This window comes from Arachis hypogaea, chromosome 12, assembly GCF_003086295.3.
Source record: "Arachis hypogaea cultivar Tifrunner chromosome 12, arahy.Tifrunner.gnm2.J5K5, whole genome shotgun sequence".
Lineage (NCBI taxonomy): Eukaryota > Viridiplantae > Streptophyta > Magnoliopsida > Fabales > Fabaceae > Arachis > Arachis hypogaea.
Genome location: NC_092047.1, coordinates 85,992,364 through 86,064,452, shown reverse-complemented (window position 1 = coordinate 86,064,452; position 72,089 = coordinate 85,992,364). Strand labels below are relative to the sequence as shown.

The following is a 72,089-nucleotide window of genomic DNA, read 5'->3' as shown; positions in this document are numbered from 1 at the left end:
ATCCTTTTAACCTTAGTGATGGAAAATATTACAACACGGATGACGGTGTAGAATTTCGAGTGGGCCACAGATTTAGGAGTAGAGATATTATTCTTATGGCAGCGAAGAACTACAGCATTCGAAGGACAAATGACAACCTGGTACTGTGTAGGAGGAGTTTGCTGTGGGGGCGGTGGAGGGGGGACTATCTAATAGGCTGGTGATGCACAGAAACTTGTCTCTCAACAATTTTCCTTCAGCAAGTATACCGAATTGTCGTCAAGTAAAAACTCACAATAGAGTGAGGTCGAATCCCACAGGGATTGATTGGTCAAGAAACTTTAATTAGAGGAATGTTCTAGTTGAGCGAAGCAGAATTTGATTTGAGATTTGCAGAAAATTAAATAGCGGGAAAGTAAATAGTAGAAAATATAAATTGCTGGAAATAAAGAGCTGAATGTAAATGGCGGAAAGTAAATTGCAGAATCTTAAATGGGAATGGGGAAGATGCTCATAAAAGTAAATTGCAGAAATTAAAGAGAATGGGTAAGATCAGAAATGGGAAATTCATTGGGCTTAGGAGATGTTGCATTCTCCGGATCAAGTTCACTTTCATCTCTTCCTCAATCAATGCGTTCATTGATCTCCTTGGCAATCTTAAGTGATTGAATTACAATTCCTTGTAATTCAATCTCTCAAATCTTGATCAATAGCCAATTCCTTGGTCAATTGCTCATGAGAAGAGATGAGGTATGGTCACTGATTATACCACATGCATTCCCAAATCAAGTGTTGGTAGAATTATAGTCACCATATCCATCCAACCCCAATTTGGTCCAACATGAGAAAGCATTTCTAGCATGATATCTTCATTCCTCTTCCAAGGTTCAGAAGAGATCTAAGTATGAATAGCTTCTTTTCCAAGATAACTACCCAATTGGATGAAGATTGAAAACTTTCTAGTAAAATCAAGAGAAAAGATAGAAGAAGAATAATGAAAACTAATATTGATCCATCAAATTACAACAGAGCTCCCTAACCCAATGAAAGGGGTTTAGTTGTTCATAGCTCTGGAAATCGAAAACAAAGATGGAAAATACATTATGAAAAGTAAAACTAGAAGTGCAGAAAAAGTAAAATTATACAGAGAGTAGTTCTCCAATTTCCAACTCCCCACAAAAGCTCCTTTCTAATTCAAAACTACCCCTATATATACTACTCTTCTGATCTTCTAGTTGGTTCTTCAAGTCTTGGATATGGGCCTTTGGATCTTGAGTTTGAAGCAGTTATCCTCTTCAGTGGGCTTAGCTTTACTTGCAGAGAGAAAGTGTGAAGTAGGCAGGGTGTTTAGCTCAGGACGTTAGTGGCGTTAACGTTAAGTGAGAGTGTGGGTTCGAGAACGTTAGTGACAATCACCTTTTTCACTAACGTTCCTAACCCAGGGATGATCCACGTTAACTTCAACGTTAGTGGCACCAACGTGACCACTAACGTTGCCTCTTGGTCCTTCGCATACGTTATTGGGACTCATCTTTTCCAATAACGTTAAGAGTCCTCCCTTCCCCCTACGTTAGAGTCCACGTTAACTTAGTTAACGTGGCTCTTAACGTAGGCTTGCCAATCCTTCAAGAACGTTAGTGACACTTACCTTTGTCACTAACGTTCCAAGATGCCCCTACTTCCCACGTTAGAGTCCACGTTAACTAGGTTAATGTGGCTTCTAACGTGGTGTTGATAGCCATCTCCAACGTTAGTGACACAGGTGAGTATCACTAACGTTGGCTCATCATCTCCTTTATCCATGTTAGCTTCCACGTTAACTAAGTTAACGTTGGAGCTAACGTTGCTCATAGTGGCTTGTGGTGGTACATCCCAACGTTAGTGACAAAGGTAAGTGTCACTAACGTTGGCGATCACTTGCTTTCTCCACGTTAGCTTCCACGTTAACTAAGTTAACGTGGCAACTAACGTGGCTTATTGTGGCTTGGCCAACGTTAGTGACAAAGGTGAGTGTCACTAACGTTGGCTTCTCTTTTGCTTCCCAACGTTAGAGTCCACGTTAACTGAGTTAACGTGGCTCTTAGCGTGGCCACTTATGAGCTTGGTCCAACGTTAGTGACAAAGGTGAGTGTCACTAACGTTGGCCTTATTTCTTTCTTCCACGTTAGAGTTCACGTTAACTTAGTTAACGTGACTCTTAACGTGGGCTATTATGGCTCTCGAGGACGTTATTGGCGATTACTTTTCTCATTAACGTTGTAAGCTAGCTCCCATTCCACGTTAGTGGTCATGTTAGTTAGACTAACGTGGCTGCTAACGTGGTTCTTCCTTGCTTCCTTTGTCCTAAAATTAAACAATAAAGTGCATCAAAGTTCTAATCCAAGTCATGAGACATGCATCATCCAATTTGTCATATAATTCATGCAAAATTCTTATGAAATCATGTAAAGTGCACCATGTTTGCTTGAATCAAGATGTAAGTGAAATTTTACCCAAAACTTGCTTATTTCCTAAGAAAATGCATGAAACTACCCTAAAATAGTAAAGAAAAGGTCAGTGAAACTGGCCAAAATGCCCTGGCATCACAACACCAAACTTAAAGCTTGCTTGTCCCTAAGCAAGTACTGGAATAAGAGAATGATGAATTGAATGCTAAGAGGAATGAGTCATTATTGTGGAAGTCATGTCATTGGTTTTATGGTGGTTTCATGCATAGCAACTTAGGTTCATTCCTTCACTGGCTTTCAAACCTTTATCATGTCCTAGAATACTCACTTGATTGCATCCCATGAGACTTTTATTCATTGATCCTTTTTGTTATTTCAGGGCTTGTTTGTGTTCTTAGACTAGGTGCTCTGTGAGGGGGAGACTCTTTAAGATAAGCTTTCAGCCAGTACTCCCGAACCAGTTGGTTCAAGGTGCTAGGTGTTAAGACACCCCTAAGGACTTACTCCCTCAAGTCTCTTTCCCCCATACATACACACCACAGGCACATGGTTTGTTATTTTCTTTCTTGAGACCTTGGTGTCCAGCACCTCTTTGGGTTACTAAGCCTTCTGTAGCAAAGGTTACTCTTGATAGTGGACTTTCAGCTGATAATCCTGGGTTAGTTAACCCAAGTTACCAAGTGATAAGGCACCCCTAAGAGCTTATTCATCCAAGTAAATCCCTTACACAGGAACACCACAGACACTTCCCTCAAGATTCAAACCCTTGGTGCCTAGCCTTATTTCTTACTCTTTTTCTTTTATTCTTAACTTTCATTTTTCTTTCCCTTTTCTTTTATTGGGATCTTGTTATTTGGCTAGTCTCATGGGGTGTGTTTCAAGCATATGATTCAGGACAGATAGTTGCCTTCCCACCTTATTGGTGAACTAACTTAGCTAATCTATTATCACACCATAAAATTAGGAACTTACTCCACAACTTGAACTCCCCTCTGGTCTTTGATAACACACATTCTCTTTTTATTTGATTAAAAAGGAGACAAGCATACAAGTAGGCAAGGTGAAGATGTAGCAGGTATCGTGGACAGCACACATATGACAAAAGCAAAACAAACATTAAACTACAATGATTTAAACTAATGAGTAACTATTAATCAAGGTCCTTCAGACTTCCAATTCTTAGCATTTCAAGTATATGGAGTTAAGTAACAACACAACCTTCGGGTGATGGTTTCTAGCTGTCCCCTTGTTATCCTCATCCATAATTTTTTCTCCTTCACTTCCTTGGATGATGGTGCACCATTTCCTCAGAAGGTTCCTGCAAAGTTATTGGAAGTTGCTTGTTCTCAAAACACTTGAGAAATAGTTAGCTCGCATGTATGCTTGTGAATTTCTGAACTTAATTTGGTGTGTGAACACCAGACTTAGTTCCTTGCCTAGTAGACAGATTGCATACTTGCAGAGAGCCTCATAGGTTATTACTAACACAAACAACTATTGACTAAAGACTAAACTCCTGCTAAGTGGTTCCCTTGATTGGTTGGAGCTAGCAGTTGGCCATTGGAGTGTAGTGTGATTCTAATTAATATCTTTGGTGGAACACCAAACTTAGAATCACACTTTCACTCTTGGATTTGTTTTGGTGTGGAACACCAAACTTAGCTCCTCGCAATATAGGGGAAACAACTTGTGATCTTTATTGAAATGACAATGAAAAAAGAAACTACCTCAAGTTGGGTTGCCTCCCAACAAAGCGCTCTTTTAGCGTCGCTAGCTCGACGATTCCTCCATTACTTGAGAAGATACTTCACTTTGGGGTTTTCCCCCATGTTGCCCATATAGTGTTTGAGCCTTTGTCCGTTCTGATGCATGGAAAACTTATCTCGCAACAATTTTCCTTCGGCAAGTGTACCGAATTTGTCGTCAAGTAAAAACTCACAATACAGTGAGGTTGAATCCCACAAGGATTGATTGATCAAGCAACTTTAATTAGAGGAATGTTCTAGTTGAGCGAATCCAGGATTTGAGTTTAGAATTGCAGAAAATAAAATGGCGGGAAGGTAAATGACAGAAAAAGTAAATGCTAGAATTAAAGAACTGAAAGTAAATGACTGAAGTAAATTGCAGAATTGTAAATGGGAATGGGGGAATTGCTCATAAAAGTAAGTGACAGAAAATAAAGAGAATGGGTAAGATCATAAATGGGGAGTTCATTGGGCTCAGGAGATGTTGCATTCTCCGGATCAATTTCATTTTCATCTCTTCCTCAATCAATGCACTCATTGATCTCCTTGGCAATCTTAAGTGATTGAATTACAATTTCTTGTAATTCAATCTCTCAAATCTTGATCAATAGCCAATTCCTTGGTCAATTGCTCATGAGAAGAGATGAAGTATGGTCACTGATTATACCACATGCAAACCCAATTTGGTCCAGCATGAGAAAGCATTTCTAGCTTGATCTCTTCATTCCTCTTTCAAGGTTCAGAAGAGATCCAAGTATGAATAGCTTCTTTTCCAAGATAACTACCCAATTGGATGAAGATCGAAAGCTTTCAAGTAAAATCAAGAGAAAAGATAGAAGAAGAATAATGAAAACTAGTATTGATCCATCAAATTACAACAGAGCTCCCTAACCCAATGAAAGGGGTTTAGTTGTTCATAGCTCTGGAAAATGAAAACAAAGATGGAGAATACATAATGAAACTAGAAGTGCAGAGAAAGTAAATACAGAGAGTAATTCTATGCCCAGGGGTTCCCTATATTTTCCAACTCTCGATTAATTCAAAGCTACTCCTATATATACTACTCTTCTACTCTTCTAGTTGGTTCTTCAAGTCTTGGGTCTGGGCCTTTGGATCTTGAGTTTGAAGCAGTTATCTTCTTCATTAGGCTTGGCTTTACTTGCAGAGAGAAATTGTGAAGTGGGCAGAGACTTTTGCTCAGGACGTTAGTGGTGTTAACGTTCAGTGAAAATATGGGTTCGAGAATGTTAGTGACATTCAACTTTTTCACTAACGTTCCTTACCCAAGTAAGAGCCACGTTAACCTCAACGTTAGTGGCACAAACGTTGCCACCAATGTTGCCTCTTTGTCCTTCGCGCACGTTATTGGGAATCAACTTTCCCAATAACGTTGAGAAGCCTCCCTCTTCCCAACGTTAGAGTCCACGTTAACTTAGTTAACATGGCTCTTTTAACGTAGGCTTGCCAACCTTCGAGAACGTTAGTGACACTTAACATTGTCACTAACGTTCCAATGTGCCCCTTAGCTCCCACGTTAGAGTCCACGTTAACTAGGTTAACGTGGCTTCTAACGTGGCTTATGCTAGCCATCTCCAACGTTAGTGACAAAGTTGAGTGTCACTAACATTGGTTCAATATTCCCTTATCCACGTTAGCTTCCACGTTAACTAAGTTAACGTGGGAGTTAACGTGGCTCATGGTGGCATGTGTGGGCTCCTTCCAACGTTAGTGACAATGTTGGGTGTCACTAACGTTGGTGTCACCTCCCTTCCTCACGTTAGCTTCCACGTTAACTAGGTTAACGTGGGAGTTAACGTGGCCTAGAGTGACTTGGCCAACGTTAGTGGTAATGTTGAATGTCACTAACGTTGGCTTCCCCTCTTTCTTCTTAACGTTAGAGGCCACGTTAACTAAGTTAATGTGGACTCTAACGTGGCCACTTATAGCTTGGTCCAACGTTAGTGATAATGTTAAGTGTCACTAACGTTGGCTCCATTTCCTTTCTTCCACGTTAGAGTTCACGTTAACTTAGTTAACGTGACTCTTATCGTGGACAATGATGGCTTCGAGAGCGTTATTGGCAATCACTTTTCTCTTTAACTTTGCAAGTTACTCCCATTCCACGTTAGTGTTAACGTTAGTGTAACTAACGTAGCCACTAATGTGGTTCTTCTTTGCTTCCTTTGTCCTGAAATCAAGCAATAAAGTGCATCAAAGTTCTAGTCCAAGTCATGGGAAATGCAACATCCAATTTGTCCTTAAATTCATGCAAAATCCTCATGAAATCATGTAAAGTGCACAATGTATGCTTGAATCAAGGTGTAAGTGAACATCTACCCAAAACTAGCTTATTTCCTAAGAAAATGCATGAAACTACCCTAAAAACAGTAAAGAAAAGGTCAGTGAAACTGGCCAAAATGCCCTGGCATCACAACACCAAACTTAAAGCTTTCTTGTCCCTAAGCAAGTACTGGAACAAGAGAATGATGAATGGAATGCCAAGAGAAATGAGTCATTCTTGTGGAAGTCATGTCCCTAGTTTTATGGTGGTTTCATGCATAGCAACTTAGGTTCATTCCTGGCTTTCAGACCTTTATCATGTCCTAGAATACTCACTGTGATTTCATCCCATGAGACTTTTATTCATTGATCATTTTGTTGTTATTTCAGGGCTTATTATTGTTCTTAGGGCTAAGTGTTCTGTGAGGGGGCAACTCTTTAAAATAAGCTTTCATCCAACACTCCTGAACTAGTTGGTTCAAGGTGCTAGGTGTTGAAGCACCCCTAAGGACTTACTTGCTCAAGTCTCTCCCCCATACATACACACCACAGGCATATAGTTTATTTATTTTCTTTTCTTGAGACCTTGGTGTCCAGCACCTCTTTGGGTTACTAAATGCTCTGTAGTGAGGGTTACTCTTGATAGTGGACTTTCAGCTGATAATCCCGAGTTAGTTAACCCAAGTTACCAAGTGATAAGGCACCCCTAAGAGCTTATTCATCCAAGTAGATCCCTCACACAGGAACACCACAGACACATGCCTCAAGATTAAAAACCATTGGTGCCTAGCCTTATTGCTTGTTCTTTTTTCTTTTATTCATCAACTTTGATTGTTCTTTCCCTTTTTCTTGTTAGGATTTTCTTATTTAGCTAGTCTCATGAGGTGTATCTCAAGCATAGTATTCATGACAGATAGTTGTCCTCCCACCTTATGGTTGAACTAACTTAGCTAACTTATGATTATACCATAAACTCATGAACTTACTCCATAGTATGAACTCTTCTCTGGTCTTTAAAAACACTCATTCTCTTTTCATTCGATTCAAAGGGACAGGTATACAAATAAGCAAAGTCAAGATGCAATGACATAGAGACTAGCACACAGAGACCTTCTTCAACACCAAAAACTTAAAAGACAGAATTGAAAAAGGTTCCAACTATGAGTAACTATTAATCAAAAGTGCATTCGGACTTCCAATTTTTAACAATTCTGAGTATAATGGAATTGAGTGACAATACAACCTTCGGGTGATGATTTCTAGTTGCCCTCTTTCTTTGTCATCATCCTAGTCCCTGCTACTTCACTTCCTTGGGTGAAGGTGCACTATTTCCTCCTAAGATTCCTGCAAAGTTATTGGAAGTTGCTTGTTCCCAAAGCACTTGAGACATAGTTAGCTTGCATGTGTGCTTGTGGCTTTTGAACTTAATTTGGTGTGTGAACACCAAACTTAGTTCCTTGCCCAGTACAAAACATTGCACATATGCAGAGAACCTCATATCTTGTTGTTAATACAACAATTATTACTAAAGTCTAACTCATCTAAGTGGTTTCCCTTGATTGGTTGGAGCTAGCAATGTGTTTTGGGAGTGGGGTGTAATTCTAACTAATGTCTTTGGTGGAACACCAAACTTAGAATCACACTCTCACTCTTGACTTGTTTTGGTGTAGAACACCAAAATTAGCTCCTCGCAATACAGGAGGAAACAACTTGTGATCCTTATTGAAATACAGATGAAAAGGAAACTACCTGAGGTTGGGTTGCCTCCCAACAGAGCGCTCTTTTATCGTCGCTAGCTCGACAGTTCCTCCTTTACTTGAGATGGTAATTTACTCTGGGGTTTTCCCCCATGTTGCCCAGATAATGCTTAAGTCTTTGTCCGTTCACTGTGAAAGTCCTCTCTGAATCTTCATCCATGATTTCGATGTGTCCATATGGTGAAACTTTTGTGACAAGAAAAGGTCCGGACCACCTTGATTCGAAACTCCTGGGTGCAAGATGCAGGTCATGTCTTCTCTTTGCCTTCTCTTTATACATCTTGGTATTTTCATGGGCTTGTGACCTGAATTCCTCCATCTCTTGTAGCTGCAAGATCCTCTTTGCACCAGCCGCAATGCTGTCAAAATTTACTATCTTGATAGCCCAGAGAGCTTTGTGTTCCAGCTCCAGTGGTAAATGACAAGCTTTCACATACACTAGTTGATATGGGGACATTCCAAGTTGTGTTTTGAATGCTGTTCTGTATGCCCAAAGAGCATCATCCAGCTTCTTCGACCAATCCTTTCTTGATGCGCCCACAGTCTTTTCCAGAATCCTCTTGAGCTCTCTATTGGATATCTCAGTTTGTCCACTTGTTTGGGGATGGTAAGGTGTGGCTACCTTGTGTTTTACCCCATATCGTAGGAGAAGAGCTTCTAGTGGTCTGTTACAAAAATGGCTCCCTCCATCACTGATAAGTGCTCATGGGACTCCAAACCGGCTAAAGATATTCTTCCTGAGGAAGTTCATGACTACCCTATTATCATTCGTTGGGGTTGTAATAGCCTTTACCCATTTGAAAACATAATCGACTGCTACCAAGATGTATTTGTTTGCATATGAGTTTGGGAATGGTCTCATGAAATCGATTCCCCACACATCAAACAATTCTAGTTCCAAGATGAAATTTTGTGGCATCTCATTTCTTTTGGGCAAGTTTCCAGATCTTTGGCATTCATTGCAGCTTTTTACTAGTTCTTTGGCATCCTTGAAAAGGGTAGGCCAAAAGAATCCGCTTTGTAACACCTTAGCTGCAGTTCTATCTCCTCCAAAGTGGCCTCCATAGCATGAGCCGTGGCAATTCCATAGGACCTCTTGTCCTTCTTCTTCCGAAACACATCTTCTAAGGATTCCATCTGAACACTTCTTAAATAGATATGGCTCATCCCAGACAAAGTACTTTGCATCATTCATGAGCTTCCTTTTTTGATGTTTATTGATCTCTGGAGGCAATGCCCCAGTTGCCTTGAAGTTTGCAATGTCTGCGAACCATGGTGCTTTGTGAACTAGCATTAACTGCTCATCAGGGAAGAACTCGTTCACACTTGTATCAGGTGTTCCACCTTTATCATGAGGAATCCTGGATAGGTGATCTGCTACCTTGTTCTCCACTCCTTTCTTGTCTCTGATCTCAATATTAAATTCCTGCAACAATAAGATCCATCTTATTAGTCTTGGTTTTGATTCTTGCTTGGAAAACAAATATTTAAGTGCTGTGTGATCTGTAAAAACAATCACTTTAGCACCAATGAGATATGATCTAAACTTGTCAAATGCAAAAACTATTACCAGCAACTCCTTTTCAGTAGTGGTATAATTTCTTTGAGTATCATTAAGGACTTTGCTCGCATAGTATATCACATGGACTAAGTTATCTTTCCTCTGTCCCAACACTGCCCCAACTGCAAAATCAGATGCATCACACATCAATTCAAATGGTAAATTCCAATCAGGTGGGGAAATGATAGGAGCAGAGGATAGCCTCATTTTCAAAATTTCAAAGGCTAACATGCATGTTTCATCAAAGATAAATGGTGTATCTGATACAAGGAGATTGCTTAAGGGCTTGGCTATCTTTGAAAAATCTTTAATAAACCTTCTGTAAAAACCAGCATGTCCTAAAAAGCTCCTAATTACCCTGACATCACTGGGTGGAGGCAGTTTTTCAATAAGTTCTACTTTGGCTTTGTCAACCTCAATGCCTTGGTTAGAAACTTTGTGACCAAGGACTATTCCTCCTGTCACCATAAAGTGACATTTCTCCCAGTTCAAGACTAGATTGGTCTCTTGGCATCTTTTCAATACCAAGGCGAGGTGATGTAGGCAGCTAGGAAAGGAATCTCCGAATACCGAGAAATCATCCATAAAAACTTCAATGAATTTTTCTATCATATCTGAAAAGATAGAAAGCATGCAGCGTTGGAAAGTCGCAGGTGCATTACATAGCCCAAATGGCATGCCCCTGTAGGCAAACACTCCATATGGGCAAGTGAATGAGGTTTTCTCTTGATCTCTGGGATCAACCACTATTTGGTTATATCCTGAATAACCGTCGAGAAAATAATAATAAGCGTGCCTTGCGAGTCTTTCCAACATCTGATCCATGAATGGAAAGGGGAAATGATCTTTTCGCGTAGCCTCGTTGAGCTTCCTGTAGTCTATGCACATCCGCCATCCTGTGACTGTCCTTGTAGGAATTAGTTCGTTCTTCTCATTGGGAACCACGGTAATTCCTTCCTTTTTTGGGACGACATGCACGGGGCTAACCCAGGGGCTGTTTGAGATTGGGTAAATTACCCCCCTTGCCATAACTTCATAACTTCCTTCTGTACTACTTCCTTCATGATTGGGTTCAGCCTCCTTTGGGATTGAATGGATGGTTTGGCATCATCTTCCAGCAGTATCTTGTGCATACATATGGCCGAACTTATCCCCTTCAAGTCAGCAAGAGTCCAACAAATGGCATCTTTGTGATTTCACAATACTTTGAGCAGTTCATCCTCTTGATCTTGGCTGAGGCATGAGCTTATAATTACTGGGTAATTTTCATCTTCTCCTAAGTATGCATATTTGAGATAGAGTGGCAATGCTTTGAGTTCAAGTTTGGGTGCTTCTGACTTTTCGTTCTCTTCCTTTGGTGCACCTTGTATTTGAATCTCTACTGTTGCAACCTCTTCACTAAACGTAGGTTCCTCCTCTATTATACCTTCAGGTTCTTCTTCTTCAAAGTTTTCCTGCACTGCGTCTTCAAGTGAGTCCAACCTCATACACTCTCCCATTTGCTCTGGTGGGTAACTCATGGCTTTGAACACATTGATCGTCATCTTTTCATTGTGTAATCTCAGGGTGAGATCTCCTTTTTGTACATCAATGACAGCTCTAGCAGTGGCCAAGAATGGCCTTCCCATGATGATGGAAGCCTTGGCTTCCTCCTGCATATCCAGTACTACAAAGTCTGTTGGGAAGATAAAATCTCCCACTTTCACCAGCAAATCTTCTACGACGCCATGCGGGAACTTGAACGATCGGTCTGCCAATTGTAAGGCCATCTTTGTTGGTTTATCTTCCTCAATCTTCATCTTTCTCATCATGGCTACCGACATCAAATTGATGCTGGCTCCCAAGTCACAAAGAGCCTTTTCCACTGTGATTTCCCCTATAATACAAGGGATCTGAAAACTCCCGGGATCCTTCAATTTCTGAGGTAGTTTGTGCTGAATGATAGCACTACATTCTTTGGTTAGTATCACAGTCTCGTTGTTCTTCCAGCTTCTCTTCTTAGTCATGAGCTCCTTCAAGAACTTGGCGTAGAGTGGCATTTGTTCTATTGCTTCAGCAAAGGGTATGTTGATTTGCAGTTTCTTGAAGATTTCCAAAAATCTCGAAAACTGATTGCCATCCCCTTTCTTCTTTAATTGCTGAGGGTATGGAACTCTTGGGGCATCTGGCTTCAGCACTCCTTCCCCTTTTTGTGAACTCAGATTAGGAACTTGAGCTCCATCCTGCTCTTCTTCCTCTTTATCTGATTCCTTTTCTTGTGGTTTCTGGGGGATTTTCTTCAGTTCCTTCCTACTCCTAAGAGTGATAGCCTGGCACTCCTCCCTTCGTGTTAAGCTAGTCTTGCTGCGAAGGTTGTGGCTTGGAATTTGCTTGAATAAGTAGCCAATTTGTGTCTCTAGTTTCTTGATGGCAGCATCCTGATTCTGCATATTGGACATCACCTCTTCTCGGAACGCTTTACTATCTTGAATCTCTTTGCCTATGCCTTCAAGTAGATTCTTAATCCTTGAGATTCTTTCATCAAATGATGATAGGTCAGGCTGAGGAGGGTTATTCTGGCCTTGATATGAATGTGGAGAGCTGTTGTCATGTGGGTGTTGATATGGTCTAGATGTGAAATGTTGGGTGGCTGTATTGTTTGGATTTGGGCGTCTTTGATCAAGGCTTTGGTCTTGTTGATTTCCCCACCCAAAGTTCCGGTGGTTCCTCCATCCAGGGTTGTAGGTCTTGGAGTATGGATCATGGTTTTGCCTAGGTGAATTCCCAATGTAGTTGGCTTGCTCCTGACTACCCTCTGCTTCTTCATTCACTCCTTCTTGGGTTGTTGATGAAGTGGAGATTGCTGCTACTTGGTTCCTCCCCATCTTCTTGGTAAGGTCAGCTAGCTGCTGGGTAATGAGCTTGTTTTGGGCCAGCAGAGCATCTACATTGTTTAGCTCCATTACTCCTCTTGTGTTCCCTCGTTCGGAGGCATAGAAGTAGTCGTTCTCTGCTACTGTTTCAATTACATCTATGGCCTCCTCAATGGTCTTCTTCTTGTTCAAAGATCCTCCAGATGAATGGTCTACTGCCTTCTTTGACTCATAGGAAAGCCCTTCATAGAAAATGTGCAGCTGCACCCATTCATTGAACATATTTGGTGGGCATCTCCTTGTTAGGTCTTTAAACCTCTCCCATGCTTCATATAGAGTCTCACCATCTTGTTGCCTGAAAGTTTGGACCTCAGCTCTCAGCCTATTGATTCGTTGAGGAGGGTAAAATCTTGCTAAGAATTTGTTCACCACATCTTCCCAAGTTGTCAAGCTCTCCCTTGGGAAAGACTCCAGCCACTTGGCTGCCTTATCCTTGAGTGAGAATGAAAATAAGATCAGTCTATAGGCGTCAGGATGAACACCATTAGACTTCACTGTGTCACATATTCTCAGGAAGGTGGTTAGATGTTGATTGGGGTCCTCTTGGACACTTCCTCCGAATGAACAGTTGTTCTGAACAAGGGTGATGAGCTGTGGTTTTAGTTCAAAATTGTTGGCATGGATGGTTGGCTTTTGAATGCTACTTCCACAGTTTCCTGGGTTTGGATTGATGTAAGAGCCTAAAACTCTTCTATCCTCCCCAGCATGATTTGCTCGACCTCTTCCGCCATGGTTGTGAGCTTCTTCTTCACGATGGTTCTCCATGTTTTCTTCCATGTTTGGTTCAAAGTATTCCTCCTCTTCTTCAGCACCAACTACACGTTTTTCTCTTGCCTCCCTTCTTAGTCTAAGGAAGGTTCTCTCAGGTTCAGAATCAAAGGAAGTTGAAGCCCCGCTTCTTCTCCCTGTCATACAACCAACAAGTACAAGCAAAGAGAATAGGTGCAGAAAGTATATCTGTCAGAATTATTACTAGTGTGAGTGATGCAATATATCAAACAGTTAGTGGGTTAGTGAGATGAATGGAATAACAAAGAAAAAGTGGGGGGAAGGGAACAAATTAACTAAAACAGGAAGTAAATGACTCAAACAGAAAATTAAATCAAACAAAAATAAAATGCTCAATCTAGTTATCCTCCAATCTAATCATTGTTGATGCACAATCAATCCCCGGCAACGGCGCCATAAACTTGATACACGGAAAACTTATCTCGCAACAATTTTCCTTCGGCAAGTGTACCGAATTTGTCGTCAAGTAAAAACTCACAATAGAGTGAGGTCAAAACCCACAAGGATTGATTGATCAAGCAACTTTAATTAGAGGAATATTCTAGTTGAGCGAATCCAGAATTTGAGCTTAGAATTGCAGAAAATAAAATGGCGGGAAGTAAATGACAGAAAAAGTAAATGCTAGAATGAAAGAACTGAAAGTAAATGACTGAAGTAAATTGCAGAATTGTAAATGGGAATGGGGAAATCGCTCATAAAAATAAGTGACAGAAAATAAAGAGAATGGGTAAGATCAGAAATGGGGAGTTCATTGGGCTCAGGAGATGTTGCATTCTCCGTATCAATTTCATTTTCATCTCTTTCTCAATCAATGCACTCATTGATCTCCTTAGCAATCTTAAGTGATTGAATTACAATTTCTTGTAATTCAATCTCTCAAATCTTGATCAATAGCCAATTCCTTGGTCAATTGCTCATGAGAAGAGATAAAGTATGGTCACTGATTATACCACATGCATTTCCCAAATCAAGTGTTGAGAGGATTATAGTCACATATCCATCCAAACCCAATTTGGTCCAGCATGAGAAAGCATTTCTAGCTTGATCTCTTCATTCCTCTTTCAAGGTTCAGAAGAGATCCAAGTATGAATAGCTTCTTTTCCAAGATAACTACCCAATTGGATGAAGATCGAAAGCTTTCAAGTAAAATCAAGAGAAAAAATAGAAGAAGAATAATGAAAACTAGTATTGATCCATCAAATTAAAACAGAGCTCCCTAACCCAATGAAAGGGGTTTAGTTGCTCATAGCTCTGGAAAATGAAAACAAAGATGGAGAATACATAATGAAACTAGAAGTGCAGAGAAAGTAAATACAGAGAGTAATTCTATGCCCAGGGGTTCCCTATATTTTCCAACTCTCGATTAATTCAAAGCTACTCCTATATATACTACTCTTCTACTCTTCTAGTTGGTTCTTCAAGTCTTGGGTCTGGGCCTTTGGATCTTGAGTTTGAAGCAGTTATCTTCTTCATTGGGCTTGGCTTTACCTGCAGAGAGACATTGTGAAGTGGGCAGAGAATTTTGCTCAGGACGTTAGTGGTGTTAATGTTCAGTGAAAATATGGGTTCGAGAACGTTAGTGACATTCAACTTTTTCACTAACGTTCCTTACCCAAGTAAGAGCCACATTAACCTCAACGTTAGTGGCACAAACGTTGCCACTAACGTTTCCTCTTTGTCCTTCGCGCACGTTATTGGGACTCAACTTTCCCAATAACATTGAGAAGCCTCCCCCTTCCCAACGTTAGAGTCCACGTTAACTTAGTTAACGTGGCTCTTTTAATGTAGGCTTGCCAACCTTCGAGAACGTTAGTGACACTTAACATTGTCACTAACGTTCCAATGTGCCCCTTAGCTCCCACGTTAGAGTCCACGTTAACTAGGTTAACGTGGCTTCTAACGTGGCTTATGCTAGCCATCTCTAACGTTAGTGACAAAGTTGAGTGTCACTAACGTTGGTTCAACATTCCCTTATCCACGTTAGCTTCCACGTTAACTAAGTTAACGTGGGAGTTAACGTGGCTCATGGTGGCATGTGTGGGCTCCTTCCAACGTTAGCGACAATGTTGGGTGTCACTAACGTTGGCGTCACCTCCCTTCCTCACGTTAGCTTCCACGTTAACTAGGTTAACATGGGAGTTAACGTGGCCTAGAGTGACTTGGCCAACGTTAGTGGTAAAGTTGAATGTCACTAACGTTGGCTTCTCCCCTTTCTTCTTAACGTTAGAGGCCACGTTAACTAAGTTAACGTGGACTCGAACGTGGCCACTTATAGCTTGGTCCAACGTTAGTGATAATGTTAAGTGTCACTAACGTTGGCTCCATTTCCTTTCTTCCACGTTAGAGTTCACGTTAACTTAGTTAACGTGACTCTTATCGTGGGCAATGATGGCTTTGAGAGCGTTATTGGCAATCATTTTTCTCATTAACTTTGCAAGTTACTCCCATTCCACGTTAGTGTTAACGTTAGTGTAACTAACGTAGCCACTAATGTGGTTCTTCTTTGCTTCCTTTGTCCTGAAATCAAGCAATAAAGTACATCAAAGTTCTAGTCCAAGTCATGGGAAATGCAACATCCAATTTGTCCTTAAATTCATGCAAAATCCTCATGAAATCATGTAAAGTGCACAATGTATGCTTGAATCAAGATGTAAGTGAATATCTACCCAAAACTAGCTTATTTCCTAAGGAAATGCATGAAACTACCCTAAAAACAGTAAAGAAAAGGTTAGTGAAACTGGCCAAAATGCCCTGGCATCACGTTCACAGTGAAAGTCCTCTCCGAACTCTCATCCATGATTTCTATGTGTCCATATGGCGAGACTTTTGTGACAAGAAAGGGTCCTGACCACCTTGATTTGAGTTTTCCTGGGAACAGTCTAAATTTGGAGTTGTAGAGGAGTACTTGCTGCCCCTTTGCGAAACTCCTGGGTGCCAGATGGAAGTCACGTCTCCTCTTCGCCTTTTCTTTATAAATCTTGGCATTTTCATAAGCTTCAGATCTGAATTCCTCCATCTCTTGCAGCTGCAAAATCCTCCTTGCACCAGCAGCAATGCTGTCAAAATTTAGTATCTTTAGAGCCCAGAGGGCTTTGTGTTCCAGCTCCAGTGGTAAGTGACAAGCTTTCCCATACACCAGTTGATATGGGGACATCGCGAGTGGTGTTTTGAATGCTGTTCTATATGCCCAAAGAGTATCATCCAGCTTCTTCGACCAATCCTTTCTTGATGCTCCTACAGTCTTTTCCAAAATCCTTTTTAGCTCTCTGTTAGATATCTCAGTCTGCCCACTTGTTTGGGGGTGGTAAGGCGTGGCAACCTTGTGTTTCACTCCGTATCGTAGGAGAAGAGCTTCTAGTGGTTTGTTACAAAAGTGGCTCCCTCCATCACTGATGAGTGCTCGTGGGACTCCAAACCGGCTAAAGATATTCTTCCTGAGGAAGTTCATGACCACCTTGTTATCATTTGTTGGGGTTGCAATAGCCTCCACCCACTTGGAAACGTAGTCCACTGCCACCAAAATGTACTTGTTTGAATATGAGGTTGGGAATGGTCCCATGAAATCAATTCCCCATACATCAAACAGTTCCAGCTCTAAGATGAAATTTTGTGGCATCTCATTTCTTCTAGGCAAGTTTCCAGCTCTTTGGCATTCATTGCAGTTCTTTACTAGTTCCTTGCCATCCTTGAAAAGGGTGGGCCAAAAGAATCCGCTTTGTAACACCTTGGCTGCAGTTCTGTCCCCTCCAAAATGGCCTCCATAGCACGAGCCGTGGCAATTCCACAGGACCTTTCGTCCTTCTTCTTCTGAAACACATCTTCTCAGGATTCTATCTGAACACTTCTTGAAGAGATATGGCTCATCCTAGACAAAATATTTTGCATCATTTATGAGTTTTCTTTTTTGATGTTTGTTTATCTCTAGAGGTAGAGCCCCAGTTGTCTTGAAGTTGGCAATGTCTGCAAACCATGGTGCTTTGTGAACTGTCATCAACTGCTCATCAGGAAAGAGCTCATTTACACTTGTATCATGTGCTCCACCTTTATCATGAGGGATTCTGGATAGGTGATCTGCTACCTTGTTCTCTACTCCTTTCTTGTCTCTAATTTCAATGTTGGACTCCTGCAATAATAAGATCCACCTTATTAGTCTTGGTTTTGATTCTTGCTTGGTAAACAAATATTTAAGTGTTGTGTGATCTGTGAAAACAATCACTTTAGCACCAATGAGGTATGATCTAAACTTGTCAAATGCAAATACTATTGCTAGCAACTCCTTTTCAGTAGTAGTATAATTTCTTTGAGTGTCATTGAGGACTTTGCTAGCATAGTAGATCACATGGACTAAGTTATCTTTCCTCTGCCCTAACACGGCCCCAACTGCAAAATCAGATGCATCACACATCAATTCAAAAGGTAAGTTCCAATCAGGTGGGGAAATGATAGGGGCAGAGGACAGCCTCTGTTTCAAATTTTTGAATGCTAGCATGCATTTTTCATCGAAGACAAACGGTGTATCAGATACAAGGAGATTGCTTAAGGGCTTGGCTATCATTGAAAAATCTTTAATAAACCTCCTGTAAAAGCCAGCATGCCCTAAAAAACTCCTATTGCCTTGACATCACTGGGTGGGGGAAGCTTTTCAATAAGTTCCACCTTAGCTCTGTCAACCTCAATCCCTTGGTTAGAAACCTTATGGCCAAGGACTATTCCTTCAGTTACCATAAAGTGACATTTCTCCCAGTTCAGGACCAAATTGGTCTCTTGGCACCTTTTCAATACCAAGGCTAGGTGATTTAAGCAACTAGAAAAGGAATCTCTGAATACCAAAAAATCATCCATAAAGACTTCAATGAATTTCTCTATCATATCCGAGAAGATAGATAGCATGCAGCGTTGGAAAGTTGCAGGCGCATTCCATAGCCCAAATGGCATGCGCCTGTAAGCAAACACTCCATATGGGCAAGTAAATGAAGTTTTCTCTTGGTCTCTAGGATCAACCACTATTTGGTTATATTCTGAATAACCGTCGAGAAAACAATAGTATGAGTGTCCTGCGAGTCTTTCCAACATCTGATCCATGAATGGAAGGGGAAAATGATCTTTTCGTGTAGCTTCATTTAGTTTTCTGTAGTCTATGCACATCCGCCATCCTGTGACGGTCCTGGTGGGGATTAGTTCATTCCTCTCATTGGGAACTACAGCGATTCCTCCCTTTTTCGGAACAACATGCACGGGGCTGACCCAGGGACTGTCTGAGATCGGGTAGATTACCCCTCCCTGCCATAACTTCATAACTTCCTTCTGTACCACTTCCTTCATGATTGGGTTCAGCCTCCTTTGGGATTGAATGGATGGTTTGGCATCATCTTCCAACAGTATTTTATGCATGCATATGACCGAACTGATCCCTTTTAGGTCAGCTAGGGTCCATCCAATGGCATCTTTATGCCTTCGCAACACTTGGAGCAGTTCACTCTCTTGATCTTGGCTGAGGGATGAGTTTATGATCACTGGGTAGCTTTCATTCTCACCTAAGTATGCATATTTGAGAGTGGGTGGCAGTGCTTTGAGTTCAAGTTTGGGTGCTTCTAACTTTTCATTCTCTTCCTTTGGTGCACCTTGTATATGAATCTCTGCTGTTGCAACCTCTTCACTAGACGTTGACTCCTCCTCTGTTAACCTTTCAGGTTCTTCTTCTTCAAAGCTCTCCTGCACTGCATCTTCCAGTGAGTCCAACCTCATACATTCTCCCAATTATTTTGGTGGGTAACTCATGGCCTTGAACACATTGAATGTCATCTTTTCATTGTGTAATCTTAAGGTGAGGTCACCTTTTTGGACATCAATGACAGCTCCAGCAGTAGCTAAGAACGGTCTTCCCAGGATGGTAGAGGCCTTGGCTTCCTCCTGCATGTCCAACACCACAAAGTCTGCTGGGCAGATGAAATCCCCCACCTTCACCAGCAAATCTTCCACTACACCATGAGGGAACTTGAACGATCGGTCTGCCAGTTATAGAGCCATTTTTGTTGGCTTAGCCTCCTCGATTTTCATTTTTCTCATCATAGCTACTGACATCAGATTTATGCTGGCTCCTAAGTCACATAGAGCCTTCTCCACTGTGATTTCCCCTATAATACAAGGGATATGGAAACTCCCAGGATCCTTCAATTTTTGGGGTAGTTTATGCTGAATGATAGCACTACATTCTTCTGTCAGTATCACAGTTTCGTTGCTCTTCCAACTTCTCTTCTTAGTCATCAATTCCTTCAAGAACTTGGCATAGAGCGGCATTTGCTCTATTGCTTCAGCAAAGGGTATGTTAATCTGTAATTTTTTGAAGATTTCTAAAAATCTGGAGAACTGGCTGTCATCCCCCTTCTTCTTCAGTTGTTGAGGATATGGGACTTTGGGAACATATGGCTTCAGGTCTCCTTCCTTTTGATGTGAGTTGGAGGTGGGGACTTGAACTTCATCTTGTTCCTCCTTCTGTCCAACCGAATCTTTCTCTTGTGGTTGCTTGGAAGTCTCCTTCAATTCCTTTCCACTTCTGAGGGTGATAGCCTGACACTCCTCCCTTTGGTTTGAGTCTGTATCGCTGCGAGGGTTGTGGCTGGAAATTTGCTTGAATAGGTATCCAATTTGTGTCTCAAGTTTCTTGATGGCAGCATCTTGATTCTGCATATTGGACTGCACTTCTTCTCGGAATGCCTTACTGTCTTGAATCTCTTTGCATATGCCCTCAAGTAGGGTCAAATTCTGGAGAGTCTATCTTCAGATGATGGTGAGTTGAGAGTGAATGGGTGAGTTGGGTTATTTTGGTTTTGGTATGGATGTGGAGAGGTGTTGTTAGGGTGGTGTTGATATGATCTCTATGTGGAATGTTGGTGAGCTGCATGGTTGTTGGGGTTGTGACGTCTCTGATCTTGGCTTTGATCTTGTTGATTTCCCCACCCAAAGTTTGGGTGATTCCTCCAACCAAGGTTATAGGTCTTGGAGTATGGATCATGGGTCTGCCTGGGTGAGTTTCCAATGTAGTTGGCTTGTTCTTGCTCATCCTCTGCCTCTGCATTCACTCCCTATTGGGTTACTGATGAGGTGGTGATTACTGCTACTTGGTTCCTCTCCATCTTCTTGGTGAGGTCAGCCAGCTGCTTGGTGATAAGCTTGTTTTGGGCCAGCAGTGCATCCACATTGTTTAGCTCCATCACTCCTCTAGTGTTGCCTCTTTCAGAAGCATAGAAATAGTCATTCTCTGCTACAGTCTCAATGACATCTATGGCTTCTTCAATGGTCTTCTTCTTGTTCAGAGATCCCCCTGATGAGTGGTCTACTGCCTTCTTTGATTCATAAGAAAGACCTTCATAGAAAATGTGCAGCTGCACCCATTCGTTGAACATATCTGGTGGACACCTTCTTGTCAGGTCCTTAAACCTCTCTCATGCTTCATATAGAGTCTCACCATCTTGCTGCCTGAAGGTTTGCACCTCAGCTCTCAGCCTGTTGATCCGTTGAGGAGGATAGAAACTTGCCAAAAACTTGTTCACCACCTCTTTCCAGGTTGCTAAACTCTCCTTTGGAAAGGATTCCAGCCATTTAGATGCCTTGTCCTTGAGTGAGAAAGGGAACAGAAGTAGTCTATAGGTGTCAGGATGAACACCATTAGACTTCACAGTATCACATATCCTCAAGAAGGTGGTTAGATGTTGATTGGGGTCTTCTTGGACACCTCCTCCGAATGAACAATTGTTCTGAACAAGGGTGATGAGCTGTGGCTTTAGTTCAAAGTTGTTGGCATGTATGGTTGGCCTTTTGATGCTGCTTCCACAATTTCCTGGGTTTGGGTTGATGTAAGAACCCAGAACCCCTCTCTCTTGCCCAGCCTGATGTGCTGGACCTTCTCGGTCATGGTTGTGAGCCTCTTCTTCATGATGGTTCTCCATATTCTCGTCCATATCTGGTTCAAAGTACTCCTCCTCTTCCTCAGCACCAACTACTCTCTTTCCTATTGCTTCCCTCCTTAATCTAAGGAAGGTTCTCTCAGGTTCAGAATCAAAGAAAGTTGAAGCCCCACTTCTTCTCCCTGTCATACAACCAACAAGGCACAAGCAAGGAAATAGATGCAGAAAGTAATTTCTACAGAAATGCTGTTAGTGTGAGTGATGCAATATATCAAATAGTTAGTGGGTTAGTGGGCTTAATTGTAAACAACTAAGAAAATGGGTAGGAGGAAGGGAAGAAAATAACTGAATAGAAAGTAAATTACTCAAATGAACTGAAATCAAACAAAAGAAAAAAAATGCTCAATCTAGTTATCCTCTAATTTAATCATTGTTGATACAAAATCAATCCCCGACAACGGCGCCATAAACTTGATGCATGAAAACTTGTCTCTCAATAATTTTCCTTCGGCAAGTATACCGAATTGTCGTCAAGTAAAAACTCACAATAGAGTGAGGTCGAATCCCACAAGGATTGATCGGTCAAGCAACTTTAATTAGAGGAATGCTCTAGTTGAGCGAAGCAGAATTTGATTTGAGATTTGCAGAAAATTAAATAGCGGGAAAGTAAATAGCAGAAAATGTAAATTGCTGGAAATAAAGAGCTGAATGTAAATGGCAGAAAGTAAATTGCAGAATCTTAAATGTGAATGGGGAAGATGCTCATAAAAGTAAATTGTAGAAATTAAAGAGTATGGGTAAGATCAGAAATGGGGAATTCATTGGGCTTAGGAGATGTTGCATTCTCCGGATCAAGTTCATTTTCATCTCTTTCTCAATTAATGCGTTCATTGATCTCCTTGGCAATCTTAAGTGATCGAATTATAATTCCTTGTAATTCAATCTCTCAAATCTTGATCAATAGCCAATTCCTTGGTCAATTGCTCATGAGAAGAGATGAGGTATGGTCACTGATTATACCATATGCATTCCCAAATCAAGTGTTGGTAGAATTATAGTCACCATATCCATCCAACCCCAATTTGGTCCAACATGAGAAAGCATTTCTAGCATGATCTCTTCATTCCTCTTCTAAGGTTCAGAAGAGATCCAAGTATGAATAGCTTCTTTTCCAAGATAACTACCCAATTGGATGAAGATTGAAAGCTTTCTAGTAAAATCAAGAGAAAAGATAGAAGAAGAATAATGAAAACTAATATTGATCCATCAAATTACAACAGAGCTCCCTAACCCAATGAAAGGGTTTAGTTATTCATAGCTCTGGAAATCGAAAACAAAGATGGAAAATACATTATGAAAAGTAAAACTAGAAGTGCAAAGAAAGTAAAATTATACAGAGAGTAGTTCTCCAATTTCCAACTCCCCAAAAAAGCTCCTTTCTAATTCAAAACTACCCCTATATATACTACTCTTCTGATCTTCTAGTCGGTTCTTCAAGTCTTGGATATGGGCCTTTGGATCTTGAGTTTGAAGCAGTTATCCTCTTCAGTGGTCTTAGCTTTACCTGCAGAGAGAAAGTGTGATGTAGGCAGGGTGTTTAGCTCAGGACGTTAGTGGCGTTAACGTTAAGTGAGAGTGTGGGTTCGAGAACGTTAGTGACAATCACCTTTTTCACTAACGTTCCTAACCCAGGGATGATCCACGTTAACTTCAACGTTAGTGGCACCAACGTGACCACAAACGTTGCCTCTTGGTCCTTTGCACACGTTATTGGGACTCATCTTTTCCAATAACGTTGAGAGTCCTCCCTTCCCCCTACGTTAGAGTCCACGTTAACTTAGTTAATGTGGCTCTTAACGTAGGCTTGCCAATCTTTCGAGAACGTTAGTGACACTTACCTTTGTCACTAACATTCCAAGATGCCCCTACTTCCCACGTTAGAGTCTACGTTAACTAGGTTAACGTGGCTTCTAACGTGGTGTTGATAGCCATCTCCAACGTTAGTGACAAAGGTGAGTGTCACTAACGTTGGCTCATCATCTCCTTTATCCACGTTAGCTTCCACGTTAACTAAGTTAACGTTGGAGCTAACGTTGCTCATAGTAGCTTGTGGTGGTTCATCCCAACGTTAGTGACAAAGGTAAGTGTCACTAACGTTGCGATCACTTGCTTTTTCCACGTTAGCTTCCACATTAACTAAGTTAACGTGGCAACTAACGTGGCTTATTGTGGCTCGGCCAACGTTAGTGACAAAGGTGAGTGTCACTAACGTTGGCTTCTCTTTTTCTTCCTAATGTTAGAGTCCACGTTAATTGAGTTAACGTGGCTCTTAACGTGACCACTTATGAGCTTGGTCCAACGTTAGTGACAAAGGTGAGTGTCACTAACGTTGGCCTTATTTCTTTCTTCCACGTTAGAGTTCACGTTAATTTAGTTAACGTGACTCTTAACGTGGTCTATTATGGCTTTCGAGGACGTTATTGGCGATTATTTTTCTCATTAACATTGCAAGCTAGCTCCCATTCTACGTTAGTGGTCACGTTAGTTAGACTAACGTGGCTGCAAGCATGGTTCTTCCTTGCTTCCTTTGTCCTGAATTTAAACAATAAAGTGCATCAAAGTTCTAATCCAAGTCATGAGACATGCATCATCCAATTTGTCATATAATTCATGCAAAATTCTCATGAAATCATGTAAAGTGCACCATGTTTGCTTGAATCAAGATGTAAGTGAAATTTTACCCAAAACTTGCTTATTTCCTAAGAAAATGCATGAAACTACCCTAAAACATTAAAGAAAAGGTCAGTGAAACTGGCCAAAATGCCCTGGCATCAGCTGGTGGCAGGATCAGCTGACAACCTAGAGGAGGAGGGACCAAGTGGGTAATAAGGTTGCAGGTTTGGCTGGTATAGTCCTAGAGATGGGACCAGCGGATATACTAGAGGAGTTTGTGTCTCCTCACATGTCCAAAAACCATGCATATAGTCCCACTGTGGTTGAGTCTATTGTTACACAACAGGAGCCGTAGATTGCCCATGTTTGTAAGGTCCTATCGGTGAGGTATATGTGGAGACCCAAATTGTAGATGGCTGGCCACCCTGCTGAGTCAACTGATCTCTCCTAAAATGATATTGATCTACTAGGTCGTCCATGACATCTATCGGTGCATGCATATTGATAAACCACTATTTTATGGTTTATCTTGTGCTTAATTGAGTGGATTTTATCCACTATTCTCACACTTATTCATAGAATTCGCATGTTTTACATTTTCCTTCCTAATTCTGTGCTATGATTGAAAACATGCTTCTTTGGCCTTAAATTACTAATTTTAATCCTCTCTTATTACCATTCGATACCGTGATATATGTGTTAAGTGATTTCAGGGTTTATAGGGCAGGAGTGGCTTAGAGGATGGAAAGGAAGCATGCAAAAGTGGAAGGAATATAAGAAATTGAAGGAATTGCTAAGCTATCCAACCTGACCTCTTCGTACTAAATCGATCATAACTTGAGCTACAGAGGTCCAAATGAGGCGGTTCTAGTTGCATTAGAAAGCTAACATCCGGGGCTTTAAAATGATATATAATTTGCCATAGTTGCCTGAAAGATGCAGAAGATTGATGGTTTAGAGGTTATAAAAACTCTCGTTGTGAGTATAGTTACTAAACCAAGCAATCAACCTTTCTTACAAACGTGTTGGTTGTCACAAGTAACAAACCCCTTTAAAAATTGTTAACCAAGTATTCAAACTTCGGGTCATCTTCTCAAGGAACTGCGAGGACGTGTGTTCTTATTATTGGCTATAAAGGTTGTAATCGGGGTTTAGAAGGTGAGAAGCAAGTAATTTAAATGACGAGTGAATTAAATGGCAAGTAAAAATAAATAATAACTGTAAAACAACTTTTGGCAAGATAAGGGAAATTAGAAGTCCAACTTAGTTACCCTTCTCAACAATAATGAAAGTTGTATCTTAATTCCACTTGGTCAACCTTTACCGGAGCAAAGGAAAGTCAAGGGACTGATTAAATTGACCTTTGAATCCTAATTATTTCCTAAGAAAAGGTTGGGATTATTTAAGTTCAGTTCAATCAGCAAGATAACGATTATCAATTGTGTTGAGTTTAATAACTGTTGAGTTACTAAATTCTTAACCAGAACCAAAAAGGGGAAAAAAGTAAATTGCTGAAATAATAAAAGTATCCTTAGATGGGAAGCAATGGTAACTTAAATCAAAAAGAACAATCATAGACTGAAAATACCTCAAATAATCATTAATTCAAATAGGAATCTGTAACATGGAATAATTCATAAATTATAATAATCAATTCAAATGTTGGAATAAATAATTGTAGAATTAAAATAAAAGAACAATTAAACCTGGATCCAGAGTTACTCTTAAAACAAGAAGAAATCCTAAATCCTAAAAGAGAGAGAGAGAAGATCTCCCTCTCAACTAAATCTAAATCATTGAAAGGTGAAAAATATGCGAGCTCCCTTTGAATGGAAGCATTTCCACACTTTATAACCTCTGGTCTATGTTGTCTGTACTTGGATCTGGGCCAAAAAGGGCTTCAGAATTCGCTGGGGGCGTATTCTGTAATTTCTAGTGCATGGCCTCTGTCACGCGTCCGCGTGGGTCACGCGGTCGCGTCATTCGGAGCTTTTCCTTGCCACGCGGTCGCGTCAGTCATGCGACCGCGTCATGTGTATTCTGCTTGAGGCGCACGGTCACGTCAGGCATGCGGCCGCGTTGCTGCTGATTCGTGCTTGGCACGCGATCGCGTCATCCATGCGATCGCGTGGACACCAGTTTCTTTAAAGCTCCGTTTTGCTTCCTCCTTCCATTCTAGTATGTTTCCTTTTTCATCCTTTAAGTCATTCTGCCTTTAGAAAATCTGAAACTACTCAACACACTAATCACGGCATCGAATGAAAATAAAGGTAATTAAAATAATTAATTTTTAAAGCTTAGAAAACATGTTTTTCATTACATGACATAATAAGGAAGGGAAAGTAAAACTATACAATTAATGTGAATAAGTAGGTGAAGAGTTGAATAAATCACTCTAATTAAGCACAAAAGAACTCATGAAATATGGGTTTATCAACCTCCCCACACTTAAACACTAGCATGTCCTCATGCTAAATCCAAGGTAAATAATTAAGGTTAAAGTGATGAAATGTTATGAAATTCAACCTATGCTAAATGCATCTACCCAATGAGTCATGCAATTTCTAATTCATCCACTCATATATAAAGCTTACATGTAGCTAAGTTAATTCACATTCTCAAGGAGTTATGTATATATATATAACCAACCCTTAAATAATAAAGTACTTTAGCAAATGAGATGGGAAAGAAAACATTGTACAAACTTGCAAAATAATTAGTAAATTTTGAGCACAGATATATGTTGATGAGTTATTGAACCCTCACTGGATTTTGTGTTTACTCTCTAGTCACTCAGTGTTTATTGGGTTTATTCACTCTATTTTTTCTTTTTATTCTTAATTTCTACAGCTTTGTTTTTCATCTAACCAATCAATAATTATAGAATATAGTCATACCAAAAAGTCTTGAGGTCTTAATTAAGGTTGTAATGTGGTCAAGGTAAAGGTAAGGATTTATGTATAGGGTCAAGTGAGCTAATAAGCAAATCCTTAATTAGACTAAGATCTCACCTAACATACATATTCAGCAAGATAAAACTTCTTTACCTATTTTCCCATAATTTTCCACTTAATGTTACATGCTCATGTTTCACTTTTTATTATTATTTTTTTTATCCCATGTGCATTGTTTTTATTTTGCATTGGGGAATTTCTTTTGTATCCCCTTTTATTTAAATGCTGAAAAAAATTAACTTTTTTTTTAATGCACATGATAATTGAATCATTTAGATTTTTTCATGAGCATGCTTCCCAAATTTTATTTTATTCCTTTTAACTTCTCTACCTTTTGTTTCTATCATCCATGTTCCCAAAAGGTTTCCCACATTTAACTCTATTTATAATTTTCTATCTTAAGCTAACCAAGGATTCACTTGGGATTTTATTTTGTTTTTCTGCTTAAGGCTAGTAATTTGGCTAAATAGAATAAAGGGATTTTGAAAGGCTCAAGGGGGCTAACAAGGGTAATGTAAAAGGTAGGCTAATTTGGGGTGAGTGAGCTAAAATCAAATGATGGCCTCAATCATTCTCTTGGTATGTATCTATTCTATATTCTATAATTGGACATATAGATTAAAGCAAGGTAAAGAACATCAGAATAAAAAGAAATGTGACACACAGAAATGAAATTATGGTTTGAATGCAACCATACAATTTAAGCTCAAGACTCACAGGCTGTGTGTTCTCTAACTCAAGCATCATATATCATTCATATATTGTATGCAGGTTTAGTTAAAAATTCCCATTATTCTCTTGAAAAAATTATTTAGGGTAGCTTTTAAAGTTTTAATGTTCCTCCTTGATGAAATGTTGTCAACTAACATGTAATGCTATATATACAAGGTGTGGGTTGTTTTGATTCTGTTAAAGTTTCTAGTTTACTTCCTTTTTATATTTTTCTATTTAAACTATACTATCTTATGCTAAAAAGGGTAAACTATACTAATTAATCCACTAATAAATCAGAATTGCAAACTAAACTAAATAACTAAAATAATCTAAATGGCTAAAGATGCAAAATGCAGCACATAGAGTAAAATACACAAGTAGCAATGTATAAGTACTCAGAAAATAACAATAAAAAAAAAGAGAAAAATACAGAAAAATATCCAAAATAAAAGAAAAAGTATGTAGTGGTTCACCAAAATAAACGCCAGAGATGGCGACCTCCCCACACTTAAAATGAAGCATCGTCCTCGATGCTCAATCAAGCCTGGTGTGAAGGAGTGTCATCAATGGTAGGGATGGTAGTTGGGGTCTCCGTGATGGTGGTGGGCTGAGGGTCTGGTGGAAGTGGTACAGACTGGAGCGGGATCTCCGGATCTGCAGCCTCTATCTGGGGCATAACCTCCTGATGCGGGGAAGCCTGCTCTGTGGCTGCCTGCTGATGAGTCTCCGTCTGGGAATGAGGCTCCTCCTCATGCTCATCCTCCTCCTCGTGCTCATCCTCTGATGGCTCTGAAGGGGTGTCGGGCTCGGAGGGGATGTCGGCGCCCTGTCTGATCATCAGCTTCAGATGGGAATAGCGTCGCCTGCTGCGGCACTCTAATCTCTCATATCGGCGCTTGTTACGGCGCTCCATCTGATCAAGCTGGCGGAATAGACGGTGCACGAGGCGATAGACCGGCTCAGAGGCGGGTGGAGGTGCAGTGGTGGCAGCAGGGGCAGCTGGGGCAGCTGTGGATGAAGAGGGTCCAGCAGACGGAGGGGCTGTCTCATCAGTAGCAGTGACAGGTGGTGGTCTGTAGCCCAAAGCAAGGAAGTTCCTGCTGTGTGGGATGATCTTCCTACAGTCCGCTGCTGGTGGTCTCTCATCGGCATCCTCCCAAGGCATATCAGCCTGACGGCCTAGCCGTGTAACCAGGTAAGGAAAGGGGAGGGTGCCTCGTACGTGGGCCCTGGCCATATAATGCCGGATAAAACGAGGTAAGTATATGTCCTTACCCTCCAGCACACACCAAAGGAGGGTGATCATGGTAGCCGGGATCTCCTTCTCGTGAGTACTCGGCATCACAAAATTACTCAAGATCTGATGCCATAGCCGAGCCTCATCATTTAAGTACACTCTCTTGATCCCTCTAGGCATAGTGGTGTTCTGACCCATCTCCCAAGGAACAGCAGGGTCGAGAGCTATCCGTGCCTTTACGGCATCCCAGTCAAACTGCATCTGGCCCATGTCCTCCTCAGCCTGTGCAAAACCATCTGGCTGATCGGACTTGGCTGGGAGCTGGAGAATGGTCTCTATGGCTTCCTCTGTGACCAGAATTTGCTTTCCCCTCAGGTTCACTGCATCTAGGGTAGTAAGGTAGTAGTTGCAATAGAATTCCCGGACCCAAGATGCATTGACCTCTGTCAGTGGTCTCTCCAGAAAGTACCAGTCCCTTTGCTTGATTTGCTCAGTAGTGTACTGCTGGAGGGCTTCTGGAATCTTCAAGGTACGTTCCAGGTATAGATTTCTGAAGTTTGCAAAAGCCGGGTACTTCAGTTCACAGTACCGGTTTGCAAATTTTATAGGATCATTTGCAGGTAGCAGCTGGTTAGCTTTCTCCTGCGGTGTGAAGTTCTTCTCCTGCCATGAGGTATCGTGCATTAGAGAAATGATGGACTGGGAGGAATCTCCTCTCTTGCGCTTGCCAGTGGCCTTGCCTTTACCTTTCCTGTGTGAGGCAGACATCCTGAAAAACAGAAAATCAGGAATGGATAAAAAAATAGGAAAGCAAATAAGCAATTAAACAAAGGAAACTCAAAGCGGTAGGGGAGAAATAGAATAAGGAAAATGAGTAATTGAAATGTGATTGAATTTATGTTAAATGGAAAAAAATAAGCAATATGCCATGGTTAGAAAGTTAGAGGAAAGTGAAAATAATCAGAAAAGAGACCAAAAGGGTTAGTATGGTTAGGATTTGAAAAAGAAATTAGTAATTTAAAATTAGTGAGTTAGGAAGGTAAGTGGCATAGAAAAATTCCATGTAACAAGGATTCACAGGTAAGAATAGAAGTACTCATAATTGAACAAGCAGTTTATGAACCAGGAAATCAAAAAGGATGAGAAAGTCTGCCATAGCATGCATGTAAAGGTTTGGGTAAAGCAAAGTAAAACAGATTTCAGAAATGCCAAACCAAAACATGAATGAAAATAATTTAAAAAAATTTGGGCAGCATTTCGGCTAAAATTGGATTGTCCCGGAAAATAAACAGCAATTTAATCAGTTCATATGAATTAAAAAAAATCAAGCCGCATGTACATAGATATAAAATAAACATAAAAACTCAATGTAAACAGCAGCAACATACAAGAAAGCAGCATATGAATCATGATTATAGCAGCAACAGATTTGCACATAGGGTAAAACAGAAGTAAGAACAGTGCAACTAAACAGACCTAGATCCACTAACCACAGCCTAAGCTACCTAACAACCTAAAAATCTACTACAACATGCAAGTCTAACTATCCTAATTATGAACATAAATGGAATAAAAAACACAGAAAAGTGACGAACAGATAAAAAAAATAGTTGCGTGTTGCGGAACCTGGTAAGCGGAAGGGGTGGAACAGGGAAGAAGGTGGCTACGGCGGCGTCCGGCGCGGTGGTGGTGCACGGCGACGCGGTTGTGGCGGCGGAGGGGGTTGGTGTCGGAGAAAGGGTTTAGGTGGTGGGTGGTGGTTGGAGGGAGAGGATAGGGGTGGGAGGTGGGGGTTGGGGTTGCTGGCTGAAGGGGTGGGGCGCGGTGGATGGCCGGCAGTGGTGGGCGGTGGTGGCGGCGAGCAGCGGTGAAAAGGGGAGGAGAGAGGAAGAAGGAAGGAGAGAGTAGGGGAGGGGGTTGTACGGCGGCGGTGGCGGGTCGGCGGCGGCGTCTGGGTGATGGTGCGGTGGCGGCTGGAAGGTGGTGGGTGGTGGTTGGAGGGAGAGGAGGAAGAGAAGGGGAAGAAGGTTGGGGGTGAGGGCTGCGCGACTGATAGGGTTCGCGGGGTGGGGGGTTATATTTTCGAATCCATGCGGCCGCGTGGGGCACGCGGTCGCGTGGTTGGGACGAGAATGGGAGTGACGCGATCGCGTGGGGTGCAGGATCGCATGCAAGGGGGAAAGAAGGGTGACGCGATCGCATGGGTCGCGCGATCGCGTCGCTGGAAGTCGTGCTAAACGCACAACTCCAGCGCCGTTTTAGTGCAACTCTCTGTCTCCTTTTGGGGCGATGTGCAATCCATGCGACGCGATCGCGTCGCTCATGCGGTCGCGTGGGATTGGTATTGGGTAAGTGACGCGATCGCCTGGGGCATGCGATCGCGTGGGCTAATTTGTGCGAAATGCACAAGGGCCGCACGATTCCAGCCCAACTTTCTGTTCGTTGGATCCTTACGCTGATATATATATCACACGGCCGCGTGGGTCACGCGGTCGCATGGGTGATGTTTTTCGCGATATGACGCGATCGCATGGGGCATGCGATCGCGTCGTGCAATCACTTTTTTTTTTAGACTGAAAAGTGCAGAATGCAATGACTATCATGGATGCTTATGCATGATTCCAGGTTTAATAAATTAAAATGAAAAAGGAAAATTGAAAGCAATTAACAAGAAATAAATTGAAAAAGAAGCGACCATACCATGGTGGGTTGTCTCCCACCTAGCACTTTTAGTTAAAGTCCTTAAGTTGGACATTGGAAGAGTATCCTGTTATGGTGGCTTATGTTTAAATTCGTCCAAAAATCTTCACCAGTGCTTGGAATGCCAATAGCCTCCGGGGTCCCAAACTAGGCATGTAAAGTTTTTGAGCAGCTTCAAACAGATATTCAGCCTCCCGGGATGACGAATGTCAGAACATAATCCATGATCCCAAGCTGTGTTTTTAGATCCGCCTCCGTTTTGATTTGTAAGTTTCCATTCGGGCGGGTTAAAGAGTAGAATCTCACCGTGGCGACCAAACGTCCTCCGTGATCCATGCAATTGAGCACGATACCTCTGTGTACTTTAAGGTGAAGCGTGGAACCTTATTGAACCTGGTGCACCAGCTCTGAATACGAGCCATTTCCCTCTTACTCTTAAAGCCGCAGAGAGCTCTAAGCTGGCCATCTGTTTCAAGCAAACCATATTCAAGTGAATAAGTAAAATTATAAGTTAAGGATTGTACCCACTTGAAGCTTGTATTAGGTGGTAATGGCCGTGGGATAGGTGTTTTTGGTGGTTCAGCAAGTTCCGTTTCCTTGTGCTCTTCTGTGAGTTCTTCCACTTCCTTGCAAAGATCTTCGATTGTATCTGTATCCTGGTCAAAGTCTTCTATGTCTTCCTCATCACTCGAGTCATAGATTGGAGGTTGAGAGAAATCTACCTCTGCATCATCTTCATATTCACTTGGGGAAGATTCTTCGATCTCAGAGAATTCACTTGCGGACGCAAGTTCATCACTAGGAGCACTAGACTTGTGACTATCATCATCAAGGAAATTTGCTTCTTGGATTATTCCGTCTGATTCTTTGTAAACGACTTGCCTTGGAGATTGTACGGTATCCTCCTTAGCATCAACTGTAGTGTCTTGGACGGAGTTTTCCTCAATTCTGTATTCCCAAGGAAGTTCAGCATCGCCTAGATCTTCAACCAACTCTTCTTCTTGAACAATGACAGCTTCTTCCATTTGTTCTAGTACGAATTCATTTTCTGTCTTGTCCACTGGAGTCTCTAGTATTTCTTTCATGCTACGCTCTTCATTGGGCTGTCCACATGGAGCTGTGGTTGATCCTTGTATATTTGAGAGCCTAGTGGCCCATTGAATTAGTGCTTGCTCCAGTTGTTGAATGGTTGTTTGAAATTTAATCATTGTTTCTTTCAGGCGATCCTTTGCTTCGCGGTTTGCCAGACTTGGACATGATACAAAGGAAAGTGGTGATGATTGGGAACGATTGGATTGGTATTGGGGTAAGGAAGGATCATATGATGGCGAATGGTGAAGAAAAGCTTGTGAGTGTGGTGGTTCGAGGTTATGTTAAAAAGATGGTTCATATGCACGGGGTGGGGCTTGTTGGTAGTTACAAGGTTGTCCACCATGTCTTTCAGCTGGGTATGCACGGTAGAATGGTCTTTGTCCAGGATATCTCGGGGGGTGTTGCTGCCTAAAGGGTTGATTAGATCCTCTTGGCTCCATCCATCCTTGATTGGTCTGACCTTGATGCACATTCCTGCTATAACTTCTATTTCGTTTAACAATATTAGAACCAAACTCAAAGCGAGAGGGGTGAGAGTTCATAGTAGCAAATAAAGAGAAAAAGGAAAAACAACAATAATTAAACAAGCAAAAGAAAAATATTTACAATAACCAATAATAAGGCACACGTTAGCAGTTCCCCGGCAATGGCGCCATTTTGAAAGATGCAGAAGATTGATGGTTTAGAGGTTATAAAAAATATCGTTGTGAGTATAGTTACTAAACCAAGCAATCAACCTTTCTTACAAACGTGTTGGTTGTCACAAGTAACAAACCCCTTTAAAAATTGTTAACCGAGTATTCAAACCTCGGGTCGTCTTCTCAAGGAACTGCGAGGAAGTGTGTTCTTATTATTGGCTATAAAGGTTGTAATCGGGGTTTAGAAGGTGAGAAGCAAGTAATTTAAATGACGAGTGAATTAAATGGCAAGTAAAAATAAATAATAACTGTAAAACAACTTTTGGCAAGATAAGGGAAATTAGAAGTCCAACTTAGTTACCCTTCTCAACAATAATGAAAGTTGTATCTTAATTCCACTTGGTCAACCTTTACCGGAGCAAAGGAAAGTCAAGGGACTGATTAAATTGACCTTTGAATCCTAATTATTTCCTAAGAAAAGGTTGGGATTATTTAAGTAAAGTTCAATCAGCAAGATAACGATTATCAATTCTGTTGAGTTTAATAACTGTTGAGTTACTAAATTCTTAACCAGAACCAAAAAGGGGAAAAAGTAAATTGCTGAAATAATAAAAGTATCCTTAGATGGGAAGCAATGGCAACTTAAATCAAAAAGAACAATCATAGACTGAAAATACCTCAAATAATCATTAATTCAAATAGGAATCTGTAACATGGAATAATTCATAAATTATAATAATCAATTCAAATGTTGGAATAAATAATTGTAGAATTAAAATAAAAGAACAATTAAACCTGGATCCAGAGTTACTCTTAAAACAAGAAGAAATCCTAAATCCTAAAAGAGAGAGAGAGAGAAGATCTCCCTCTCAACTAAATCTAAATCATTGAAAGGTGAAAAATATGCGAGCTCCCTTTGAATGGAAGCATTCCCACACTTTATAACCTCTGGTCTATGCTGTCTGTACTTGGATCTGGGCCAAAAAGGGCTTCAGAATTCGCTGGGGGCGTATTCTATAATTTCTGGTGCGTGGCCTCTGTCACGCGTCCGCGTGGGTCACGCGGTCGCGTCATTCGGAGCTTTTCCTTGCCACGCGGTCGCGTCAGTCATGCGACCGCGTCATGTGTATTTTGCTTGAGGCGCGCGGTCACGTCAGGCATGCGGCCGCATCGCTGCTGATTCGTGCTTGGCACGCGATTGCGTCATCCATGCGATCGCGTGGACACCAATTTCTTTAAAGCTCCGTTTTGCTTCCTCCTTCCATTCTAGTATGTTTCCTTTTTCATCCTTTAAGTCATTCTGCCTTTAGAAAATCTGAAACTACTCAACACACTAATCACGGCATCGAATGGAAATAAAGGTAATTAAAATAATTAATTTTTAAAGCTTAGAAAATATGTTTTTCATTACATGACATAATAAGGAAGGAAAAGTAAAACTATGCAATTAATGTGAATAAGTAGGTGAAGAGTTGAATAAATCACTCTAATTAAGCACAAAAGAACTCATGAAATATGGGTTTATCATTGCCATGCAGTTAGGCAATGCGCACGCGTGCATGACGCATACGCGTGACAGAGCCACATGCTGGACGAATTAGAAATTACTGGGGGCGATTTCTGGGCTGTTTTTGGCCCAGTTTTAAGCCCGAAAAACATATATTAGAGGCTGCAGAGTGGGAGAATCACATTCATTCATTCAACACAACTTTCATTGAGATAATTTTAGGTTTTAGATGTAGTTTACTAGAGAGAGAGGCTTCCTCCTCTCTCTAGGTTTTAGGATTCTTAGGTTTAGCTATTTTCAATTTTAGATTTCTACTCTATTTCAATTTAATTTTCTTCTACTTTTATTTGTTCTAGTCCTTTAGTTTATCTTTCTTCTCTTATTGATTACTTTATGTTGCCATTTGGTTTATGAATTCTCATGTTAGATTTGATTTTCTATTTAATGCAATTTGAGGTATTTCATATTTATTGCTTCTTCTATTATTTCTGAGTTATTGATGCTTTCAATTGGTTATTTGGATTTTATTATCTCTTATTGCTTTTCTATATTTTTATGTTATGCCTTCCAAGTGTTTGATGAAATGCTTGGTTGGATTTTAGTATAGATTTCTCTCCTCTTGGCTTTGGTTGAGTAATTGGAGAATCTTGAATTATCAAACTCCTTTGTTGATTGATAGTTGAAAGTTGCTAATTGATTTAGATCCCTCTAAAGCTAGTCTTTCCTTAGGAGTTGACTAGGACTTGAGGAATCAAATTGAGGTTTTAGATGTAGTTTTCTAGAGAGAGAGGCTCTCTCCTCTCTCTAGGTTTTAGGATTCTTAGGTTTAGCTATTTTCAATTTTAGATTTCTATTCTACTTTAATTTAGTTTCCTTTCTATTATTAATTGTTCTAGCATTCTAGTTTATTTATTTCCTTTGTTGATTACTTTATGTTGCTATTTGGTTCATGAATTCTCTTGTTAGTTTTGATTTTCTATTTAATGCAATTTAAGGTATTTCATAATTATTGTTCCTTTCTTCATTTGTTATCATTGATGCTTGCAATTGGTTGTTTGGATTTTATATTCCTTGCTAGTTTTCTATGTTTTTATGTTATGCCTTCCAGTTGTTTGATAGAATGCTTAATTGGATTTTAGTGTAGATTTTTCTCCTCTTGGCTATGGTTGAGTAATTTGAGACTCTTGAGTTATCAAACTCCTTTGTTGATAGATAATTGAGAAGTTGCTAGTTGATTTGGATCCCTCTAAAGCTAGTCTTTCCTTAGGAGTTGACTAGGACTTGAGGAATCAAATTGATTCATCCACTTGACTTTCCTTCATAGTTAGAGGTTAACTAAGTGGGAGCAATGGACAATTGATATCACAATTGATAAGGATAGCTAGGATAGGACTTCTAATTTTCATACCTTGCCAAGAGCTTTCTTAATTATTAAGTTTATTTTCTTATCATTTACATTCCTTGTTCAACCTTTCAAAAATCCAAAAAGATACTTTTCCATAACCAATAATAAACACACTTCCCTGTAATTCCTTGAGAGACGACCCGAGGTTTAAATACTTCGGTTTAATTTTATTAGGTTTGTTTTAGTGACAACCAAATTTTTGTATGAAAGGATTATTGTTAGTTTAGAAACTATACTTGCAACGGAAATTTATTGTGAAATTCTAAACCGTCAAAAATTCGTCATCACATATGCCACAACTTGTCGAAGCACACTCAATTGGGTGTGTTCATGTCAAAATCAATCTGATAATAAACAATGTCCTTATCGTGCTGATGTTCTACTAAGGAGGAGGGATCCTGGTACTGTGCCCCTGAGGATGATCCTAGCATGAACTCCCTCGCAATATCTGCCTCATGCCCAACAAAGAATTTGGGTGATGGCATATCTTGCAGTGTCGTCACCGGAGGACCCTCTGGATCTCTTCTTGGCGTGCATACTTTTCCTCCTCATTTTGACAACTTAACATCTGTAGGTTCACGCCTCCCTCGCTAATCTTGAACTTTTTGAACTGGTCTCTGAATATCATCTCTGACGTGCCTCTTCGCCCACCACCTACGGTTTGGAGCATCTCGTGCAAGTTCTAACATACCCCTCTGGCCCGGAACGTCAGGAGAATATCTGCAGATGAGGTCATATCCATCAGATCAGCCAATACATCATCTCTAGATATGAAACAAACAATACATGCCGCTTATCACCATCTCAAGTAGTCCTGTGTAGGTCGAGGATCTGAGAAACTCTCAATGGTGACCATCTTTTATTGCAGGCTACTGGCCTCCACCTAGCATACCAATCATAGTGTATATTAGGGCCATGGGTCGTCTTAAACAAAAATTCGTCCACATTGATGAGTCCTCTGGCTGATGCTACTAATCACCAAGCTGTCTCTTAACCCTATCCACATGATAGAACTTTATAAAGTGGAAGCAGACCTGTGGCACTATGACTCTCCATGTACAAATTTCTCCAATGCTCCTAATTCAATTAGGAACTGTCTGTTATAGCTGGGGGTTGTCATACATTGTCCACGAAAACTAGAAACACGTAGAATCCTCTAATTAGCAATGGAAGAGTAATTTATGTAGGTAATGAGGAAATTAAATGCATCGTACCTCATCAAACTTGAGAACATCTAGCTGGTGCCACAATCATAGTCCTCTGCCATGATCGTGGTCTCTTGTCTACTGTTCGAGTCATGCCAACCTACTCATGGAGGAAGTATGTTATGTTCTTAATATTGCACATAGTAAGAAAGACAATAAAAAGTAAACATTAATTACCTCGAAGCAAGAGGGAATCTGACAGCATTCTAGCCATCGGACAGAAGGATGGGAACCTGTAGTAAATCTACGACATCACTAATGATATGTACCCAGCAAATCCAGTCGTATCACACCAAGCAGCACTGCACAATGAATGATAGGTGTGCGAAACCAATGCAGAACCCCAAAACAACCATCTACAATTATCAAAGTCCTTTAGGAGCGGCAACTATTTGAGGGGGACAAAGTTTGCTGACTTGTCCATAAACAAATACCCCTCATTCAGCATTAGCAAGTAACACATAGCATACTGACAATATGTGTGCGACCCTATTTCTGAGCGAAGTCATCTTTAGCTTGAAATTCTACTTCCTATTCTCTGGAAATGGTAAAGGCCTATCATCGAGCAAGTCCTTAACCCACTACCATGTGGGGTGTCTATGATACTGCTGAAAATCTTTAATGCAACCGCCAATTGGGTCACCATCTGTACGCATACCAAGATGGTATGCCACATTCTGGAGGGTAATAATGACCTTGCCCCACAAAAGGTGAAAAGTATGGTTTTTTTGGTCTCCCCTGCTCCACAAATGCAGAGAGAAAGACATTGTCAAAGATAAAATTCCTTAGCTCCCTATAAGAATAATTTAATTTAATTTTAAATTAACTAATTAAATAATTTAATCAAATTATATTATATCAACTAATTAATTAAATCAAATCAACCTAACTAATTAAAACAACTTAAACCAACATGTCTAACATCTCATCTAACCTTTTAAGTTCAAATATCCTAACATGACAACTGATTAATTAAAACAAATAATATGTCGTTATTTTAACATATTTTCTAACTAATTAAATCAACATATAATAATATATCAACTAAAATTAAATAAATCAAAATATTTCAACATGTCAACTAATTAACTATATAAAATAAGAAATAGACAAACTAATCTCGTAGTCTAGTATACCGGCTACATACCACTCACATTTGGCCTGTTAATATTTCTTAAGTGCACGTAATTCTAGCGTTGAGTCATATATATTTTTCAAACTTTCCAAAACTTAAAAAGCTCTCTCAAATGAATCCAAACATCTCAACTGCTCCCTCTTTAGCCATTTCAACATAGATATTGAGCCCAATAACTCTTTATGTACGTATTTCGGATACTCACTACCCAATTTTTCTTTTATTTTATATCCCGGATACATCCGAAATGTGTTAAAAAGTGTGTGTGTCATATCCCAGTGATGCACTTTTAATGTATTTATGGATACAATATCCGAAATATGATATGTTATGTATATTGATAAATATTTGACCGTTTATATATTTTGATAAATACTATATTTAATAAATTTAAATAAAAATTTTATTCTATTATATCATATTTGATTATTCTAACGGTTAACTATTTTATTAAAAACAACATTATATATATAACTAATTTTTGTTGACAAAAAAATATTTATTGTTACGAGGGTATGACAAATTTAGAGTTTTTTTGTTTTTATTTTTTTTATTATTAATAATTCTTTTTTTTATATTTTTAAACTGATAAATACATTCTTCTGTTGCATCATTTAATTTTTGTACCAAATTTTTTGGGCTTATTTTTTACACAAATCATATCATTAGTTAAAAGATTTTGTAAAATTTGTCATCCATATTTTCTGTGTCACTAAATAAATAATCATGGTTGTCAAACTCGCGAGTTAACTCGTAAACTCGTACGAGTTTACGAGTTTAGGTAGTGGAATCGAGTTGACTCGGACACAAACTCGTTTCTGGGTAGACTCGGCTATACTCGGCTAGACTCAGATAGAATCGCTCAAACTCGCGAGTTTGCTAGCGAGTCAGCGAGTTTGAATTCGGTGCCCATTTTCGCCAAAACGGCGTCGTTTTGGGCCCGAAAAAAAAACCCCTACAGCTAACCACTAACCCACCCAGACCCGATAAGTGTGTAACCCTAATTTCGAAACCCTTACACTCCACCAGCACTAAGCCATCAGCCCATCACTGCTCACTGCCTCGCCCTCACTCTCTTCTTCTTCTCCAACGTCGGTGAATCGCCACCATCTACCGGCACCGTCGTCTGTGCCACCATGCAGAGGCCGAACGCCGGACGGATCCTCATCCCTCACCTGTCGTCTTGCCTCATCCCTCATCTCTCATCCAACGCAGAGTCGCAGAGCCAGAGCCCACCAGCCACCACCACGCAGTGAAGGTTCCTCACTTCCTCGTCGACACCAGCCCACCACCACGCAGAGGCCACCCAGAGTCGCAGAGCTCACCACCACGCAGTGAAGGTTCACCGCCCCTGTTCTACCATCGTCGGCCGTCGCACTCCTTCCTGTTCTGCTTCACAGCGTTTGCCTCCCCTCCTCTGTTCGTCGCCATTGTTCTTCACTGCCGATCTACTTCAATTCTGCCCTGTTCTCCAAGGTAATTTTTTTAAACAAATTCAAATATTAACAATCTTGGTATCAATTCTGCAATGTTGGTTCTGAATTGCTGATGTTAACTTTTTAAAATTTTTTTAGTTTAGTTTAAATCCTACACAGAATTGGTTAATGAGATTTGATATGTTGAAAAAAAATTAAACTGATGCTGCTTCATTTTGTTTTTATAACAACAAGTATATGAGATCTGATATTGTTATTGAATTTTACTTGGTTATTTTTTCTTCAGTGCTTTGTTTTCTTAGCTTAAAGGACAAATTCCAGTGAAGATTGTAGTTTGTTTGTCGACTATGGAATGAAAATATGTCCTATAATTCATGTTATTATTATTATGAGGGTATCAAACTATAGTGAATTAAAGTAGATTGAGGGAGGAATAATGAAATGTATTTGCTTATTTAACCTTTGCTTATTTTGAATCAAATATTGGCCTCAGAATTATTCCTAAGCATTGATTCCTAATGAGTATTGCTTTGAACTTCGCAGGTTGCAATGACACATCCAATGGCTGTAACTAACTGCAACATCGACATGGAAAGTTTAATTTCTGACCAGAACAGAAGCATTGCTACACTTGCTATTACCACTCTTTTAAAGACAGGAAATGAATCAAGTGTAAAAGGTCTTATAAAGCAGATTACAAATTTCATGTTTGATATTGCTGATGAATTCAAAATTGTTGTTGTAGAAGCAATAAGATCATTGTGCTTAAAGTTCCATTTAAAAAATTGTTTTCTTTTGTGTTTTGGTTGTGTCTTATGAAGCTTTGATTGTGTGATTGTGTGTTTTATGTTGAACTAGATACATACTTGTGAAGAATTTAAATGTGTGATCTAGAGTACTTGTTGTAACTTGTAATTATAGTATTATGTTAATCTATATGTTTTGATATTGAAATTGTTAAGTTTGAATGGCTATATCTGAGTAAATATATATATTATACATGATATACATATTTTTTTATAAAAAAATATATAACAAGTAAACTCGTACGAATCTACGAGTCGAGTTTACGAGTCGAGTCTAGGTCAACTCCACGAGTTTACCTAGACTCGCGAGTTTGACAACCTTATAAATAACAATGGCTATCCCACGAATGTTGATTGTCTATGCTAGTAGACATCTAGTGGAAAATAATGACATAAACGCTTTGTGTGTTTTTTTTTTTTTTGGGTGCTTTCTACTTCACCTTGATGTACCTGCATTTTAGTGCAAAAATTCTCACCAATTAACTGGTTTTAATTAGTGCGTGGACACTAACTCCACTTGCCCTTCTTTCTCCTAGCTAAACAAACAGTTGAGGAAGACAATAATTTTTTTTATGGTATTTCTCAATTCGACAGGTCAATGACCAACCATTTGCAAATCTTATCTCTCTATTTAAGAGTTCAAATCTTAACATTTGATTAAATAAACTAGTGAGCTAACTACTAAACCAAACCAAGACAATAAATTTTCTTTTTTTTGGTGATACAAGACAATAAGTGTTTTTTTTTTTTTATGATAACAAGACAATAAGTTTTTTTTTGTGTGATTTTTCCAATTTCAAGGGTCCACCTCATTTCAACTCAGTTATTGTTTCTGCATCTTGGTCTAAAATTTCCAAAATTCAAGATAAATTAATATAGTAGACTCCCGAACCAAAAATACATAGCTTTTGGGCCTTTATGAATCCATTAGACAAATATTGATATCATCAATAAATTAGAAGTATCTAGCCCAAAAATAAAAAAGTTCGAGTATTAATTACCAATAAATAAATATTAAATAAAATATAATTATTAACTAATTTGGGTTGGTCAAATATTTAGATCACTTGTACGCTTAAATAAGTATCGGGAGCTAGTCTTGTCTTGTGCATGCAGCAATTCATTGGCCACGATTAATTTGCGTACGGATTAATCTTTGGTCTGGCAAGTTTAGAAATACCGTGGACAACCAAAAAATAATAATAAAATACAAGTATTGTCCGAAGAGATCACCGTGGTTTTGAACATTGGCACTTAACCCCCCTCCAAAAAAAATATATTATTTGCATACCAAAATCAATTACAAAAAGAATCTATTATATATTTATGTATAAATAAATGTGTAGTTTAACTCATTTTCAATATATATTCTATACTGGTGACTAATTTTAGTAGTTAATTTTAGTGTACACCTAACATGGTTACATCATTTTTTGTGTACATCTTTTTTGAATTTTTTTTCTTTTATAGTATAAAAGACAAGTCTTTTATATTTTTCCACTTCTTATCAATCACTTATTCACTTATACAAGCAAAATGTAAGCAAAAATAATGCGTATATTATTACTCATGAGTCATGATACTTATTACATCCTTGTACATACTAATAGGTTTTGGAACATGTGGACATTGATCCAAGGTGTATGTTGAAGCAAACAACAGAAGCATGCTTCAGTTTCATTTCCTAGCTCCGATATTGAAAAAAGATTACTCGTTAACTAGTCCAGCAAGTTAAGGTTCATCATTGGTTTATATCTATATGATTTTGCGATTAGGTGTGAAGAATAAATAAACATTCGCACTCAGCCTTAACTTTTACAAGAACAGAGATGGTAAGAACCAAATTCTTGAATACATGATCATTGGGGGTCTAATACCATGTGATAGTTGCTCAGCATTGGTTAAGTGTTCAATTATTGGACTGATCCAGCACAAGAATCAAAACTCAACTAAAATTATTCTTGCCATGATTTGTTGTGTAAATATCTAACATCATGATATTAAACAGTATCACATCTTAGGATCAATTGAACACAAGATTATAAGGCCTTGATAATTATGCACAAAGTAGCAATCTTTCTCTTGGATTGAGAAATTTTGTATTCCTTAACACTGGAGAAGTCAGACAATTATCTTGTAGCAACAGTTTTGAGGCAGAAAAACAAAATCCTACGTAAAACTGCAACGAAATTTTGAAACGGTTTTTTTACAAAAATCATACTATGCCAGGTTAAGAATCACTAGATGTTAATCAAAGTATTAAACGGGGCCTCCTAATTCTACCAAGAAAATTATGAAAGCTGGCCTCAAGCTTTGCTTCCACACCCAGAAAGGGAAAAAGGTAAATACAACGCATATATTCCCGGAAATCAGCCAAGAGCATATTTTTCAGAGGATAAAACTCATTTGTTTATCTATGGGAACAAGGTTAAAAAATGAAGGACCACCTGTTAACTATCACTTCAAATCTAGATTAATACAAAACTCCTTATACAAATCAAAATGTTGTTCCCATTTTGACATATGTTTCTTTAGTAGATTACATGCCTCTAAACCTTGAGGTTCCGAGATTTCCAATGAAGCATTAAGCCTCAACTCAACAGGGCACTGATCATCAAATACCTCGCCTCCATGAGGTTTTGTCTGCTCCCCGGGCTTCCGGACTTGGAACATAAATGTATCATAAATTCCATCACTATAAACAGAGTTCCCTGTAACAAAATCTTTAGCGGAGCAACTGAATGCAATTGGCCGATATGACAAAAAAGATTTTCGTTTCAAGGAACCATCCCAAGCTTCCTCTTGATCATGAGAAAGAGATACTGCATCATCATTGAGGTCCATAGAGCCATGTGTTGAAACAGTGATGTCACTTGCCACCTTCATTACTTCATTGTACTTGAGGCCAAGCTCCGCTTCTACTGAAAACTCATCATCTTCCAAACTTGAGCAACCATTGTAAAATTCATTTAGCACAAGTAGAAAAGGAAATGGCCTAACTGGACCCACAATGTCATCGTTGCTGTGGCATGAAGATTTCCGTAAGAAGAATGGAGGCAACTGAGGAAGGTCAGGTAAAGCTAAAAAATCTAGCGCTATCTTATGCTTGTTTACAAGTTGCGGACATTCAGAATAATTCAAAAATGCCAATTGCAATATCTCCATAGGCAAGTCAGCCCAAAGTCTCTTCAAAGCAACTTCATGAACGCTTGCAGGTGATTTTATATCTTTAAAGACGGCAATAATTGCAGCAGACGATCTTAACCGACCAAACCCATAGGCATTTAATTTCTCGCATAAAAACTCATGCACTTCAGTAGCAGAAAATTCCTTCCATTGAGTTTGCATATGAATCTTTTCTAGTTTCCTATGTAGTGATTTAGTAAGACTATCGCTTACATATGCCTGAAGGTAAGCCAATTTTAGGTAATGAAATCTTTTTGGAAATTTGTATTCCTCCTCGCTGAAGGGATGCAAGTGTTTGTCCAAATATAATTCTTGTTTCTGGCAGTAATCTAAGTTCCTAGCTGGACCCCGAGAAGCATGATATCTTTGCAATTCAAACTTTCCTGATGACAATAGCCTTATCAGTGTAAATCCACCATTTTCATCTGGTTCACAAAGTAAGGCAGCCAGCTCATTGCTTAAAATTCCAAAACCCAAGACAATCTCTTTCTTCAGCTGCCAATCAATCCATTCAGGAAGAGCATCCTTTGACAGCTCTTCCGTTAAGAGACAATCTCCACAATGACACTTGCAGCCAGATAAATCGATCTCAGACGGAAGCTCCCAAGCACAGAAGGCTTTGTTAATCTTTGAAAGTTTCGAAGCAAGATATCCGTTTTGGAATGGCAATTCAGGTCCATAGCAGAAGAGACTAAACTCACAATTCCAAAATGATCCCAGTATAATGCAATATCCATACTCGGAAGCCAACTTGAAAGTATCTTCCCTTGAGTGGGACCTCAAGGTAGACAAGCTTAGCACAGTTATGTAGCAAGGATCATCAATATTATGCATCCATTGTAACACCGGCATCATAGGCTTCCTCGCATCAATGAGAAGTAAAAGACTGCTAGAAGCCACTGCGCAGAAGAAATGGTTAGGGCCTGCCTTTGCCAAGGCAAGAAACTGCTCTTTTTCGCTTGGAGCATACATACGCAACATATCAATCTTCATTAGGCAACTCACATTACATTCCTTGGATCTCAAGTCAACTAAGAAAACGGCATCAGAACGAGCAACCACCAAAATCCGAGGATGCCAGCTAAATTCACAGCTCACCCACACACTATCACTACAATAACCCGAATCATTCCACGAAACTTTCAACCTAGTCCCCCTGAAAGCAGTACTTGAACCATGACAATAAGACTCCAAATCAAACAAGAACAATTGACCACTTCCTAACAACACCACACTCTGTTCCAATATATGAGGGCTCCAACAAGCATGAACAACGGAACAACTCTTGAAAACTTTACCGCCGGCATGTAACACAACAGGCCTATTGAAAGTAGAGCTATGCTTCACAATGAACCAATGCACAGAATAAAGAGTACAAGCCAACAAATACCCAATAACAGGAGAAGAAGAATCATTACCCGAATAGGGAGGAGGTTCAAGAACAGGATTCACCGAAATTATGAGTATACGGTGAGCAGAGGAGGATCCCAACTCGGCACGGAAAACGTCATCGTTTCCGGCAAGGTGGACTTGCAACTTGGAGTTTGTGACGGAGAGCATGAAAAACCCGATTTTGTCATCGTTGAGGCCAGTGGGGAAGAAAACGACGGCGGTTTTGCGATCTGGATAAGCGAGGAGGTGGAGGCGGTTTGTGAGGAAATAAGAGGAGGGGGAAGCGGCGTCGTTTTGGGCGAAGGAGGAGAGAGAAGAAGCGGTTGAAGGGAGGAGGGAATGGGAAGAGAGAAAGCGGGAGGGTGAGAGAATGGGAGGGAGGTGAAGGAGAGAGGAGAAGAGAGAAGAAGAGGAGAAGAGAGGAGTGAGGGAGTTAGGGTTAGGGTTGAATTTGAGAGGGCCTAAAGTGGTGGTGGTTGGTTCAGAGAGGAGAAGAGGGGCCACGGTGGAGCCACCAGGCGTTCCGACTGGGAAGAAGGACCTCCATTCCTGTGAGAACTCCATTGCCCTGTTTTCTCCAAACTAACCCTATAAAAATTCTTCACTTTTATTTTATCAACCCATAAGGCCAAACTCACGTCTTTGTCCCAGCCCCTACTTTCTTCTTCAGCAGCAGCACTTCAATCCTCAACCTGAGTCCACCATTTTTCACTTCAATCCGCTGCAATGCCTCTTCCATTCGTTTGGTTCATCAGCATCCTCTTTTCACTACCACTGTCCCGGCGTTAGCAAGTCCTCCATCTTTTCGTGCGTTTTTTGTTCTTCGTCTTCTTCACTACTTCGTCTCTGTCACCACCGCTTTAGTCCAACGTCTTCTTTGTTGCCTTCGTTTGCTTTTGGCTTGTTTATGCGTCATTATTATTTTTTGATAAAAAAAGATTTCTTTTTAATAAAAAAATATTTTTTTTATTTTTTAGTGTGTTTGGTAAAATAAAAATACTAAAAAAATTAAAAAAATATTTTTTTAGAAGCTGTAATTTACATCTTTTTTTAAAAGATCTTTTTTTAAAAAAAAAAGATGTTTTTCATCTAATAAATAAACAAAAAAATACTTTTATATCGTTATACCCAAACATAATTGATAGATAAAAATATCTTTTTGCATAAGATACCCAAACATAAAATTACTTTTATTTTTCCATAAGATCTTTTAAAAAAAATAACTCAAAAAAAGATCTTTTCTTAGAAGCTCACCCAAATAAACTCTAAATAAACAAAAAAATACTTTTATATTATTATACCCAAATATAATTGATAAATAAAAAGATCTTTTTGCATGAGATACCTAAACATAAAATTACTTCTATTTTTTCATAAGATCTTTTAAAAAAAAGATAACTAAAAAAAAAAATCTTTTTCTAGAAGCTCACCCAAACAAACCATTTGTCTTCAACTCCCATACCTTTGAGCGGCTTGATTTGCATCATTGGTGGTTGAAATTTTTACAAAAACTTCACTTAAAATATCACACATTTTAATTTTATTTCAACTCTGCTAGAGAGATAATAAAAAATTTTAACCATATCAATAATAGGTTTTGAATTTAGCCCAATTCAAAAAAAAAATCCAAACAGTTATTATAAAAAAAAAGTAACCATCTCAACTCTAATTTATTAAAAGAATTCACCCTAACATCCTCTTCCTCTCCAAATTGACTATCACCCCGATCTTCATCAATCATCCTACCTCTCTGGCGGTTAGAAGCTCTTTCACCGGCCATCATCATCCACCTCCTGTAGCCCCTTCTCCCATCACCGTCGCGGAGTCGTCATCAAACAACCATTCACATAGTTATTAAAATAATCATTCGACTACCTAGTAAAATAATTATCCAACATTTGTTAATTGTATATACTTAAATTGAATCAAACAAAATAATCATCCAATTAATAATTAAAATAGCTATCTACATATTTAGCGAGTTGAACATCCAGCATATTTGCAGGTTTGGAGAGAGTCGACGTTGACACATGGAGACAGGGGAGGAGATCCGGCGACGGAGCAGCCATGCAACGACAACTTCAGCTAGCCAGGTTGCGAATATGCTCCGTGGAGTTCAAACCTAAACGCGCAGCGGCCAGAGATGGAAGAGGAGGAGGAGTCAAATCGGTGGGAGGAAGAGCGGCGAAACGAGAGGCAGCGGCCTGCAGTGGGGCCTGCACGGCTAGCGCATTGGTGGGCTGCGTGAGGGATGCAATGTGCGCGAAGGGGTGCCTGCTCGGACGTTCGCGGAGAGCTGGGCAGCGTCGGCTGGTGTTCTGGACGGCCGCGACTAGTGTTCTGGACGGACGCGGCTAGTGTTCTTGGCAGCGTCTAAGGCTGGAAGTGAGCCGAGTTAAGCTGAATTAGACCAAACTCAAGCTCAACTCAACGAAAGCTCACGAGCTGGCTCAAATAATAGGAACATAATTTATAATTTTATATTAATAAATTATAACTTATATATATTGAAAAATATTGAAAAAGATAAATTTCATATATTGTCTATCTATCATATATAATTTTTTTATTTATGACCTACATCAAATTTATATATAAAAGATGACTGTAAATTTTTAAATAATTAAGAACATTAATATGTATGTAAAATTATATATTACTATTTTATATATATATTAAATTATTAATACGCATATCCTATATGCATTTAATCTATATTTTTAATATTATATATATAATCGAGCCAGCTCATGAGCTAATGAGCTGAGCTTATCAAAGTTTAAGCTTGACTCATTTCATTTATGAGTTTAATTTCAGGCTCAAGCTCGGCTCACCAACTCACGAGTTTAGTTTATCGAGCTATTAACGAGTAGAGTTCGAGCTGGCTCATGAGGTAACTTGACTCACTTCAAACCCTAGCGGCGTCGGACCGGGGAGATGGAAAGAAAATGGGCGAGAGAAAGGTTCTACAGAACAAAAATCACACGCGGAGAAGGGAAGTTACTGTATACGTAATTGCACCATTTGCAAATCCTTATTTTTTTAAAATTCAAAATTTAAATTATTAAAAATTAATTAAATTAATTATCATCTTATTTTAATTTCCTTTTTAATTCTATTGTTCATATTATTCATTAAATTCATTGTCTCTCTACACTTTTTCACTAAACTCGAAGTATGACAGATTATAATCTTTTTTTAGAATTGCATATTTTGTTTACAATAATGACACTTTTTTATTAAAAAAAAATCTAAAACTATGATAATTATTTCAAAAGATAACGAAATTTTTAACTAAAAGAAATATTTTTTATTTTAAATTTTATTTTTATGAGATTGATTAGCCTTTTATCAATATTTTTTTTATTTACAAAATAAATTTATATAGCATGTGAAGCTATTGATTAATCTATTAAAAATTAATTAAGATTGATAATTTTTTTCGTTAAAAGTTTCATTATCATTTAAAAATAATTATAAAAGCTATTTAATTTTTTTATATATATTTTTCTATTTTTTTCAAATATATTAACTAAATTTACGATATAAAATTTAAAAATATTAAACTTCTAACTAATTTTCTAACATAACTCTTTCATTTTTTATTTTTTATAATTATAATTTTTTGTTAAATTTAATTTTTAATTTGATATTCGATCGCCCAAATCAATCCAAACCGAATTTAATCGATCAGATTAGTTTGTGTTCGACATGAAAAACCTCAAAACATAATTCAATCTAGCCAATTACAATTTTACCAATTCAGTTGTTAATTTCTTACAAACCCATCATGTTTACACCCCTAACTAAAAAAATGGGAGGGCCGAAAGGTCAAACAAATTTGAATATGTGCCTTATATCTAGATATATTTTATTTTGCATACAGTGCTAGCGTGAAGGCCTGTACATTTGTACGGATTTCATTTTGGTCAACATGTTAAAAAATGGAATGATTCAACATTCTCAAAAGAAGAAAAAAGATAACCTAATAATTCACATTTATTTACAAAAACTATTCATAGCATAAAGTAAAAAATAATATAAACTAATTAACAAATTCACATACTATACATATTATGTGTTCTAGAGGATGAAAAACTAAAGTTACAAAATATGATACACATCCCAAAAGTAAATCAGAAAGTTGAAAATCCACCTAAATAATTATTTTCTAGTTACAGAAACTTGAATTAGATGATCTTTCGAAACCATCTTAAAAACACATGAATACGCAACTTTAAATTTATATATTTTCATAAAATCTTTTCATTTAGGACCAATTTTATATTCTCGGTTCCTGCCTTTACTTTTTAGCACATTCATTGCAAAGCTTTTGGTAATCTCTGAGTCTTTAACAACAAACTTCTAATGTTCTGATCCTCCACTATTAAGTAGTAACCTAGCAAAGTGATATGGAATATGCTGTGTAAAAAAAAAGTATCAATTAGTCCATAAAAAATAAAGTAACCAATAAACATGAAAATATAATTATACAAACTTACAAAATCGATCAGTTTTGACATCATAATTAGTCAAGGTCTTGTCATAATGTAGAACAATATATCTGTTTATTTCAATGTTAATTTATAAAAAAATATTATGAAACTAAATATTACAACAATAAAAAATGTAAAATGATGCTATACAAAATATTCGAAAATGCAAATTAACTATTTTACTCAATACAGTTTGAATGTAACAAACCTAACCACTAATTAGTTTACATTAAGAGATACAAATTCAAGAATACATGTAAACTAATGTAATATTAAATCAGAAAAGAATAAAAAATAATATGAAAATAAAAATTAAGCATTAAACATGTAATGCTAAAAAATTTAAAAGAAACTAATATGGAAATATTTAAAACATATGATAATACTTGACGCTTATAAATTTTGTGTTAGACCACCAGCATCTCGATCAACACCTATATCATTTGCATTTAAAAAAATAAAAAGAACATTCAAATAAAAAAAGAAAGAAGATAGTATTAAGGAAAATTATATAAAAAAAAGCTCATATATAAAAAAGATCACAATAATAACAAGAAATATAATAAATGAAAAGGAAGGAAAAGCTACAATATTTAACCATTAGGGGAAAAAAATAACCTATAGTATTTGTGGATGTAGTACTAGGTAATGAAGAAACAATATTTCCTACAAAATATCATAAACAGTGAGCACAATACAATATTATACTATATCTAACACTTGGTTGAGAAATACATGAAAGAAAAATTACCCGGACCATGTAAATGTTGAGATCTTTGACTTCGTTTTCTTTTTAAACATTACTTTCTATATAACATTGCTGAAGCACATAACTGAGACATTTAAACTTGATTTGTCTCACAAAAATAATAGAAGATAAATATACCAATATGTAGCAAAGAATCTTTAATATGATACTTGAGTCATTTTGTTTATTAAAGAATACCAACCAATCACTTCAACAAACAAAACTACACACATATATATATAGACACGCACATATATAGATATATCTATGAAGTAAACCTACAATAGGAATGAGAGAAAAAAATCTAAAACCCAGATATCTAATATGCATCTGAGCCTAGTCTAAAAAAAATATGTAAAAAAATCTTACTCCTAAAATATAGCATCAAAGTTATATCCAATAACACAATATATCTAGTACATAGCTAGATAAAAGAATAACATATAACTCATAATTTCTTGTTTTACACTCACAGTAATCTTATATATTTTACCCTTTGATATGGATCCTGCTGTTATTAAGATGACTATTATTATTATTGTTATTATCTTCTAGATATGAGATTAAAAAAATACCTTGCTAGGATACTCAAATAATTATAACACAACCATTAATGAAATTAAAAATACACACTATATGAATAAATAGAAAAGCGGCTTGATTTCATTTACTCTTGTACTTTCAAACAAACATACATATACATAAACATCATAGCTAGAAATAAAAAAAAAGGCTAGAATTCGTAACCTGACCATATCACATGATTTATACAGGACACTATGTACAATTCCTATCAAAGTAGAAACAAACAAAAGGGAACTATCAAACCATGCTAGTCTTTGGACACAGCTAAAAAAATGGATAGAACAGAGAGACAGCATCTTCATACTCATTTGTAACATTAGATTCAATGCCTATGGCTTAACTATTTCTTAGATTAGTAGGCTATTTCACAATAACACCAGCAACTCCATTAAAACATCTTAAGAATCACGGTTCTTGAGAACCTTGGAAGCCGGAGCAAGCTCCTCATCAGCAACTTCATCAAAAGCTTTCTTCATATTTCTCTTAACTTTTGCACTCCTAGGAAGATTCTCAGCAGTCTCTTTCTTGATCACATGAATAGGGGATTCATCAAGAACAGCAGAAAGTACTTCCTGCCATGCAAAAGAATGGAATAATTAAATAAATGTATACAGGAGAGAACATGCAACCATATAAAGAGGCACATCATCCTAATTTTTCAACCCAAAAAAGTTTATAGTCATCCCTAATTTGTGAAACACAGCAGATAATTTAACCAACCAACACATTCATAATTTAAATCTCTCCAAAATAAACAAATTACTGTAGTTTCAGTGGGAGGAGAATTCAAGAGGACCTCAATGTCGAGGTTGCACTCCGCATCAACAGGTACACTATCATCAACAGTTTTGCCTTCTCTTTCATAATATCAACTTTCCTGCTTATATCATCCAATCCAGGAACTCCAGCATCCTTTTCACCAAAGAAATCAATAAAAGGTCCACAGTTTGTCTTCACATCGGAACAATTCCCATCACAAGAAATACCCTCGTCCAGCACCTCACACAGATCCTTCTTGCCAACAATATATTCATGGTCACTTGAAGGGATCTCTCCCAAAGAACCATCCTAAACAGTATTTATTAAAAACATAAAAGAAAATCAAACGATAAGAAACCAACAAAGAAGCAGCAAGGAATAAACTAAAACAACATTATGAAAGAGACACATATCAAATACAAGAGTTTGAAGAGGCAACCTTGATTGGAGTACGCTCATCATCAGTATCATAGTTAGGCAACTCAAACATGGCAATAATAGCAGCATCATCGCAAACTCTTCTCACACAGAAAGTTCCAAAATATTTATTAGCACCAACACTCTTGATATCTATCTTAAGAAGCAATTTTTTCTCCAGCAATTGTTGGAACATCACAGGATAACTATCTCCACAAACAACTTATGAAATAATTTAAAGTGTGTGATTCTTAGAAAAATCAAGGACCAAGTGTACACTCAAACACAATCAACATATACAATTATACATGACACAAACAGACCCTATCTATTACTAAATTCAATAACAGGAAAAAAACATAAACCATACATTTACATCCTTTTGAACCTCCCCAAATAGACTAGCACATGATTTTTTTAATAAATAAGTAACCTCACGATCGAACAAGACAAATACACCATGTCCGTTATCATCCTCAACAGCTACTTTGATCCGATATCTGACCATATAACAATTACCCATAAGCAATTTACCAAAAAAAAAAACACAAGGAAACAACTATAATGAGAAAAATGGAACAAGGAGAATGAAACAATAGAAGGACAAAGAAAGAAAAGAAAACAGAAGTCAATATCACAAAAAAATAAATAAATAAATAAACAAATAAACACAACAACCTTAGGAGTCACATTGGTAATATAGTGCTGACAAAAATCACAATAATATGCACCACCTTGAGGCTGAATTGACTTCCCACAAACACAAGCTGAATACCACCAAGGTCCTTCATCCACAATAGATCTCACAATACCAAAAACCACAAAAGACCCTTCCTATTATAACATAAAAATAAACCTTGAGATACAAATAGAAAACATAACTTTGCATTACTTTTTAATTAAAAGACAACTAAGTCAAAATTGACTAAAGACATCGAAAACTTAATAAACCTTATTGTTATCATGGAGTTCCTCAATAGTGTATCTCCTAATAAGCCGCATAAAATCATCTTCCAATGAAACACCCTTGCCCTCATTAGCAATAAACAATGGTTGTGTTCCATTGATATCTTGATCAACCATACTAATAATCATCACAGAAGAGGGAAAGATCCAAATAAAAAAATCAGAAACAATATCAACTAAACCTAAAACACAAAGAGAATAAAATGAAATCATATTATCTAAGTTAAAACTATAAATAAGAACACCAATGAACTAAACATATCATTTATTAAGATACTATCTAATAACCTGTTTTTGAAATCAACAACTTCAGCCAAATCAGGATTAAAGAACAGGCGAGTAGCATGCATAACATTTTGGAGACAAACTTGTCCTACAAAACACCTGGCTGAATAAATAAAAAAGGAGAAACAGGAAAATAAATATAAAATAGAGTTCAGAAGAAATTGAGAAGAATGAATATTATAATGTTCACTACCTCTAAAGAATTTAACTTTGGCAAGTTGGATCACAACAACTGGCTGCTCCATATAACCAGAACCTAAGAAATGATGCACTTCATCCACGTACTCCCCCAAATAGAGCACAGTGTATTGTCAACCTAAAAAAGTATTTTTAAAAACTTCAATCCATTAACAATCCAATATAAAATAGCACTAAAAACTGACAATCCAATATAAAATAGCACTAAAAACTGACAGGACAGTTCATAACATAAATAATAGGCAACTAATACAAAACACAATCAATATGAAGATAAGATGGACAAAAATAAACTCTTTTGAAGATAACTCAAGAATAATCATCTTCATCACTTTGCCGTCTTTCACATACTCTTTCTCTTTACCAACAGAAGTTAACAATCTAATCACATCTATCAGAAAACAAACATGAATAAAATTACAGAACAAAAAGTGCATATTTCCATTAAAAAAACCAACGAAAAAGAAACAACTGAAAGAAAAAAAGAAAATGGAGGGGATAAAGAAGATACGAAGTCACCTACCAACTAAGTAAACATAATCATCAGTCATCTTCAAGAGCTCATCAAATGGACAAAAACTGAAACATGTCTTGGGGATAGCATCATCAGCGACAGGAACAACGCTTGTACGGTTAAGAAAAATCAACTTAAACTCATGTTCTGCTGTCCTATAATTGCCTTGATTTGCAACAACACTAAAATATGCCATTCGATATGTTTGACCCTCAATAATATTCTCTTTAACCTATTTATCAGCTACTTCTTAACAGATGTCTGGATTTTGTTAGACTGCGAAAATAAATTAAGCATAAAAAAACAGCCACAACAACTAAAATTTAAGAACAAAGAAAGTCATAAATAAAATCAACCAAAAATCAACAATGAACAGCTACTCACATCTGCATCAATAAGAACAACTTTCATTGAATTTGCAACATCATGATTCCAAATGAAGGAACAATCCAACTCCTTAGTATCCTAACTTTAAGTCTCCATACCTCCCTTGGAGGATGGATCTTAGAAATAGAATCAAACGGAGGAGGCATTAACTCAACCACCAAACACAATAGAGAGAACCAACAATAAATAAAAACCAAGAACAAAGGATTTGAGAGAGGAGGAGAGATGCATTAGACTACACAACCAATGAGTCCTTTTTATAGAGAAGATAAGACATCATCAAAAGATTTGAATTTGAATACCTCAAAGAAAAGGTGGAAAAATATGTATCACATATCATATAACATCATCTATCACATACATATCCATATATATGTAGCTACCACAATCAAGAATACCTATGCTATACTCGCTGGGCACTAATTGAATAAGAAAAAACAGATTCCAACAAATCTCATACCATTATAGAGTAATAGAATAGAATACCCTACAACCTACTAACATCTAATCTACTTGAACATGTACATATACATCTATTAGGAAATCTCATCTCATACTATTATACCATTATATTATATAATAATATAATTCCCCAAAACCTAGTAAAAAATATTACATCTCATACTATCATAGAGATAGAGATATAGAGTATACTATAACCCACTAATATCTAATTAAACCTACTAACTCAATGTAGACCATTAACATCTAAATTCCAAAATTCTAGTTGCAGAAAAAATAGTAAAAAAAAAAAAGAAACATACAGATGATAAATATAATTATTGAAGGATTACCATGTGTTCATAACCCGCAGCAAAAGAAAAGAAAGTAATCCTTAAAGATCTATTTTGTGCTTAAATTTTATTCCAATAATATACAATATATAAATCAGATTATCTTTGAAATTAGAACTCATGGTTGTCAAAACAACCCATGTTGCAGTAAAGCAATATTCCAAATTCTTCACAACTTCTAACCATTCCATAACCAAATTTATTGGAGAATATTATTTCAATAGGATTATCATATCCATGATAACCTTTTCATACATAAGAACAATTCTCAATGTATAGCCAATTTATTACTTTCAAAGTATGCCATACGAAAAATGGACATATTTAAAAATTTTAAAATATGAAAGTAAATCAAGAAATCTATATTTCTGAAGAAAAAAATTTATTTAGAATCGTGAATGAGTATCTTGGTTGTCAAGTTGTTACTCATACCTATTCCAAATAAATATGATTAAATTGTATTCCATACAATTATAATCCCAAATAATTATCTGGTTGTCAGACAATTATTTAACTGAATTATATTTTATACCCCTAGGTTGTCTAGATTCAAGTATAAAATTAATTCTCCTTATACATCATCATATGCATAAATACATTCTATCTTTGAGTACAAGTGTCCTGGTTGTCAGGTTGCTCCTTGTAAACAAGAGATAAATTTATTTTTGGCAAACTCCTAACTTTTAGGATTTATCTCAATTGTTAGAGAATTTCTACCAGTATTCATGGATTAAATTTTATACTCCCAGGTTGTCTAGGTAAAAATATAAAATTAAATCACTAATACATCAAATGTATATACTGATTATTATCTTGAAAATAAAACTCCTGGTTGTCAGGCTGCTCTTTATAATCAAGAATATTAGAAAAACTAATTTCTAATATTATAGTGTTCAAAACACATCAATCAAATCAAAATTTGATTGTTCATGTACTAACGTTTAGCCTTAAAAAGTTATCAAATCAAATTTGACATTTATATATAGACTTATATATATGAGAAACAAACAAAAAATATTTTGCATCTTATTCCTTTTATTGTGATCAAAATCACAATAAAATTTAATCAATAAATAAAATCAAACAAAATATTTAATTATAAATATAACTATTATATTAAAAGGATGATAATTTAATCATAATTAAATAATCAAACTTCAAATAAATTAACTATTAATTTATTAAAAAAATCATCTCAATGAAAATAACTACATCACATGCTTAAAAAAAATTTGAATTAATCCTATTAATTCACAAATTTTAAGAAAATAGGAATAAAATTTAAACACAAAAAGCCAAAGCTCTAATACCACTTGAAGGATTACCATGTGTTCATAACACGCAGCGGAAGAAAAAAAAGTAATCCTTAAAGATCTATTTTGTGCTTAAATTTTATTCCAATAATATACAATATATAAATCAGATCTAAATATCTGTGTATGCTAGTAAAAAATCACTTTCTCCTTCGATGGTACGAAGGCGCTATGCGTATCCACACCGAGACCAATCTTTGTTGTCAACTCCTTGACCAATGGACATCTGATCTAAATTGAGAAACCTCTTGCAACTCTTTGCACGCCATAAAATTCTTCTCCAAGAATTAGGCTCATATACGTTTATGTGTGTAGAGGTAAAAGAATAAAACTCTTGTTATTCTCATTTGTAATTCCTTCACTCTTGGCATACATATATATAGTATGAGATTTGTTACTGATTTTAAATTTGAATCTCAATTCAAATTTTAAATCATATCTTAAAATTCTAAATCTAAATCTTTCAAATTTATGAATCATATCATAACTCAATTTGAAACAGAATCAGTTAGGATCTCATCCAAATTTAGAATTCAAATTTAGAAATAGAATAACTAATTATTCTCAAATCTCATTTAATATTCTCAATTATCATACTATTATTATATCCTTGGTGCTAGCAAAAAATATAATAATATTCCATCTGAATTAATATAATTATTTATTTGATCAAATCAAAATAATAATTAAATAATTCTATAGCAAAGATTAGAACACTCGTTAGTGTGTGACCCCATAGGTTCAATACTAAGCGGGTAGTAAATTAGTCATACTAAATTTACTAATCAAGGTTGGCGTCTAGCAACACTCCTCAACGACCCGATAGTATGAAGTAATATATTTTTACTAAGAACCTTAGAAGAACAAAGTATAATTGTAACACCCTAATATTCAAATCCTTATGCTCGAGTCATAAGTCAATGATATTACGGTGGTACAACTCTCAGGTGGATTTTTAATAAATAAATATAGGTAATTTCGAAAGGAGTATTAATCGAGAAGCCTGAAAAGAGTAGAAATAAAATCGCGAAGACGTATCTCTCACGTTTCGACAACAAAAGATAAACCGTGAAGCCGAAAACGGTATACGGACAAGGCGTAGAGGAGATTAAGAGATAGATAACAAATAGATATATATAACATAAGTAAATAGCCACTAGTCGCGACCCGCGAAGTTTAGGTCGGCTAGGGTACAGTATGAAAGTAGTTGACAACAGTATATCCTAATCTCTCCCGAAGGAAACATGAGAGCCTCTATATGCAAATTCAAAGAGTTCAATACATAATATAAACTTTCCAAAACAAAGGTGGAGAGATTCTAATCAAAACACAAAGTAGAGGAAATAAAGATCTTCGCCGTCTCTCAGACGACCCACAACTCACTTCTGAGCACCTGGACCTGTATCTGAAAAACAAGAGATATATACGGAATGAGAACCCCGGGCCCATGGGTTCCCAGTACGGTAAAAGTGCCAAATAAATTCAATGTACTGCAACAAAAACTCACTAAGCATCCTAAACTTCTTCACCAATTATTCATCCTAGGTTCTCGCTAATCCATGAATAGGCAACTGTCATAAGGGAGTGCTAAATTCAATTCATGTTTCACATGTTTCCCAACTCGCTGACTCTTCCACGAATCAGACTCAGAATCATAAGCAAAACCATCACCAGTTGTTCTGCCTCAGTAGTTCTATATCAATACATCATCATGCAATCGCATCATCAATTCATCCCATCAAGAACAGCCCTCACACCCACCGACACCAGCATGAGGGGCCTCTCAGTTGTACAAACACAAGCAATACAGGCAAGTAATACACAAACATGATACAAGTAGAACAAGTAGCATATAGTCAGGTAACATGGCATATATGATGTAGAAATCCAAGACAAATGGCAAACCCAAACAATTCAGACATATGCAAATGATGAATGCCTGCCCTATGGCTGATGATATCATCTGTCGGTTATATAGCCAACCCGACATGTCCTGGTAGCTAACCATTGGACAGAAACACCCATTGCGGAGCAAGTAGGTTTGAGCTACAACCCCTTTGCTACTGCCCGCTCAACCCAGAGCCAGTGAAATAATCACTACTGCGGCTACTACCCAGGCGGGTGTCTAAAAGCTCAACCTGGAGCGAGTGGATTCACCACTACTACCGCTACTACCCAGGCGTCGCAATCTCTGACCTGGAGCAAGTGGGACGAACCACAACCCTTGCTACTACCCAGGTATCTCAAGCATTGGCCCGGAGCAAGTGGGACGAACCACAACCCTTGCTACTGCCCAGGCATCTCAAACATATATTCATTCAATCTCAATTCATATTATCAACATTCATTGTTACCAAATCTCAAACATTAACTTGGAGCAAGTGGGACGAACCACGACCCTTACTACTACCCAAGTATCACAAATAAACATTTATTCATAATCACCCTTCATTATTATCAATCCTCAGACAATGACCCGGAGCAAGCGGGACGAACCACGACCCTTGCTACTACCCAGGTATCACAAATACACATTTATTCAAAACCCCACGATTAAAATCGTTTATCATAATCCTCCTTTCCCGTCTCATACCCAGACCAAGCGAACAACGCCACTGCCTACTACCCGGGGTCGCACATCACATTTCAATATTTTTTTATTATTATCCATTTAACATATTCATTAATCATATATGCATTTATACTCAGCCATAAACAATAATGGCTTTGCCGTAACCCGGCAATAACTCAACCATCCGGCTCATGGTCCAATCAAGAACCGGCCATTTATCAATAAATATAGCCCTCCGGCTCATGGCATACACGGTACTTCCACCGTCATCCCTCATATCTCATATAATTATCTTTGATCATCATTGATCATAACTTTTTCCCTTGCTTTACTCGCAAGTTACCACATCCCCTAGCTCCTTTCTCATTGGTAGGCATATCATAATGATTTAATACATAAGAGGTGAGATCGGAGGCTTAGAAGTATGAGATTTGGCTTTTAAAACTCAAAAATCAACTTTGGCATGAAGACAGGGCCACGCGTACGCGTACTCCACGCGTACGCGTACTCCACGCGCACGCGTGGATGGCCAAAAAAACTCATCGACGCGCAAGCGTCATATGCGCGGACGCACGGGTTGAAAAATAGCCAAACGACGCGCAAGCGTCAGCCACGCGTACGCGTGGGTGCTTTTGCGCCCCAGGCACAAACTGGCACAACTCTCGGAAAAATAGCTGGGCATTTGGTGCAGCGCATCGATGCGCCTGCGCACACCACGCGCACGCGTGGATAGTGCCTTCTTGAAGAACGACGCGTACGCGCCAAGTGCGCCTACGCGTGGAGGGTCATTCTGCTAAAAATTTTCTAAGTTAAAAGCTGCAGAATTTACAGATTCAACCCCCAATCTTCCGACGGACATAACTTTCTCATTTTAAAATCATTTTTCACTCGTTCTTCAAACGGCATGGACATCCCGAATCCAATTTCATTTCTAAACAGATTTGGCACAAAACAGAGATCCGTAGTCCAAGTTATGTCCCGTCAAAGTATGCCCAAAAACCATGTTTTCATACAAAACCACTAGGTGCCATTTTCAAAACAAGTCATTTTCAACTCTTTTCAAAATCAACCAAAACATGCCAATTTCAACCCTTTTTGAAATCAATCAAAATGTACCAAAATCCACATCAAGCCATCCTCAACTCACACATTGACACTTTACCAAAAATTCTCAAAACCACATCCAACCATTTTAACACTTCTCAATCAAATGGCTAAAGGACAAACACAATATCATGTCATACATCCTTCCTCATCCCAATTTCCAATAATACCATTTCCAATCAACCATCATTATACGTAATTCAATATCATACTCACTATCACGTGATTTCACCCACAAATCAACCTTAATCATTCCCCAAGCATATATCACAACATACATATCTCTAATGCATCATCATACCATCAAGGCATCAATAATCATAATCACATATATGACCACATAATATATCTCAACCGAACCAAACATACCTCGTCTACATAATTTCACCCAAAATTACCAAATTCCACACTTCAACTTCTCAAACCTTATTATTCAATAACCAACCTAATCATTCATATATTCATTATCTGAAATTCATCCAATCACTTGTGCCATCATACAATGCACACATCAACTTACTTTTCTTATCTCTTTCCGGCCTCCGGCCCAAAATTCACGGCCTCCGGCCCAATTTTCACAATTTAAATGCATAAACCACAAATCAATACTCATTACCTAGTACATCAAATTCTCAATACACCAAGCATACAAGGTCACACAATTCTCAATGCAATCATTAATTCACATTACATATCAACTATGCATATTAGCACCAACCATTTACACAATCCAAACTTAATCCTAGGGGCATCTAGCCTAGGAATTCTCATCACAATACACGGTACTTAAATGAAACTTAAACCGTACCTCTTGTAGCCAAACCAATTGAGCCTCTTCTTTGGAATTCTTTACCAACCTTAGCTCCAAGGCTTACCAAAACTCCTCAAGCAATACCAACCTCCCAATTGTGCACCAACATCACCAAATACACTAACATAACCAATATCACATACATACATCAACCTAGGGCTCATAAAAATGACAAATCACAAGGGTTTGAGCACTTCTTACCTCAGCCCATATGAAGTAGGGATAGAACCCACTTAGAATCCATGTTGGAGTATCCCTAAACACCCAAAATCACAAGATTTCAACACTAACTACCCAAAAACGTGTAATAGTAGAGAATTTCAAAAACTGGGAAGAGATAAATGGAATACTCACCACCAAACTTAGATAGAATTGTAGAGGATGAGAAGAGCGACGCGTGGCCGCAAACGGCTCATCAATTGGAGCTCCGTAGCTCAAGTTATGCTGGTTTGAAGATCAAAGAGAGTTAGGTTTTCTCTCTTCTCTTCTCTCTTCTCAAATCAGCGCCCCAACCCTTCTTTTTAGGGTAAAATGAGCTGAAATGCTCACAACTAATGTTTATATATGTTAGGTCTTGGGCCCACTTAGGCCCGGTTTACTTATTTTTGCCCATTGGCCCAATTTTGGGCCAAAATCTTTAAGATTAGCGCTCTAAATCGCACTTTAAATATTTCTACCTTCCCTAATTATAATTCCTCATTTTTTAATCTTATTTACCCATAATCAATTTCCTCAGCTGTAGTACCAGACAGATCTCAGCCGGTACTGCCGGTCAAAATTCCACTGCGCGCTTTTACGCAGAAAACTATATTTTCCGACTCGGAAAAATTCACTGAATCCAAATATCATATTTAAATTATCAAATTCCAATTGCCAAATCTTCCAACCATATTCGCTCCTATTTAACTTATTATTTAATTAATTTCGGTTAGACCGGGTATTACAATAATTCCTTCCATCTTTTCAGCTCTTGGTTAACCCTTAGAGTATGGTTTAATTGTCAAACTCTAACTAGTTACCATTATTATAATGAACTGTGAATGACCTAAGAAACTCATTTCTTCATTCATTCAATCCCCTTGGCCAAGGTTTTATTCATCCCAGTCATTATAATCATAGAGCTCAAACTCTTTACCAAGAGTTGATGGATTCCTTATTGACTAATCATTAATTCTACAAGTATTTAAATCATACCCAATATCCATTCAACTAGCACCCTAGGGTATTAGGTGTCCGAAATCAAAGTATAATAAATACATTGTTAATTACTATGACAGTCGCAGGTCAAAGGAAACTCTATTACTATGTTCATCTTGAGAATATCCTATTGACAAATGTACGGTAATTATAACCATTAGAAATTCTCAAAGTGAGTCAGTTCAATGGTCATATCTTTATATGCATCATCTATATATATAATTTAATAAATGAGATCTATTAATCTTCATCCAATGAAGACCATTATATATATATTGATCTTTCCGGATTATTAATATCCTTTTTAATAATCCTATGACCAAGAACAATTTAGATTAAATTATAAAATATTTATCTCTCAATATTATGATCACTATCACAATGATAAATCTCTAAATTTAATCAAGGACCTTATTATATTAATATTTTAATATAATAACAATAAAAAATTATTTGACACATGATTGATTGGATTGTGGTCATACTTCTTACTCCCAACAATTATCAACTAACAAATCAGTTAGACTAATCAATCACAAACAAAATGAAAATATGAAGAGTAACAATATTAAAATAACATTAATTGTCTTAAGAAATCAATTAATCAATCAAGCTAGATATAACACTCAATAGAATCAATTAATCAATCAATTAATCACAAAATATATCTATAGCTATATATTACATATTAACTAAATTAACTAAATCATAATTAATTTCCTAAGTGATTTGATAGATGCAATATATAAATAATATAAAACAGCCCAAAGAAGGAAAAATCACAAACTGTCCCAATCTCCTACATCAAAAAAGTTCAGTTGACACATATAGGACTTAGTAAACCTATAAAAAGTAAAATCTACTTGAAAATACTAACTACCCCTCTCAATCACATCAATCATCACAACAAACAACAAACACCTATGAAAAGCAGTCAACGCATCAATCAAGGTGTAAAGTGAGAAAAAATAAAATTGCTAAACTCAAACAGTCAAAAGAAGGAAAAATCATAAACTGTCTTAATCTTCTACATAAAAAAAAGTTGAGTTGACAAATATAGGACTTAATAAACCTATAAAAAGTAAAATCTACTTGGAAATACCAACTACCCCTCTCAATCGCATCAATCACTACAACAAACAACAAAGACCTATAAAAAGACATCAACACATCATCCATCATGTAAGGTGTGGAAAAAACAAAATAAAATAAATAAATTACTCCATTTTTTAATTAATATTTTCCCTAAAAACAATAACACATTATACACAAAATTTCGTAAAGTGCTTAATCCTAGTTATAAGAGCATACGAAAAAAAAAATACAACCAAAAATCAACATGCAAAGAAAAAAATGGTAAAAAACCATATGTAACATAAATAAAAAAGAATATAAAAATCAAATTAAATTCATATTGATTTGAAACAAAAAGGGGAAAAAACACACAGAAAAGATAACAATCTACTGTAGACTACTAATTCAATAGGAAAAGACATGATTCAACAAATCTAATGCTATTATAGAGTCATAAATTACCCTACAACCCACCCACACCAAACTGAACCCTACCACCTCATCATAGACTTCTAACCCATATACTATTAACTTCTACCAAATTCATATAACAAAAGTACATCAGTCAACATAAGTATCCCATATCACTGCATCATAAACAGTACACTAAACTGAGCCTAGAAAATAGATTCTGTAATTATCAAAAATTTAATTTTACATATATAGGAGTTAGGAGATATATAAAAAATAAAATCTTATTGGGAATATCAAGTATCTCTCTGAATAACATCAATAATGATAACTAAGATGATAGAGCAATAAAAATTAACAAATATTATCTCTTATAAAATAACTCAAATTTGAGGGTTTTAAATTAGTTACCAAAAATGAATTTGACACCTTTAGATGAGAAAATATAAAATTGAGAAATTTGAGACATTTAAATATAATTTACATCCATTAAATATAACATTTTCTTTCCTAACAAATTGTCCAATTAGAAAACTTGTCATTTCAATAAAAAAGTATTATCCAATTCAAGTAACTAATTCAAGTGGCAAAATCCTTTTTAAACTGAATAGGTATTCACCAAATCAAGTAACTAATTCAAGCGACTAAATATTTTTTTAAACTGATTTTAACACAAACGAATCTTACACTTTTTTGCATTCAGAAAGTGCACACAAATCAATTAAAGCAAAATGACACAAACATCTTTTATACAATTCAAGTAACTAAATCTTTTTTTAAACTGATTTTAACACATAAATCCTATAGTTTGTTCATTTGGATCAACAATGCAATGAGATGAAAGGTAATTAAGTCGTCGTTGCATCAACAATCAATCAATATTATTTTGAAAATAAATGCCAAAAAGAAAGGATTTGTCACAAAAATGAAAAGGTAAAGATTGACCTAATATAATGTACGAAAATACCCATTCATAGCACAAACTTAATCATTTAAACAACTAACTCGATATCAACTCATCATCATTAGAGGAAACGGCAGCACCTTGCATATAATGCATGGAAAACTCAGTTCTTCTTTCTCTTCCTTCTAAATATTCCTTAAAAAAATAAATTAAAAGTAGATATAAGTTTACTGGATGCAACAACAGACAAACAGCAAAAATAGAGATTTTAAGAAATAAGAAGTTAAAGAAAACATTAACAACTCAAATAATGTTTGTTATGTTAACAGACACGATCTTAGCTTCAATTTCACTATAATAATGTCCTAAACATAAAACATGATTTTAATTTTTGAATCTCAAGTAAAAAAAATTATAGCTAATTATTAATTAAAAGAAAATGAATAGTTAGACTAACATAAGCAAACATTATACACTAACTTATCACAATTTAAAAAATAATAAGGGTTAGAAAAAGAAGAGTTGGAGTTCCAGTAGAAAATAAATCGAGAAAAAAAAAAAAAGAAAAACTGAACAGCAACCTTTTACCTCACTCCAATGATAAGCCTCTTTAGTTGTTCTTTAGTTGTACTTCATTGCTTGCAGTCATAGCCTGTTAGCCTGATTACCTGAAATTATAAAATAACGAAGGATTAAAACTAATTTATGAATTCAAATGGAAAACAAACTTAATATCCAACAATTCTTACTATAAGCCTACTATTTTTTTCATTCAATAAACTTTTTTTGTTTTCTTCACATCAGGAATGGAAAAATAAAATGGACATACATAATCATCTATAAATTCCCTTAAGGAAAAGTCTCTTGATTGGGATCACCACAAGCTTACATTTAAATCAAAGTAGAGATATAACAAACAAATTTTAAATTGACTTTAACATAGAAATAATCCCAGTTTTATCTAATTCAATACACCAAAGTATGATAGAAATTTAAGAAACTATTGCTAACAAAAAAGGCAAAAAGAATTACTAAAAAATATAAAAATGCAGAAAATGACAAAAGCAAAATAAATTAAAAAGATACACACACAAAATTCAAAATGCAATAAAAAACTGAAAACGAAGAAAAGATTAAAAAATCACAACTTATTAATATAAGAAACCCAATATATAAATTAAAAATTAAGAACGATTGTAAATCATTCTCATTACCTAGAATAGTAGCCAACAAATTCTGGTGTCGTGTAAATACATTGTAGTGAGATAACATTAAGCAAATCGAAGCCGACATAGTCCAAAACGCAACCGCCGAAAATATTCCTTTGCTTTGCAATGGCTACGGGCGACCACAACTCCACACACCTGATCATCGCGCTCACCGAAAGGTCAAGCCAGCCTAGAAGATCCAAAGGAAAAATAGAATGGAATCACTAGAATTGTGAAAAATGAAAACCCGGGAGGATGGCACAAATTACAAAACGTTGGAGATCACAAGATACAGATTGGAATCAAGAAACACTAAGTCCGAGTGATTCTTGAGGGAGAGAATCGAGTCTATTATAAGGAGTAGAAATCATTTAATGGTGACTTTTGGATTTTGGCTTGAACTTTACCCATCAAATTCTCTAAGTTACAATTTAAATATTTGCAGATAATTATCATGAGGCCTATTTAGCTTTTTATTATACAAAAATACATATGATATCAAGAGAAGTGTATATATTAAAAATTATAAGAGAAGGAAAAGAAGTTATTTTTAAATAATAAATATAAAACTGTACACACTAAAATCTGTTAAGTATCTGAAGAGGCATACTAAAATTAATTATCAGCTATTAAAAGTTTAAGCCCTTTTCAAATAATAATAACAATAATAACTAAAAAAAATTCTCCTTTTTATCCTATATTGAATATTAATTATAGATATCACCATTTTCTTTATGTCTCCTAAGACTGTACAATTATTAGTATGAATGTGAAATTAATAATAATAAATATCATAATAATAACAACTTCACATATTATCCATATTAAATAGGATATACTTTATTTTTAGATAGATTAGATGACGATATATTACATTATTTAAAATTGAATTTAAAATTGTTCATGAGAACACTAATTTTATACTTTGTCATAAAGAAACTATATCAATAATAATTTTATGTTTCTAGCATTTTAATACTATAATTATTATTTTTTACTGTATTATTATTATTATTATTATTATTATTATTATTATTATTATTATTATTATTATTATTATTATTATTATTACTATTTTAATACTAACAATATGAAAAATTAAAGCAAATAAGCAATATCCTTTATCACATTATTATTCTAATACTAACCTATTTTGGTTGAAGAAAATTTAAATTGAAGCATGATCTAAAGGCGCATCAGCATGCACCACATCTTCCATTCCCCAACAGATTTTTAATGCAGTTTCAAATACACCCAACTGTTAGAAATCTCCAAACTCAATTACACTAGAAATTTCATAAAAAAGAAAAGATATGTCTTTACAAAATAGATATTCAAGAAAATAAAAACCAAAAAATAGAGAAAGAACAAAAAAAAGAATTGTAAGTAAACATTCAAAACTTTTCTCCATTAAATATTTAATAGAGAACAATATTAAACATTATAAAACCACACAAAAGAAAACAAATTACACATAATCTATACAACAATAAGCAAAATCGAAAATGACTTACCTTAACTTCCTCTAAGAGCTTCGTCTCTCAACCGGATAAATGATCACGCGTCTCTAGCTCCAAGTAATACATGAAAACTGAGAACAAATAACAAAAAGAAATTTGAGGACTTTAAATCAGTTACCAAAAATGAATTTGACACCTTTAGATGAGAAAATATAAAATTGAGAAATTTGAGACATTTAAATATAATTTACATCCATTAAATATAATATTTTCTTTCCTAACAAACTGCCCCATTAGAAAACTTGTCTTTTCAATAAAAAAGTATTATCCAATTCAAGAAACTAATTTAAGTGGTTTAAATCCTTTTTAAACTGACTAAGTATTCACCAAATCAAGTAACTAATTCAAGCGACTAAATATTTTTTTAAACTGATTTTAACACAAACAAATCCTACACTTTTTGCATTCAAAAAGTGCACACAAATCAATTAAAGCAAAATCACATAAACATCTTTTATACAATTCAAGTAACTAAATCTTTTTTAAACTGATTTTAACACACATAAATCCTACAATTTGTTCATTTGGATCAATAGTGCAATGAGATTAAAGGTAATTAAGTCGTCGTTGCATCAATCAATCAATATTATTTTGAAAACAAATGCCAAAGAGAAAGGATTTGCCACAGAAAAGAAAAGGTAAAGATTGACCTCATATAATGTACGAAAATACCCATTCATAATATAAACCTAATCATTTAAACAACTAACTCAATATTAACTCATCATCATTAGAGGAAACGGCAGTACCTTGCATATAATGCATGGAAAACTTAGTTCTTCCTTCTCTCCCTTGTAAATGTTCTTAAAAAAATAAATTGAAAGTAGATATAAGTTTACTGGATGCAACAACAGACAAACAGCAAAAATAGAGATTTTGAGAAATAAGAAGTTAAAGAAAACATTAATATCTCAAATGATGTTTGTTATGTTAACAGACACAATCTTAGCTTCAATATCACCATAATAATGTCCTAAACATAAAACATGATTTTAATTTTTGAATCTCAAGTAAAAAAAACTATAATTAATTATTAATTAAAAGAAAATAAAGAGTTAGACTAACATAAGCAAACGCTATACACTAACTTATCACAATTTAAAAAATAATAAGGGTTAGAAAAAGAAGAGTTGGAGTTCCAGTAAGAAACAAATGGAGAAAAAAAAAAGAAAAACAGAACAGCAACCTTTTACCTCACTCCACTAATAAGTCTCTTTAGTTATTCTTTAGTTGTACTTCATTGCTTGCAGTCATAGCATGTTGGCCTAATTACCAGAAATTATAAGATAACTAAGAGTTAAAACTAATTCATGAATTCAAATGGAAAACAAACTTAATATCCAACAATTCTTACTATAGGCCTACTATTTTTCTCATTCAATAAACTTTTTTTGTTTTCTTCACATAAAGAATGGAAAAATACAATGGACATACATAATCATATATAAATTCCCATAAGGAAAAGCCTCTTGATTGGGATCACCACAAGCTCACATTTAAATCAAAGTATTGATATAACAAACAAATTTTAAATTAACTTTAACACAGAAAAAATCCCTGTTTTATCTAATTCAATACAACAAAGTATGATAGAAATTTTAAAAACTATTGCTGACAAAAAAGCAAAAAGAATTACTAAAAGTTGCAAAAATGCAGAAAATGACAAAAGCAAAATAAATTAAAAAGATACACACACAAAATAAAAAATGCAAGAAAAAACTGAAAACGAAGAAAAGATTGAAAAATCACAACTTATTAATATTAGCAACCCAGTATATAAATTAAAAATTAAGAATGATTATAAATCATTCTCATTACCTAGAGCAGTAGCCAACAAATTCTGGTGTCATGTAAACACATTGTAGTGATATAGCATTATGCAAATCGAAGCCTACATAGTCCAAAACGCAACCGCCGAAAATATTCCTTTGCTTTGCAATGGATACAGGCCACCACAACTCCACACACCTGATGATCACGCTCACCGGAAGGTCAAGCCAGCCTAGAAGATCCTTTACCTTGATTAAAAACAAACATGCAAAACAACTCAAATCCTCGGCAAAGGAAACACAACTTAAAATCCCAAATAAAAAAGATAAAATGTTCAGAAATAAAGAAACTGATAGAGGGATTCTGAAGTTAAATTCACCTTCCAACAGAATAGAGAGACCTCAAAGGCTCACAATGAAGTTCAACGGAATTTGCAACCTCTACAGAAGCCCGACTGCTGGCAAGGGACACATCGGAAAGTTCAAGTAAAGCAACAGATAAGCATTTCAAGAAAAACACATCTAAGTGTCTCAAAATTGAAATTTTTTAATAACTAATAGTATTTCAAGAAAAACAGTTTTTTTTCCATTTTAAAAAACAAATAATTAAAAAAAAATTTCACACCCTATCAATCCAAGAATCAACGGTGACTCCCTGTAATACAAATACACAAACATATTATATAATAAGTGATTTATAAATAAAAATTACCTTCTCTTTTGTCTTAGCGATCAATTTATGTGTACTTCTCTTTCATCTTTCTTCTTAGACATCCCAAGATCTTCATCAAATGAAAGAGACAAAAACACCTGAAGCATTATAAAACAACAAACATCACTCAACAGCTTTGTGCTTAACGAAAAACCTTCCACAAAAAATTTAATGAGTTTTGCAAAGAGAATTTATGATTCTATCACTCTATCAGTTTATAAAGCACAACATCAACTTATTAGAAAAATAAAAAGTTGACAACGTATAGAATTCAAACACAAAATAGAACTAAATGAATTAGCAACTACCATCAGAAACAAAACCCATTCAATGGAATCTGGATACAACTGACAATTATTAGTCTTAATATAATTTAACTTTTATAAAATAAAGCAGCTCAAACCCTGGGAAAAGAAAATGCAACTAAAAATCCCAAATAAAAAAGATAAAAAATTCAGAAGCAGGGATAGAGAAAATCCGTACATCAGGGGGACACCGGTTGAGATCCCGGGCCAGAATTTGTCAACCAGGTTAGAAGTGTAAGTGATAACCACATCATTTTAAAGGAACAAATGGAATTGATATATTTTACCTATTTAGGAATCTGGATCAAGTAAACCTAGTAATCAACACACAAAAAGAATCTCAAACTACAAATATGAGTCAAAATAAAAATTCAAGATTATTCAAAACTACACACATACAATAGAATTATAGATTACCACATAACACATCCTTTCATATATAAAACAAGGAATCACATGAATCAATTATCAAAGGAAATATCAACACATATCAAAAGTATAACCAGAACCATATTAAGCACCTGGCACAAAGGCTGACCAATTGGCTCCAGGTACTCCCATCCTCTAGCCCTAGCAACAGCACCAACAGCCTGAAACATTCACATATCACGGAATCATTAGACCACTATGAATATATGAATCTCATATTTCAATTAATTAAAAAGAATAGTGATTCAAAGGAAACCCCATCAAACAAAAAGACATTTGATTCAATAACCTCAACACTCGCTGGATCAGACCAAGAACCCTCGCTCAATCGGCAGTACCGATCCATTGGGCGGATACAATGAAACCGGATATGATGGAATAGAAAATGAAAAGGTTCTTCATTTTCTACACTAAGAAAAACTGATGATCACATCAAGCACAAAAATAACACAACAAAAAACCCTCCACAAACTTAAAAATCAAACAAATTATAAATTTTACCTCGGCCCGGTCATGGGGATGGTTGAAACAGCAGCGGGAACCATAGCCACAGAATCTAGTCCTCAAATAGTAGATACAATCAGCCTCACTAGGTCTTTGGGGATAAAATTCCTCTGCAGCACCCAATCCCATTTGTCACACAGCCTCTGTATTTTTCAAAATCAGGATCACACACACTTCACAACACCCCCACATTCTCCTATAAGACAAATTACAATCGCAAAAAATCACAAACATTGGGAAAAAAGGGAAACGATTTTCATATTTTATTTTATGAACAAAAAATGAAAAAAATAGAGCAGCTAGAGCATTATATCAAATCTTACATAATATTACACCTTTGAGTCAAATTTCGATCCACTCCGGCCATTGATCAGATCGGGAACCCTCGCTAGATCGCCCATACAGCTCCATTCCGCAGACACAAGGAAACCGGATCTGATGGAATAGAAAATAAAAAAGGTTCTTCCAATGAGATCTGTTGTTGGATCTCATCACAACAATCGATTGTTCCTCCTCAGCGCCTCTCTGCAACTCCACAGATTTCCATCCTAATCCCCAGAGACCGTTTCATGATTCATAGTACAGAAGATGCGTTAAAATTCCAGAGAAATAAAAAGAAGTAGAATCAGAATGAGATCTCCATCAGAATGAGG

General features: G+C 36.8%; 1 protein-coding gene and 1 non-coding gene across 2 annotated transcripts; one reads left to right on the top strand and one right to left on the bottom strand.

Annotated features, from left to right (window-relative positions):
• The first annotated feature begins 12,898 nt into the window (after nt 1–12,898).
• On the top strand, nt 12,899–13,005 carry LOC112730854 (small nucleolar RNA R71). The gene has a single exon (XR_003166659.1). It is a non-coding gene; the product is annotated as a small nucleolar RNA R71 (small nucleolar RNA).
• A 30,328-nt stretch (nt 13,006–43,333) lies between these two features.
• On the bottom strand, nt 43,334–46,018 carry LOC112727628 (uncharacterized). The gene has a single exon (XM_029291078.1). It carries the CDS (start codon nt 46,016–46,018, stop codon nt 43,334–43,336), a length of 2,685 nt encoding a protein of 894 aa, XP_029146911.1.
• Between the last annotated feature and the right edge of the window lie 26,071 nt (nt 46,019–72,089).

Coding starts and splice junctions, on each gene's coding strand:
- LOC112727628 (XM_029291078.1), bottom strand. CDS start 46,018: ATGGAGTTCTCACAGGAATGGAGGTCCTTCTTCCCAGTCGGAACGCCT.